The 72,089-nt window shown below is 39.5% G+C and overlaps 2 protein-coding genes across 2 annotated transcripts; one reads left to right on the forward strand and one right to left on the reverse strand.

The window, feature by feature from the left end:
- Nucleotides 1-3,694: 3,694 nt before the first annotated feature.
- On the reverse strand, nt 3,695-43,484 carry LOC122665598 (separase-like). Its single transcript, XM_043861752.1, has 12 exons — nt 43,391-43,484; nt 38,085-38,187; nt 37,345-37,545; nt 12,816-12,865; nt 12,456-12,685; nt 9,779-10,019; nt 9,050-9,449; nt 5,666-5,905; nt 4,957-5,044; nt 4,315-4,778; nt 3,869-4,057; nt 3,695-3,763 (listed from the first exon to the last, which is right to left on the reverse strand). The coding sequence occupies exons 5-12, from the start codon at nt 12,559-12,561 to the stop codon at nt 3,695-3,697; spliced, it is 1,797 nt and encodes a 598-aa protein (XP_043717687.1). The 5' UTR covers nt 12,562-12,685; nt 12,816-12,865; nt 37,345-37,545; nt 38,085-38,187; nt 43,391-43,484.
- Nucleotides 43,485-47,086: 3,602 nt separating this feature from the next.
- LOC122665599 lies at nt 47,087-47,893 on the forward strand. The gene has a single exon (XM_043861753.1). It carries the CDS (start codon nt 47,087-47,089, stop codon nt 47,891-47,893), a length of 807 nt encoding a protein of 268 aa, XP_043717688.1.
- Nucleotides 47,894-72,089: the final 24,196 nt, after the last annotated feature.

Consider the following 72,089-nt stretch of genomic DNA (forward strand, 5'->3'; position numbering starts at 1 on the left):
ACCTCTTGTACCAGGAGGACGACCATGAAGAGTCCAACACCTATCCTTGGTATGTCTAGATCTCCTATAATGATCACATTTAAACCTGTCTCTACCACCTCCACTAGCACTACCTGTCTCTACTACTTTGTCTTCCCCATGGTTAGGCCTTTGGCCTCTACCATCTCCAAGGGTGTCCCGGAAAGAACTAGAATTGAGAGTTGACCTCTCAAGAGATGATGCTGGTGTTGGTTCCATAGCAACACGCTGAGTCTCCTCACTCTGTAAGCAGCTACAGACCTCATCAAGAGATGGAAAGGGGGATCAACCTAAAATCTAGAGCCTGATTGGTTCATAATTGGGGTTCAAGCCACCAAGTAAAATGAAGACACACTCCTTTTCAAGAGTGCGATACACCTTCGTTTCATCCTCTGGGTTAGTCAATTAAAGATACATGTAGTGGTCATACTCCTCTAATAGACTAATATAAACATTATAGTACTCAAAAATGGTTCTATCACCTTGCCTCATTGTAATAATTTTATGGAGAAGCTGATAGACCTTGGCAGAGTTACCCATCTTTTTGCATAAACCTTCTCCCAATCTCAGGCTTCATGGAGAAGATTAGTCATGTCATGACTGTGGAATTTTTGGTCTCCTATTTCTCATAGACAGGAGAGCCAGGCTCTGGGACTATAATAGTACCAATAAATTCCCAAGTTTCCCTTGCTCCTAAGGAAAAGTTTCACTGAGTGTGACCAGTCTAAGTAGTTAGTGTTATCAAGCTTCACAATGGAGATCTTTGGATGTGGGTTCTCATAAACAAACTGAGGGACTGTTGGAGTGGGCTATGAATCAACCGAACCAAGTAAAGAGGTATCTAAAACAACCATATTGTAGGGAAAATAGCACTTGACCATAAGCAAGAGTACCAAAACCAAGTGGGAGTACACACTCAACCCAAATATGGAACCCAACACAAGAACCGAATTCCAGCAAGGGAGAAAATAAGTACAACCTCGATAACACTTCACCCTAACACTCTCCAAAGAGTAACATCAACTTAAACAATCTCAAAGACTTCACACAAGCTATTCATAATCATTTCTCAACCAAGAGAGCAACATAGTGCATTCCAAATGCAAGAAAAAAAGAAACTAGGCATTAGAAACTAGGCATTCTCGGTTTTACCTAGACAGGAAATGAGATCCCACGAAAATGGGTTATGCTCAAACAGGTCCATTAATCAGCAAGAAGGGACATATGAGGCATAATAGGCACCCTTGGGCGATTCTAGTGGCCCATTCCAAGACTTAAACACATGCCGAGAGAGAGAAACACATGCCGAGAGAGAGAGACAGAGACAGAGACAGAGACAGGGCCTGCAACTTGAAGGTGGCGGTAATCCTAACAGCAGCTTGGTGAGTTTCAAATCTTCAAGGGAGCTTCAACACAGCTCAAGTAGCATCTTCAAACCTCTAAATAGGCTATGTAGAATCTGTTTCATACTTCTTCAACAAGTTTTTATATAGGAATCTCCTCCTTGAAATCCTTTGTACCCTAGGATTCAAAAGAGAAAAAAAGAATAAGAGCAAGAGGCTGAATACGACTCTCAAACGTAAAGCTCTGATTCCAAGTTAAATTTTAGGTTAGGAATGCAAGAGAAGGAGAAGAGGTTGAAGGAGGAAGAGGAAGGAGACAAGAGAGAAGAAGAGAGGATATTTCAGTGGTAATATCTTGTGTGAGAGATTTCTCAACACACCTATATTACTTCATTGATAATAAGAGAAATATTACATCCACCTCCCTAGGGAGGTTAAAAAGAATAAAAAATAGGAAATACATAATAAGACAACTAGACAAAAGGCTAGTTCCTAAACTACCCTTATTACATAACTTCTAACAACTCCGACACAAACACCCGATTAAATCAATGCAATTTAATTTATTATTAAACTATATATGTTGGCAAATGTGCACGTGCTACTTTATCAAGAATCTCCTCCAATTGCATTCTTCAATGAAAAGCTAAATATGACTCATAAACAACGGTCAACTTATGATTGAGCTTTATGCCATCATTCAACTCATCCTCTACTATGATCATCAAGCATTGAAGTACATCAACATTTTAGCTCACACCAATCGAATGATGACTATGAATTGACTTTTCTTGTTGATTCACATTCATCTTGAAGCAGAAGCTTGGCATACAAAAAAAAAAAAGTAGCAGTTGCTCTTAGTTAATGTGTCTCTTTGCTGGTCACCCTTCACAATTAGACAATTGGCTTTGAGTCTCACAAGGAACTTTATGCAACAGGTGGATATTTTCAAAAAGATTGGGAGCAAATCTAATATGGACACGTAGCCGTTATATGCTGATGGATATCTATCTATCCATTGGTACGAGGCTGTGCGTTCCCCCAGTTCATTGCTAGAGATATCGAATACTAGAGACATACACATATAGTGATGGATTAACTGGCCATTTGGGGCATGAAAAGACCATAGTTTGGATGGGGAAATACTACTATTGGCCTCAGCTTCGTCAAGATGACAGGAAAATCATGCAGAAGTGTTATGTTTTCCAAGCTTCGAAGGACCAATCTCAAAAAATGGTTTTGTACATATTGGTTAATAATGTTCATAGGGTTCCTTGGGAAGACATCACTATGGACTTTGTGTTGGAGTTGTCATGTACCGTATCTCAGGTGGACTTATTGCATGTCATCGTGAATTGGTTTTCAAAAATGCTCATTTCATAGTATGTTGTATGACCTCAGATTCTTAACGAGTGACCAATTTGTTCTTTTGGGAGATTTTTCATCTTTTGTGGCATCCCAAAAACTTTTATGTTTGACAGAGACCAAATTCTTGAGTCACTTTAGGAAGATGTTATGGAGGAGATTGATTCTGAGTTGCAGTACATTAGTACAACACATCCAGAGACTTAGCCAAATGGAAGTGGTAATTATATTTGGCAATCTGATTCGTTGTATAATTCGAAACAAACCAAAACAGTTTGACAATGTCTACCTACATGAATCAGTAGCACGAGAGGGGGGAGAGGGGGAGAAAAAGGAAAGGGAGCACCTTTATGCTTATACTAGCAAGGCACCAACCAACTGAACAAGTAGTTGTCTTCATAAAATCAATGACGGAGGATTCATTGATAACATCAATTCAGCTTTTTACCACCCTTACTGGGAATCCAAACTATATCACTATGGCATTAGGGTGGTCCATGAAATATGGTATCAACCCAAAAGGTTTTTTCATATTATTCAACTCAAATCAATAACAGTGGACATTTATCTTTCCCCTGCCAAAGTAGCTAACATGGCAGAATTTATCGACGCATGATTAAGCTTGAAATAAAAGAAATTCAGTGCACTACACCTTTTTGTTGGAGGGACAACAAATAAATTTTCATTAAGCTATAAAGGAAATATGTACATTGGAAATGGTGTACAAGAGGGTTCACCAGAGAAGAAACGTGTACAAAATGAAGAATAAATAAAGCACCAAAAGAAATGTTAGATCTTTCTCCAAAATCAGATCTTAAAGCAAAAGCCTGAACTCCTTTAGACACGACAATATTGCTTAATTGTAATACAGTAGTTGCAATTTGTTCTTTTCCCATCAGAAACTCTGGTTTCACTCCAATCAGATCTTCACAGAATAACCTGAGGAACCATCTTCCAAAGGGTACTTTCTAAATAAATTCTGAGCCCCAAAAGAAAAGCATCACTGTATCTCCAGGGAAAAGAGCATGTTCAGATAACTGAAGCAATGTCACAAGAGATTAAGTGACTTCTACCTTATACTCTTGTATCAGTCACAAATCAATTTAACATCGCTTACCACATTTCTAGAGCTAACATATGACCTCAAAACGTCCCAGCTGTAAACTTTCATTGCGAAGAATGAGTCCATCTTTACCAACAAAATGTCCAGGAATGCATCTTGCATCAGGCAATACATACATGTTACCAGGACTGACTAGATTTGCAGGAAAGATGGGATTGTAGAGTTCAGGAAGATTTCTCATGCATGAATGAACAGTTTTAGGGAGTTTCTGTAACATTAAGAAAATACCATAATGTGGAAGGTATATTGTTCCCACTCATATAATTGAGGATGTTGCACTGTTGGAGACTTGCAGGTTGCAGGATCCCATTCATTCACGATGCCTGTCTTAGTTTGAACTATAAGGGGGCAAAGATGCATGACATTTCTGAGTGAATACTGAAAGAGGAGAGTGCAATACAAAGCACTTTTATATTGTTATAAATCCTTCTTTTTCCCTATAACTGTTGGGACACCATAACATACTGGAGAGGCCCCAATCAAGAAAGGCAGTGTGCAAGCCTCTCGAGCCTGGCTCATGAAAGATCCAATCTTTGGTCTAGGACCAGAACAGTTTTTGCATGTTTTACTACTGGAGGCCTCCTCTAAATTCTTCCTTGAAACCTTCTTTGCTTTACTCCTACTTTTGCTTATGTCCATGGATCCAAATTCTTTCACCAGTAGATTGCAGTGGGAACAACCAATGGAAGTAGACCTTTCCTGCAACCAAGCATCAAGCATTGCCTTCCCAAATCTGTCAATATCCTTGTCTGTGACTTCCCACAGATTGGCAACTATAACAGGAGAACCAGCTAACAAATACCAGATAGGAGCACCTTCTGGAGCATAACATCCCATGAGAGATATAGATCCACTACTGCACCCCATTAGAAGAGTAGCTGCACAGTTATCGAGTTTCTGAATTTCATTGCCAGGTATATACTGTGTCCCTGCACCACCACATGCACACCTCCATTAACTAATTCTAGATCAAGGAACTAAAGAAATTGTAGGTTGTGCCATAAACAGTGCAAGGGTCAATAACATTGTAGGGCAAAAGCAGCAGAAACAGTGAACAAAATAGTTGTGACACTGATAAGAACAGATAAATAGTTGAGTCAAGCATACCGCTTCCATGTCCAAAGTATATAAAAAGGTCATGGCATTTTAAAGCCATGGCCAACTCTTCAGTTGTGGGAGGCATTCCAACTTTTCCCTGCATCGTAAATCATTGAAATATTTTTAAGACCAAACGAAGTGTAAACAGGGGAAATCTTAATTGCATATGATACCTCATAAACATCAGACTCTCTGAATTCTGCCTAAAGGTTGGGTGACCTAACTGTAAGGTTCTTAGATTGGTTGTCCAAATCCATTTCTAGCAACTCTGGGTTGTCTATATGTTATTCTCCTCTTCTTCATACTCACTCTCGCGGTGCAATGCATGCCCAGAAGAGTGCTTCTTCCTTGTACAGGGGATGCAGGAGTTATTGGGTTGAACAAAAAGAAAAGGTATGTGATCCCTCTTGGGCCAACATATGGGAAGCCATTTTGAATACTCCCAGCCAATCTGATAATATAAATCTCATCGCTGGACAGTTCACCTAGCAAACCAGTCAAGCACACATGCAGCACACACACACACACACACACACACACACACACACAGAGGAGATGTTCCAGCACTCCAACCTTGATCAGGTATTTTTTATTACATGCGCACATACATGCTTGCAGTGCTCTACAGAGACACTTGTCTTACTAATCAAGTTTTTTATTGTCTACCTGATCCACTTCTTTACATTTCCTGATTTTCTGGGAAGCAAGCAAGAATTACCTCAAACTTCTGATTTCTAAACCAGCCCTCAAAATCAGCCTGTGTGTGGATGAGATCACCACTTGGGTTCAGCAAATAGAATGCATCCAGAGGATCTATCAATGGAAAAGGACTTGCAACCTTCTGAACTTGCTCTTCACGGTGGTCACTTGTTTTGAGTATTGCATAGATGCCAGCCACAGAAGGCATGCGATAAACTTCTTGTTGTCTTAATATTGGCATACTCTCCCATGGAAGCATCTGTTTTCAGTCATCAGTCAATGAGCTGTCTTGGAAGAAACTAAACTAGGAAAAAGAAACATATGACACATGCATAGGCACACCAAAACAAAAACAAAAAAAAGATATCGCTCTTTCCTCAGTAATCTATATTTGGTTGTAGTGCAAGATTATGCCAACCAGTAGTGCAGCTATTATCTGTTTGGCTTAGTGGGGTTTAGCATTGGCTCGGTACATCCCACTTTGGTCATCATTAGAACTCTCTTGTTTTGTCTTTGCCAGATAAATGCGAAAAAAATTGTATACTTTCCATATGGGTTAATAACTTACCAGGCAATCAAATGAAAAATAAATGAAATTTACATCTAAAAACTTTCAGATGATAGAGATATCCTCCAACAACAAGAATTATTAGAATTGACATCTTTAGGGGCCAATGCTTGGTGCAATGGTGAAAATCTTGAGTAGCCATGTGAAACACAGGATTGAGTCTGAGCCCTGAGGATGGCCCCTTTGGGCAAAAATTACAAAGGTTAAGACCATTTTCAGTCTACTCTTCCCAGGACCCTGTGAAAGCAGGACTTGCATCAGGTTGCACTCTCCTCACCCATCCCAAAAAAATAAGTTTTTTTTTTTGAAAAAAATTCTTTTAATTAGAACCAAATAGCTGTCAGCAACTTGAGTGATAATTTCACAACAGCAGAAAAAACATATTCTGATAAATTAAGGCACATTCTGCCGCAAAGTCTACTTTTTATTTTTTTTAAATCTTTGGGTGTAGGTACGGTAACATGAAGTGGTAATTCCAGCATTTAGGTCCGTCAAATATAAAAGATGATCTTGTCATGAAAAATAGCTCCAGGTTGAAGTTCATGGATGGATAATAGATTAAAGATTCGTAAGTCTCTATTAAGTTAATGGATACCAATCCTTAGGGGATGCAGTCAATGATCAAAATTATACAGTGGATATCCTTTGCATTAATATAAGAGTTTATTATGTAGGGGAAATTGCCAGATCTGCTAGAGAAAAATATTAATTACAACTTAAGTAGGTTAAAATTATGTTTTACATCTACTAGTTTTGATTTTGAAAATATTTACTTTATCCCCAAGGTTATTAATTGCTCATGGGTTCTAATAAAAAAACAAAATTGAACTTCCCAAAGTACCCTAATATTTTTTTTCTCTTTTTTTTTTTTTCCTATTCTTTCATTTTTAATCACATGTGGGACCCGCCCTCTCCTCTTCCTCCTCCTCTGTGGAAGGCTGCTGCAAACTTGCACTTCAACCAGACCTGCGATGATAACGAACTCAAGGAGAAAATCAGAGGGTATGAAGTCAGCCAAGGTGAAATCCATAGAAGAATCAAGGGTTTCCATCGTCATCTTCTCCAACAACTATGCTTCTTCAAGTTGGTGCCTTGATGAGCTGGTGAAGACGATGGATTTCAGGAGAAAAATAGGTTGGACTGTTCTTACTGTTTTCTATGATGTGGATCCCTCTGATGTTAGGAAGCAGAGTTGGAGCTTAGCAGAGGCATTCGCTTGACACGAAGAGTGATTCAAGGAAGAGATGGATAGAGTGGATAATTGGAGGAGAGCTCTTACAGAAGTGGGAAATTTGTCGGGTTGGCATCTTCAAAATGTGTTCAAAAAGTAATCTTTTTACCCATTCTGGACTTTAATTCTGAATTTCTTTTTATTCTGATTTTCCTCTTAATTCTTGGATGATCCAATGATACAACAAGCCAAAAGACAGAAAATTCCCTGAAAAAAAAATGAGGGACATTCGGAAGTTCCTAAATTTTGTCTTTATTTCAAATTTTCTTTTTAATTATTTTATTCTTACCACAGAAGAAAATGATCTTTCGTTTCAGCTGAAACAGGATTAAAAGGTTCTGATCTGGGGAGAAAATGGTGCGGCACCAATGGAAGATAGATTTGTTTTAGGTAAAATCACAGTCAACGATGGAACCTCCTGAATCATTCGAACCCTTTCTCCCTCCAAGTAAACTTGGAGCAACAGCCCAGATTTTTAGAATGGCAGAGAGAAATTGAAGCACCATAGCTGGGGTTTAGTGCTTAATAGCTAAGCACAAGAAGAGATAGCAGGTCTGATTGGAGTGTAAGGTTGCAGCGGCCTTCCACGGAGGAGGAGGAGGAGGAGGAGGAGGAAGAAGAGGAGGGGGTGGGTCCCACATGTGATAAAAAAAAAATGAAAGAATTAAAAGAAAAAAAAAAAAAGAGAAGATAAAATATTGGGGTATTTTGGGAAGTTCAATTTTGTTTTGTTCTTGGCTTGGGGATTAAGTAAATATTTTCAAAACCAAAACTAGTGGATGTAAAACATATTTTTAACCTACTTAGGTTGTAATTAATATTTTTATCTAGTAGATCTCGGCAATTTCCCCTATTATGTAAACCTCTAAAATTTTGTAAGTTCATCACTAGAGCTACTAGACTACAGTATAAATTACAATCCAGAAGAAAGCTAATAGAGAAGATTTAAAAAGAAATCCTAGACAACTCAATATACCAAAAATCATTGCAAATTCTTTCCTAGGATTAAGAAAAATCATTTAGACTAAGATTCCAGTATTTGCAACTCATTTCCTAAAATAAATGTAACTCGTCTTTTGTCCATCTTTCTTGCAAAAATTTCTTTTAAGCTTCCCTATTCTTGTAAATGCTGTGTTCTATAATTTATGAATACCAACAACAACAACAACAACAAACACAGCCTTATCCCAACTTAATGGGGTCAGCTACACTAATGAATACATAATATTTTATTTGGTATAAGAGAGCATACATGACATTTTAACAGTTTACATTGCCATTTGATTTCTAGGAGTCCATATAAAGTATAGAAGTGCAGTATTTCACACCTGTACCGGGGTTTGGCCCTGCCTCTTTCTATTACAAAGAGGGTTGCCAAGTATTCAAATAAAAACATATAAGCATCAACTACTAAAAACTTGCAGTCAATAACATGTTTTAACTTGGAATCAGAAGCATTCCTAAGTGAGTACTCACCACTCCTATTCTGCACTGAAAATATTTCAACATCCAGCACAGTAATTGTTCCAAAAAAGCAATAATATTGGAATTAAAGGTGAGGATGAATCAACAAAATATAAGAGGATGGAAAATCAAAGACCCACCTGCACCTCAGAATCTAGCACCAAAATTATTGGTTCTCTACCGCTACATTCTTCCTCAACCTCGATTGCTGCCTCAAGTATTAGCTGGCGAGTTAACCCAGGCATATTTTTAAATTCAGCAGTGGTAACAGACAAGGAACCAGGTACTTCCTCTCCACAACATCCACCCCTACCAAAGTAGCCATTGTATAGGAGTAACTGAGAAACACATGCTTCTGTTTCAGAGACACACCCAGCACCCCCAAGAATAACTCTTAGAAGATTCTCATGTAAATCAAATTCACATTTATGTTTCAGATCATCCATTAGCTTATTAAGCACTGAATCCAAGTGTTTGCAGTCTACGCGTTCCCCCAAAAGCAAGCATTTCCAGGGGCCTAGCCACATATCTTCTATATCCCTGAATGTATTAGTCCCATGACATTTAATCAGAAGCAAAATAACTCAAATCTACCAAAAAGGTCTAATCAAATTCAGGCCCCATAACTAGTAGTATAGCCTGATGTGAATATGTGGATCATTTAAACAAACAGTAATTAAACAATCAAAGAGCTATTGCAGGTTAATTACCACTGCTGAAGTATGTCTACAGACTAAGAGATATATCTATTAATATATCATGGACTTGCCATGATAACTTGAAGATTCATCCATGTGTGCTTTGCCAAATGACAAGGCACGCGCACGCACATGGACACGCACAAAGGGAGAGCGAAAAGAAGAATTTACCTCAAGAATTGACCAAGGCAAGAATCAAGCTTCCTTCTACGTGTCCACCAGAGCAACCTGTTTTCTTGCGTATCTTTGGGAGGAGAAATGGTTGACAGGTAATTCCCCTCCAGTATCACTTTGAACGCAGGGGCTACATCATCCACCACAGTGTAGTCCCACGGACAGTGCCATGTTTTACTTGAGTTATTGCACTCAGGCATGGACCGAATGTTAGAAAGTGCATCATCATCCAGAGTTGCTGATGGAATTAGAAAGATATATTAGAACACCTCATATGTGTTTACTCACAAACACGTATATAGATATGCAGGACTGTGTGTGTGTGTATGTGAAAACACAAGTGACAAAGAGGCAACTACTAAAAGTTGGTTATGCCTTGCAAAAGGAAATTACTTTCAATGCATGGGAGTAACCTCTTTGTTAGAACGCTGCCAGATGTAATTTTATGCTACCATCCTAGCAACTAAAGAAATGAAGTTTATTTTCTAGAAGGTTACTTGATGTAGTTCTGTGATGGCAATCTGTTAACTAAAGAAATGTTTTCTAGCAACTACTCAAATACAGCAATCAGATATCACAAGGAGTAGATTGTATCATAGTTTATACTGAAATTTTAGAAATATTGCATAATAGTAAAATTCCCTTGTATTAGTTCAAACTGAGATTTCATATAGGGAAGAGAAACACGGAAAAATGTATGAGAAGAAAAGGTGAATACTAAGTGAGAAGAGAAATAGGAATGTCCGTCATAGACTCCCTCTCCTCTATATGGTATTGTTAAGAGATGTATACCACAAGGGTATTCTTGTAATACCTTTGCTTATTAGGTATAATGTGTACTACATTAGTTATAGGGCACTATTATAATTATGTAGTTTACTTTCATTATAATGTAAGGCATAGCTACCAATTAGGGTTTATCGACAATCTCTCCAATCAATAGTTATAAAGAGGTCTACCACTGGTTACTGTACATTTATTGGTGGTAACGTACTGTAACTGATTAGGTTGATTGACATTCTCTCCAATCAATATCACCGTGATGCTGTGATGACAAAGTTGATCTCCACTCCGTTTGTTAGCTCTGGTCAACAGCTTGGTGAACTATTTACTAAAGCCTTATTTAAAAATCTGATTCTTTAGGAGTGTTCCAAGCTAGGCATAATGTAGAAGTCAGTTCAACTAAGAACAATTCTACAGTAGGATCGATGATAGGCCAACAGTAGGTTCCAGCAACAACGATCTCTAGTTGAATGATGAACAAATCAGTAGTATTTTCCAGTTTATAGATCTTCTAACTAGCAACAATAATGAAGCTTCGATTGTATCTTAGATGAAGATTACTTCACAGCACAGTATAATAGAAAGTAAGAACAAAACAGAAAAATAGCAAAGGGTAGGAAGAAGAGAGAAGGATAGAAGGAGTGGGCTTGGGATAGATGGCTATCTCAGCCTTGGGCCTCTCTCCCACAGCTATCTTAGCTGTTGAAACAATGATCCCCCTCTCAGATCTCAAGCAAGCACACTGCAACTTCATTGATTTATACTGTAGAATAATACAACTGATGGCCCCATTATATAGATTGGGCCAGGCTTCTCAAAAATAGAAAGTTGAAAATTAGAAACTTACAACCAAAAAGGAAAGAACACAGAATTAGAAAGTGCTCCAAATAGGAAACTACTTGCCTAACAAGGACTTACTAAAACAAAGACTTGCTAAAACTAACTTGGTTGCTTACTGAGCAATCAACATAGGAAAAGCAAATCAGTCTTCTAGAAGTTTCCCACACAAGGCAGTATGGCTGTGACACTGTTCACGTGAACAGCACCATGTGAACAGTAACTCTTAAACAGTACCTTTTACTGGTTTCTATTTTGGTTCCTCTCTTCTTCATGCTTTGATCTACATCAAGGCATGGGTGATATTTATGCCCCAGATTGAAAGGGAGTGTTAAGAGATGTGTACCGAGGGGTATTCTTCTAATACCCTCGCTTATTAGTTATAATGTGTAGTACATTAGTTATAAGGTTTGTATTGTAATAAAGGTCGGTTGGGCCAAGCAGAGGACACAAGGGCCTGGCGGAGGTCAGCAGGGTCAGGCATAGGTCAGCAGGGGTAAACATAGTGCAACATGCCTCAAGGCATGTTTAGTCGACCATGCTTGGCCGAGCGAGGGAGGCCGAAGTCTCGGTTACGTGTGGGGTCGTCTAACCTTCTGGCAGTGAATTTGAGAAAGAATACCCAAAAGTATTGGGTGCTGATACCAAGTTGAGAAGCGAAGATTAGAGAATGATTTGGCTTGTCTATGTATGACAGAGGCCTTTCTGATTTATAGAAAGGATTAGGATAACAACGGTATAAATATGGAATGTAGTACAACTCCATACATGATATGGAGTACAAGGCTAGGTTGTAAATAGATCAATTAGATTAACCCCTTAAAAAATTAAACAGTTCGATTTGATGCCAATTCCTACTCAAAATTCTCCAAAGGGTTATTTAGTCATTTAAACTTTTTGTTGTTGCTTCCTTTTCAAGGCAGTTACAAACTCATACCAACACTTTTGAATCCATTTATCCCAATTACACAGAAAAAACTTTAGGGCTCTATCAAATAAATATGTTTATATTGTAGGATAGTCATGCTTACATTGAGGACATAAAGTATAGTACCTTCAGAAACCAAATTCACAGGTAGAAGCATGACAATAGGCTGGCAATTTGAATTTAAGCGTGACAGTAGCATCCATGCTGGAAAAGTGGAAGGAAAATGCAGCATTTCCCTCAGCAGACTAGCATAACCACCTCCAAGCAAGCTTATACAGATGATTGTAGTGCTAGGAAGGCATTGGAAGAAGTCCGTCACATATTCTTCGAGATACTCAACTTTTTCTGGTGCATGCCTCCTGAAGCAACAGCAGCAGCAAGAAGAAAACAGAACATAAAGTAAATGAAATATATAATAGTCGAACCTGTAAATTTGGAGCACTGTATCTCTCAATGTGTAAGTTCAAGGATGTAACAATTAAATACCTGAAGTAGTTTTCGGGAAATGTGGAATCTGAAGCAGAAGCATGTGGACTCTGAGAGATGCAACAATAAACATTAAATGATGAATTAATGCAGGCAATTTTATACACCTTTCACCAAATGCAATTTAGCAGAACAGGACCAAGATGCATATTAGCAAACAATGGCTTAATCAGTTATTATTTACATGTTAAAAATTGTGAAACTACCTAAACTATCAACCGAATGTTCTTGGATATCTAAAACGAAGGATTATGAAAAGTATGTATGAGAGCAGACAAAAATAATAGTCTTAAGCTGCAACAACAATTATGCAAACTCTTTATAAAAATGTAGACTTTAAAGACACTACCATATACCATTGATTCATTCATAGAAAAATCACAAGTATGGATTGGGATTTCCTTCATGGTACATTAAGAGAAGCTTATCTTCATGGTCCTTCTGAGCACCAGTGATTGGTACCTAAAAATATCATGGGCTGCCCAGAATTTTAGCAACCAAAACGAACAACAGGTTGTTGACTACAGATAAAATAGGGAGCAGGTGGAGAAGACAAATATAGAAGCTCCAATCTTCGGTGACAAGTTGCAACAAATGATTCCCAGAACCATCCAACTAAGCCGGGTAGTTAGTTATTTCTGAGATGATAATAGCTGAGTTTGGACTCCCCTCACAATTAAAACTTCCTATGGTAAGTGTTGGGCAATTGGAGCATTTTGGAGTTGTGTTGTCATTGTTGGCAACGTTTCTAGACATTTTGATGATGCAGCAATGGTTTTTGGTGAGTTGGAAGAGTTGAAATGGTCAAACAGGCTTCTACATAGTGTCAAGGGAAATTTGGCCATTTGGCGGGGTTACAGTGGCATTCAAGCATGGAGGATGTATATTGGCAGTATTTTGAGTCCCTAAAAAGTGTTTGGAAAAGCTCGAAGCAGCAGGCGAAGGTTTCGTACATCAAAAGCTGTGATTTCATAGGATCGCGCAGTGGGGTACACTTTGAAGCTATTTTTGGAAGCCTTAATGGCTGAACTGGGCAAAGAAGTCGTCACAAGAATTTCAGTTCGTCGAGTCTTGGTTCCAACGCAATTTGTTTCACTTATTTTCGATGTCAGACAAAGAAGTTATGGAGTTTTTCGTGTCGTTGCGCGAAAACAGAGCAAATCTGGAGAAGGATGTTTTCTCCATACTTAGCCAAAAATTTTGGCTTAAATTTAACGACCATTCTGTAGATAGTCATTTCCCTTTAATTTGATAAAGTTACAGAATCTCCACAAACGTCGGATCAACATCTAGTGCAAGATTCCTCTTGGACATCGCCGATTGATGCAAGATTCTTTTTAAAAAAGAAGGAAGAGAGAAAGGAAATAAGGGATTTGGTAGTGGAGTATGATATCAGCATGACATCACCTTCTATTTCTAACGAAGATAGTATTGTGAATTTCTCTGACATGTGTCCTCATTATACATGGTTTTGTCACGAAGAATCTAGTTATTTACAATTCTGCCACTGGTTACCAGTTTTGGAGCATCCAACTTTGGAAGGCCATATCTTGGCCATCCGAAGTCCAAATGGGACAAAAAAAAATTTTGAAATTGGGTAATTTTTCAAGAGGAAGCCATTGGAAGGAGTTGCAGCATCGTTTGAGCACAGAAAGTCGACGATATCATTGTTTTATGCTCGATGACTCCGTATTGAAAATGGTTTGAACAGTGGAGCGTACACAGACACGATTTCTATGCGTCAGAGACTTCATGATTGTTGAATTACTCTACAAGAGGTAATCCTCGATTGTAAATCCCCATTGTGAGTTTCTAGGTTGCATGTTTAGTTGAAAAAAACATAATTTGGTTGTAAGTCAATATTAGCCATTGTATTGGGGGATTTGGTTATGTTATTTGCAATTAATTATTGTAACTCTGTCAAGTGGGGGCTTGTACAGAGATTGGGGTAGTTGCCCTCGTTTGTATGGTTGTACAAACTGAAGCAGGGATTGGGAGTTCCTGGGTGGTTGTAGCCATCAAAATTTGAGTAATTTATTGAGGGAATACGAAACCCTATATGGGTATTCCTCCATGGACGTAGGCACTCTGGCCGAACCATGTATATTTGGTGTTCTGTCTCGCACTTATTTTCAACATATATTTGAAGTGTGTGTCGTGCAGAATGGAGGGACACTGTCTGGTAGACCCAGCCACGTTGTGGTGTGTGGTGGACGTGTCTGTGTGTGATTGGTAATTACGGGACTGCCCCGGCCAATCTTGAATTGTAATTGAGAAAACATCACCAGTGCGGTATCTGCTAGAGATTCGAAGAAAGTTTTTGGTGACCCTGATTCACCCTCCCTCTCAGTGTCAACCTGAGTTTATCAGTAAGGTTTTGTTCTTAGGCATGGATGAAAAGGAACACCAAGACAATCATACAATGGCATACAGTTACAGTGTTACCCACAGTGATGTAACCACCAAATCACCCAGCCTATCCATCAAACAATAAAAAAAGGAACTAGCAGTTGTATGCTCTTGAAATTTGTTGATAATCCACTCTACTATTCACTCCGAGATCAATAATATTTCTTTTTATAAGAATGATGTGTTTTGCACCATATATTGTTGTTCTCCCAGTCTGCAAATTGAGAAGCTCAACTCAGCCAAGAGGGATGACGGGGGCTACACTCACTCTAATGGATCAAACAATTCAAAATTTCCTTTTTTATTTTTTGGTATTCAAAGTTCAAACAATTTAGACATGGATTTAAAAAAATGCTAGCAATGGACAGAAAACTGTCCATTCTGGTCCGTGTAAACAAATTTTCTCCCAAAGTACGCTAAAATTGATCTCATCCATATTTAAGACTAATATTGGAACATCAAAATTTTATGTTGATGATCTGACTATGTATCAAGAGACGTGTAAAATTGCAAAAGAAACTAAATACTAACAAGAGTTAACATAACTGAATTTGAATCGGCTTGCCTAAAAATTAAAAAATCCCATGAATTGTAGGAATAAGCAGGACTACGGATATGATGCATCAAAAGCATTGGGATAAAGCTCAAAAACATTAGGCACAAAGCTCAATCTGACAGATAATTGCAATCCAAGTAAAGACAATTTTTAGGACATTATGATTAACAACATAGTTCAAAAAATGTAAGGGTGCAATTGGGCTGGACTGGGCCTGTCCCTGAAGGCCCACACCCAATCCAGGGGTATCTTAGCCTAGGTCTGGGATGAGGCCTGGCCCAGCCCAGCCCACCAGGTATTAGACTGAGCAAGGCTAGGCCCAAGCTTTGAGCTAATGCTAGAATTTGTATATAACAAAAAAATTTCACGCTTGAAATTGAGGCCTTTAATTACCTTGATGGTTTGTCGATTACCAATCATTATAGATGCCATGGTTTCAAGTCTTCAATCTTCCCATTGTCAATGTCAACCATAGTTGTTAACGTGACTAGGGAACCCGAGGCATTGGAGAGACACCAGGTGACAAGGTGCCCACCTAGATGTGCAGTTTGTATAATATAGCAATGATAATTTTATATAATTATGCTTATATGCGACATGGAAGCCATATCAATGCAATATGATATAATTATGCTAGTAATAACCTAAATGAGAAAACCAAAATATGATAAACAAAACATAGGAAATTAATATATGCATATTCATCAAAAAACAAAGCAATAAACATAAATCAATGTGTTAAAATAATGTGTCTCTACCTGATAGGGGTATTTTTGCCTTTTTCTTTCCTTTTTCCCTCCCTTAGATGATTCCTAGTTAGGATTCCTAATTAGAATCGGCAAGGGGAGCTTTCCTATTTCAAGTCTGAATGTGTGTAACCCTTTTGATTATAAATAAAAGGCTTAATGATCCCTATTGGTCACTCAAGCATTCAATTCTAAGGGTTGTTAACTTGGTATCAGAGCCAACTCTGATCTAAATAGCAGCCTCCTCAGTTTTTTCTGTTTGTTTTTACTTTCCCCCCTCCACGGTTCCTGTTTTTCTTCTTCTTCACCACTCTCAACTCCAGTCAGTTCTTCCACCACTTCAGGTTCAAATTTTGCCCATACAGGTATTTCATTTGCTGGTCATTGTGCATCGGTAGTCTCTTCTCCATGGAGCATAGACTCCGGTGCCACTGATCACATGACTGGATCCTCCAACTTATTTCATCGTTTTTTTCCTACTGGGAAAAACAAAGTTCGAGTGGCTAATGGACCTCTCTCTTCTATCTCTGGGAAAGGATCTAGCAGTTGCTCTCCTTCTCTAACTTTATCCTCTGTCTTACATATACCAATTTTACCACTAATCTTCTATCAATTAGTAGTCTAACCCGTGACTTAAATTGCAAAGTAAATTTTTTTCCTTCACACTGTGTTTTTCAGGATTTGGCAATGGAAGCGACGATTGGATGTAGTATGATGCATGGTGGATTGTATCTGCTTGATGATGGGAGTCATTCATCACCACAACTTCCCTCTTCCATTCCTCAAAATTCACAGTGGCATAACCGATTAGGTCATCCCCCTTTAGGAACTTTATCATTTTTTTTCCAGCATTAGTGAAACAATGTAATAAGGACGAATTCTTTTGTGAGGCCTATGTTTTGGCTAACAACATTGTTCCACTTATTCTATTTCTAATAAAAGAAATTCTTCTCCTCAATGTTCAAAATCTCGCGAAATCTCGATCGAGATTTCGGATATTTCGACCTCCTCGAAACGAAATGCTACCTCGAATAAAAAATATACAAAAACTTGATTGAGATATCTCGAGATATTTTCATAACATCGCGAGATTTCAAATTTCTCGAGAAATTGCTTTATATAAATGAACATGTTTCGTCAGTCTCGGTCGAAATTTCGACCGAGAATGAGAAACAGCTCTGGTTTTGCACTTTTCCTTGGTTTTTGAAGGTTTTTGCTCATTTCATCTCTATTCTTCCACTTCCCACTTGAATCCTTGCTGCATCTACGCCGGAATCACTAGGAGAAAAAACTTCTTGGTACATCTGTGAAGCCTTTCCACTATTCCAGGTAAAACCATATTCTCAAATTGATTTTCTTTGGGGAAATGCATGATCAACATGTTTGTTTGTGATGAAATAAATATACGTTAGACACCAGAAGCCGATCTACGACTTCATGGTGTCGAAATTTTTTTTTGGTATATATATTATTTATTTATTTTTCTGCTTCAAAAATTGGATTTATTTACAACAAAAATCAAAAAATAATAGGGGTTATGTATATTGTATGGTAATGAATTAAATATATGTTGGGGACACCATTGGGCCTCATGGTGTCAAAAATATTTTTCTGCCAATAATTAATTATTTTAATTTTCAAAAATTCTAAAAAAAATTTAAAATTTTTTAAAAAATAGCAAAAAATAAGAAAAAATATGAGGTTTTTGTTTTAAAATTACTGAAAAATATCAAAGTAAATCGTACATACTTCTTATTTGATGCCCATTTACATATCTTTTCGATTTTGTTGTGCTAGGCCAATAATTATTTTAAAAAATCATTTTTAAATATGAGAAAAATATGAGGGTTAGGGGAAAAATACAAAATAGCTATAAGTAAATTCTACATGTTGTTTTATTGCTGCCCATTTGCATAAAATTTTGGTTTTGTTGTGCTAGGCCAATATTTATGTGAAAAATATTTTTTAAAATTGTTTTTAAATATGAGAAAAATATGAGGGTTAGGGGAAAAATACTAAATAGTTATATACTTATATTTAGTGCTCTTAAATCTTAATTCTTAAACATTTAAACTAAAAGAATTAATGTGCTTCAGTGATTAATGAATTGTCTTTTATTCATGCAACAATAAACTAGTCCGATTATGGCGGACCGTGGTAAACGACAGAGCCAGAGGCAAGAGGGGCAGAAGCAGCTGGCCCAGAGGCCCCAGACCCAGGGGGAGGGGAGCACACCCGGGCGCACTAGGGGTGACAGTACATGGTTGCATGGCACTCCAATTGATGGGGATAAAAGAAAATCCCAATGCAACTATTGTCACATGCAATTTTTGGGAGGTGGTGCCACTAGACTCAAACAACATCTAGCTAGGAATTCTCCTGAAGTGGTCGCATGTCATATGGTCCCTGTGGAGGTATCTAGGGCTGTCATTGATTACATGAAGGGAGGGAGTAAGAGGAAGGCTCCATAGTTGTCACAGCGGCATGGCGGTCCAAGGCGGTGGAGACCTGTCTAAGCGCTTAGGCGGTAGAGCGGCCGCCTAAGTGGTAAAGGCGGTCTAGTATTAGTTTTCTCCCTCCCCTCCCCCCAAAACACTCAATAGTCAGTCCATGATGGCATGATGCATCACAATATCATACCTTATATCATTAAAAATTAAATTTAAGCCACCTCAAGTCATCAAAATGAAAAATCATACATGACACATAAAAATTCAAAATAATCAAACATCATAAATTAATTAAAAAACTAAAAGACATAGCACAAAATCACAAATGACTAATCAAGTAATCAAATACTCAAATACTCAAGACTTTAAGAGTCAAGTTATGTGTCAATGTCAAAGACTCAAAATATCCATAATATCCAAATACATACGTCAAATACTCAAATGATTTAATCAAAATCATTATCAAGTAAATTAGCAGCTGGTAGATGATCATGGTCTTCTTGTTGTTGTTCCATGGAACCACGTGCCCTTTCTCCAAAATTATCTATGACATCCTCGTCGTCATTCATATCTTCCCCTTCTACCATATCTCCATCTGATCCTGAATCATCTTCAACAGTAGCCGAAGCCGTCTGGGCCATCCCTCGATTACGACGTGCGTAAGAGGTGATTGCTCCAGAGGTTGATGGTTGAGCTCTCCTTGCACGGTTTTGGCCTTCAAATGATGTAGATGCCCCCATTGCTCTATCAGCAGCGCCCCATGTGAGATCATCCTGGGGATGGACTAAATCATCCATTGGTTGGCTAACCATCCACTCACTAGTCCAGTCTAACTCATCAAGCAATAGGGGATCATAACTCACGCTTTTTATCGAAACCTTTCTTGAAGGCGGCGATTGTATTGAACATAGATTAGATCATTCAAACGTTCGTGTTCTAGTCTATTCCTCTTCTTGGTGTGAATCTGAATTCAATAGAGGATCCCAAGTCATTCTTCTATAAACTAATAACAAAATTAAAAGTCTAAAAATAAAAAAAAATAAATGTAATCACAAAATACTTACAAAATCAAATGTGCTCCTGTTGCGCTCACAACCAGAAGAGGTACAACAAAGGCCCAATAAACGTCGTGCAATCCTTGAAAGCTCAATAGCATCACCTCCATGTGTATCCCACCAAAGAACTATAAAGTATAAATAATAAATATAATAAAAAGAACTAGATTAATATATCATACAAAGTAGGTACAAACTACAAACAAAGTAACTAAATAATATAAAATAATTAGGCAATTAGCTACTTACTAGGATTCATAGTTGTCCATTGTCTAATGGTCATACTACTCGAAAAAAGACCTCGAGCATTTCTATATTCACCAGCCTGATGTAATATCTTGTCTTGTAAAGATGGATTAGGCACTAATCTTGAAGTGACTTGATTAAAAGCCGTTTGTAAAGTCTGTCTCATTTGATAATCCTCAGCTTCTGAATACTGAAAAAACTTCCCAGGATTAAGAAACAATGCAGCAGCATACAATGGGCGCTCCATCTGATACTCCCATCGCCTATTAACAATATTTATGACTTTCTTCCACAACCTCTCTTTATCCCCAAAATTTTTCTTAATCATCTTTTTAGCCTCTTCCATGGCAACATAAACTTCAGGCAAGGCAGGCTTCTCATCAGCATCTACAATCCTCAAAACAACAATAAGTGGTTTTGATGCTCTAATACAATCTTCCACACCATTCCAAAATGTAATTGCAAAGACCGTTTCAGCCACTTTCTTTCCTGCCTCTGTCTTTGCCAAATTAGAATGCTTCCAATCATCAGAAATAAATAAATGCCTCAAGTCATCCTTATGCCTCAATAAGCTCTGAAGTGTTAGAAATGAAGTTGCAAATCTTGTTACAGCAGCCCTCACAAGATCTCTCCCATTTGTTTTAGCTCTCATGGCATCTAGAAGGCGTGTGTGTCGGTAGATGAATGTAGTTATTTTCCTAGCCTTCACTATCACCTTCTTGTATGCCTTCAAGTTACCAATATCTTCCAACGTAAGATCAATGCAGTGGGCTGCATAAGGAGTCCAATAGAGCCTTGTCCTCTTCTCCATCAACAATGCACCAGCTGCTTTATAATTGGCAGCATTATCTGTAACAACTTGCACAACATATTCTTCCCCAATTTCTTCTACCTTGCTATCAAGTAATTGAAACAAGGTATTTGCATCTTGTACATAATTTGATGCATCCACAGAACCCATAAAATAAGTCCCCTCCGGACAGTTGACAAGGAAGTTGATCAAATGTCTTCCCTTTTTATCTGTCCACCCATCAGACATGAGTGTACATCCAAACTGCTTCCAATACCCTTCATAGGTCTTTTTCATCTCTGCAGTTCTCTCCTTTGCTGACTTTAACAAAGGCACCCTCGCTTCATGATAAGTAGGGGGCCTATATCCTGACCCATATTGTGCAACGGATTCAATCATTACTTCAAAGCTTCTTGCCTTTAGTGCATTAAATGGAATCCCACACTCATAAAGCCAATCCACAATATGATTATCAACTCTCTTTTTCTCTTCAGCTGATCTCATCCGGTTCTCTATTGTAGTTTGGTTACGGCCTTTAAGCCTCCTGTCAGCAACCACTTGTTCAGGGGTCCGTCTCACATGAGCATCCATAGGACCCCTTACTTGTGGCTTAATTATGACAGTCCTCTTTCTCTTTGCAGCTGTCCCAGAGCTTGGAATAACTTTGGAAGAAGATTGAGACATACCAAGACTAGATTGAGACTGTATCTGGTCAACAGAGGCATATGTCTCTTCTCCTCCTCCTCCCTCATCATCATCATCATCATCATCATCATCCAATATATCTGCTGCCTTCTTCTTCCTCTTGCGCATTAAAGCTGCATTCATCTCTTGAGCAATTGCTGCAGTTGTCTTGGTGCACTTCGCAACATCTCCATATCCACCCACTAAATGTTGCTTTATCCTTTTAATCCCACCTCTGAGATCTTTTTTGCACAGATTGCATTTGACAAGATTTTTGTCTGTAAGGTCAGGCCAATACCCAAACTTCCACCCTGGGTCATTTGATTTGGCCTTCCTCTTTGGGTCTTTGAATGGATCACACCCCGCAGTACTGCCGTTATCAGCCCCACTACTAGCAACACCAACATTACCACCCTCAACATTGCTATCCATTGTGTAATGACTAATGAATCAATATTCAATACTTTGCAGGCTTGCAATGTGCCAACTGCCAAGGGATAAAAGTAACTACAAAAGAAGGAAAAGAAAACACATAGAAGAAGCAGAAGAAGCTTAGAAGTTACAGTTACAGACTTTTTTTTTTTTAAAAAAAAAGGGCAGGCATTACAGGCTACAGAGAAGAAGAAGCGGCAGAAGCTTAGAAGTTACAGTTGCAGACTTTAAAAAAAAAAAAACAGCAGCAGGCATTACGGGTTACAGAGAAGAAGCAGAAGAAGCTTAGAACTTAGAAGTTACAGTTACAGACTTAAAAAAATAAAAATAAAAACAGCAGCAGCAGGTATTACAGATTTACAGGCTACAGAGAAGAAGAAGCAGAAGAAGTAAACAAGTTAACAAGCAAAAAAAAAAAAATGAGAGTTCCCGTTATACTGTTACAGACTACAGCACATAATCAAGCAAAAAAAAAGAAGCAGCACTGCAGCAGTAAGCGTAACAGCCTCCAGAGAAGAAGAAGAAGCAGAAGAAGAATAGTAACAGCTTACAGAGAAGAAGAATACAGAGCATAAGAAGGCAAAAAAATTAAAAGAGAAGCAGCAACACTGCAGCAGGCGTTACATACAGACTACAGAGAAGAAGAAAAAGAAAAAAAAAATTGTATCAAACAACATTACAGCAGTTAATCAAAGGTAGGAGGAAGCAACTAGCAAGCGTTAAAATTTAACAAAAAAAAAAGGGGAAAACAGAGAAGTAGAAGAAGAAGAATAGTAGGGAGTAGGGACTTACCTTGCCGGAGCTGGACAGGTAGGAGAAGTGGAGAACAAAGCTTTTGCTTGAGTGTAGTTGCTGATTTGTTGTTGCCGGAATAGCAGAGAGTGAGAGACTGAGTGTGAGAGAGTGAGAGACTGCAATATTGCATAACCTTTTGCGTTACAAAAAAATAAAAATAAAAAGGAAAATAGAGAAGTAGAAGAAGAAGACTAGGGAGTAGGGAGAGGGACGTACCTTACCGGAGCCGGAAAGGTAGGAGAAGCTTCGCCTGAGTGCCAATCGAGTTGTGGTTGCCGGAATAGCAGAGAGCAAGAGAGAAGAGATGCCGGAACTGGTCGAGACTCGAGTTGCTTTTGCGCAAAGAGGAGAAGAGGTTTCGATTAGTCTTTGAGAAGTCTTTTAGAGTTTTAGGGATTTTAGATTTTTTAAATTTTAAGTTTTAACTTTTAACTTTTATCTTTTTAAGGGTTATTATTCCATGTAGCAACACACATGTTAAACATATATAACAACCAATGAAAATCAAATAGAATGCATAAAAAAAAAAACAAAAAAAAAAAAAATCCACTCAACATTGGCGTCCGACTTGACCCCAAGGCGCACCAAGGCGTCGCTTTAACCGCCTTGGAGACGCCTAGGTGTCCAAGTCGGCCGCCTTTCATGATCCCTGTTGAGCGTAGCACCTCTCAGCCCTTGTATTTCTGCCTGGACGCCAAGGCGGCACCTAGGTGACGCCTTGACAACTATGGAAGGCTCAGAGGGAGAAGACAAGAGTAGAACTTGAGGAAGCAGTGAGGTGTACAGCGGGAGGCCAATCAGGCCATCGTGATGATGATGATGATGACAGTGATGAAGTCTATGTTCTTGATGATATGGAGACTGAGCGGGAGGCTAGGGATTGGAGACGAGCACAGATGATGAGCAGAGCCAGTTATCATGAGGATCAGGAGAGACAGAGAGTTGGTGGTAGTGGAGGAGCAGGTGGGTTGCCTAATCCCTTTAGGAGATCACAGAGTACGAGGGCAGCTCCCCCTCCGCCTCCACCACCACGAGATGACCCAACATTTCACCAAGCACCTGGTGTTTATAGAAAGAAAGGCAACAAACAACCAAAAATCAAGGGAGCATGGAAAAATCTGAGGTGAAGGAATCTATAGCTAAGTGGATATTATACCATACCATCCCAGCAAACATAGTACAAGGCCCCTTTTATCAGACTATGATAGATTCCATTGCAGAGGTTGGCCCAGGGTATAAGGGGCCCACCCCATATGAGATTATGAATGTGTATTTGCCCCAGCAGAAGAGAGAGCTTGAAGACTACATCAATGAAATGAGGGGGCTGTGGGAGAACTATGGGGTGACCATAATGTGTGATGGTTGGACTGGTCCTACAAGAAAGTCCATCATCAACTTTATAGTGTAATGTGATGGGAGGACAGTCTTTCTGAAGTCTGTTGATCCATCCAAGGAGAAAAATGATGCAAAGTATATCTACAAATTGCTGAAGGAAGTGGTAGAAGATGTAGGAGTGGGGAACGTTGTCCAAATTGTAACGGACAACGGAAGCAACTACAAGAGTGCCGGTGAGAGATTGATGCAAAACAGTAAGTACCGGTTGTTTTGGACTCCATGTGCTGCCCATTGTATAAACCTCATGTTGAAGGACATGGGAAAGATCAAATTGGTACAACATGTTGTGGAAAAGGCAAGGCAAATGACCAACTTTGTCTACAAACCTCTTGAGGGAGAAGTGTGGGGGTGACTTAGTGAGGCCAGGCATAACTAGATTCGCCACCAACTACAATGCACTCAAGAGTATAGAGACCAAGAAGTCTGGACTGAGATCAATGTTTGCTTCTGAAGACTGGTTCAACTAGAATGGGTCCAATACCCATGGTGGTAGGGAAGCACAAGCTACCATTTCATCAGATGACTTTTGGTCTAAGTTGCATAAAGTGGTACAACTTCTGGACTCAGTGGTCAAGGTTTTGCATATAGTTGATTCTGCTCTTAAGGGACCAACCATGCGACATCTATATGCTATCATAGACTTGATGAATGAATGTGTTTACAATGCAAATCCACGAGGTAGCAAACACTTTCTCAAAATCATCAAGGACCATTGGGAAAATCAACTTATGCATCCATGCATAAGGATGGTGAGTGTACACTCTTTGTTTTTATGCAATTACATCTTTTAAAGTTAATTTGAAGGATATATTACTAACTAGTCAATATGTAATGTCAATTTCAGCATATTATTTGAACCCTAAGTACCAATACAGTCATAGGCTTAGGTTGAATACTAGTCTTATTGATGCAGTCAAAGAAGTAGTTGCCAACTTGGAGCCGAATAGTAAATTACAGGCGATATGCAACATTGAGGTGAGTCTTATAAGTTATAATTCATGTGGAATTACTCAATTCAATACTAAATAGTAATGAGTCATTACTAATTTTAAATATTTTCCAAATGATTATAGTTGAAGATTTTTAGGGATGCATTGGGAAGTTTTGGAACCGATGTTGCAGTGCAAGGCCAGACACACGGCGATGTCGGTACTCATTACTTCATTAGTCATTACTCAATTCAATATCTTATTCTTTTGAAATGAAGGTGACATGTCTCTTTTGTTGTAATGCAGCTGAATGGTGGGTGTTACATGGGGGTTCGGCAGACAATTTAAGAAAAATAGCAATCAAGGTTCCCTCCCAGACATGTTCAGCATTTGGCTGTGAACGGAATTGGAGTACATTTTCTCTCATCCACTCCAAGAGGAGAAATAGATTGGGTTCTGAACGTCTCTCTGACTTAATGTATGTGCATTATAATTTGAGGTTGAAGATGCAACATATACGCATGGGACAAGAGGGTATCAGGGAAAATATCGATCTCGCCGACATTTTCCAGGTGGAGTCAGATGATGAAGATCCTATTGTTGATTAGGTGAGGGATAGAGGTGAGCCAGTGTTAGATTAGTCTGGAGGTAGGCCTGACCCCATGATAGCTGAACACATAGAAGCTGATGTGGATGACTTCATGGCTGCAGAGGGTGATATACAAGCACGGGACGCGTCACCCATATCGTTCCAGCCTACTGGTGGTGTTGATGAGGAGGATGAAGATTAGTCTGTCCTCTGGTGGAGATGGTGGTGGTGGAGATGGTGATGATGGAGGTGATGATGAAGATAATGATGGAGGTGATGATGATGGTGATGGTGGTCAAGCATATGAGGGAACTCGAGTCCCGTTTGTGGTACAAGAGCAGCAAGAGGCAATCCGTGCCCCCACACTGGCCATACGGCCCACATCGTCCACCTCGACCTACTTGAGAAAGCAGCGTGGCCAGTCCCGTCTTGGTGGTCGTGGTGGTAGTACTAGTAGGCAGGCTGAGCTTATGGACATTGATGCCCTATCTGGTTCTGTTGGTAAACTGAGTATTGGCGATAAAGACAATAGATCGAGTGGGCATTTCCGTGCCCCATCTTTTCATGTAGACAGCAGTCCATCTCCAACACAATCAGAGCATAGTTCATCTCATTCACAGTTTGGGCAGTACCCTTGGGGGCAGCAGCCTATATCTTCTCCATCCATTCCCAATTTTGAGTATGACTCCCACTCACAGGGATATAGTGGATCGTCTTTTGTGGATGACTTCTTTTCCTACCCTAGCTACCCAACCCACCAGCCGTAGCCGTACAACCCGTACATGCTCCCAAAGCCGTCATATGACTCATATCATGGTGGATCAGTGGGTAGTACTTCTTCACAGTTTTGTGACCTTTATCCTAGGATAAGTTACCTTCAGCATGTTGATGATGCAGTTTACATGGCCACTGTGGATGACTACACTCGCTTCTTCTCCCAGACTATGACGTGGCAAGCATTTGTCCTACAATCGGAGAGCAATACACGTCGGCTCCAGCGGACCATGAGTGGGGTTGATCCTGGACGGCGGAGTAGTTATTATTAGCAAATTTGTAAACATTTGAGATGAATGATGACTACTTTACTTGTAGGGGACAATTGGGGATATTGTGATTTAGAATGTTTAATATCATCTTCTTAAATCTTAACTCTTAAGTTGTTATTTGTTAACTTGTTATTGACTTGATGTCTTATGTAATATGTACTTAATATTATAATTTATGACTTAACTTATGAAGTTATGACTTATGAGACATTATGTTTCCAACTCAGTTCCAAGTCAATTTATTTTTTTAATGTACAATGTGTATGTGACTATATGTAAATATGTGATTAACTAAGTAGTCTAAGTTATACTTATACTGTTATACATCAGGGTTCGACCGTACGTTGCCAATCAATGGTGCACATCCAAAACACCATTTTGGGTGACTATTTTTACAATTTGAACATTTAAATGTGTTTATATAGCCTAAAATAGGGTTTCCATGAAGTTTCAGGCCTTAACTTGGCCTAAAACCCACCGAAATGACCTACCGAAATATACCAGAAAAAATGCAATATTTCGACCGAAATATCCGAAATTTCGAATATTTCAAATATTTCGGTCAGCCCAAAATACCGAAACAAAATGAGTTCTCGAACATTGCTTCTCCTTTTAATCTTGTTCATACTGATGTATAGGGACCTAGTCGAATTCCCTTTCTGGCCATCGTTTGTTTGTTTCCTTCACTAACTGTCAATCTAGGGGTACATGGGTATATTTAATGCATAACAAAAGTGATGTTTTTTCTTGTTTTCAAAATTTTCACAAAATGATTCAGACCCAATACACTACCACCCTCAAAATATTGAGGAGCGACAATGGCAAAGAGTAAACGGATGGTCAGTTCCAAAACTACCTTGCTGCCCATGGGATACTCCATCAGACCAATTGTGTCGATACCCCTGCCCAAAATGGTGTGGCTGAAAGGCAAAACCTAGGAGGTGGCTCGGGCTCTTATGTTTGCCCGGTCTGTTCCTCCCCAATATTGGGGAGATGTTGTCCTTACTGCAGCCTATCTTATTAATAGGATGCCTACCCAAGTCTTTGACTCTCAAACCCCTGCTACCCTTTTACAGGGCTCTTCAACCTTTGTGGTTCCCCTTAAAATTACTAGGCATTTTTGTTAAGAGTGCATATAGTGAGGGTATGATGGAAAATAAGCATGTATTAAAACATTTTAGGTATTTAAATGTCAGTGTAGGGGTATTTATGTTATATTGCATTTAATTACTTCAAATCAGTTAGTTATGAAATATGTGTTTAACTATTTCAAATCAGTAAATATAAGAGAGAGGAATCAATCTCTCCCCACCTTCTCCCTGTTTTCTCTCCTATTCTCCTTTCTTCTCTTCTTCCTTCTTGCTTTCTTACAGTTCTTCAGAATACTTCAAATTAGAACTACCCCTTCCTTTTTACTTTATATATATGTGCAGAATTTTAGTACCCTACACCTTCATATTAGTATAGGTACTACATTAAATATGCTAAATCAATGGTGCACTTCACATGTAATAGCTTTGGGTTGTGTCGGGCTTAAAACCGAGGTCTCAACCCAAAGCCCAGCCCAGCTGGGCCAGACCTTGGGCTGGGATTCTTGGCCCAAGCCCGGAATTTTTCCGACAGGGTCAGGTTGTTTGGGCCCAAGTTGCAGCCCAAAATTGTTCTTAACCTACCAAAGCCAAAGGGGAATCCAGAAAATGTTCTGGTTGAGAACCATGTATGCACCCTCTCTTTCCTCTTCTCCCTTTGATAAGCTCACTGATCCTGGTCCATTCACTTTAGAACCTTAGTGTGAAAGTTCAAAAGACTGAACAAAGGTCAATGTCTTCATGATCTATCCAAAGGTTTGCTAACATTTTGGCAGTCTTTGTTTCAGATGAAGCAAGTCGTGTGTATTTCCCTCGTCTCGGTTTACATAAAAGTGCAATATCTCGCCGATATCTCGGCGAGATCTCGGATCTCGAGTCGAGATCTCGGGTTGACCCATGGAAATGACCCTTCTACTATGTCTTTACTTACCTAACTCAACATATCTCGGCGAGATCTCGGGTCGAGATCTCGGATCTCGGGTCAAGATCTCGGGTTGACCCCGTGGAAATAACCCATCTACTATGTATTTTACCTAACTCAACAGAACTCTTATATGCTTGTTGTGGAGCACTATATGCAACATTACAACAACACTATGTCATGGGAAGACTATGTGACACGAGCGGGGACTGAATACTTGATTCAAAGTCATTTTATGTGATGATAGTTGTAACACTGTTTGATGTAGATTTATCACCAAATTGGGCTTCTTTTATTAGGAATAAGTCTAGGGTTGGGTTATATACATGTTGTGCCTTTGATACCATGGGTTTTCTATGTAATAGGCCACTTTTATGGGCCTAAAATATGGGTAATTAGGTTGCATACGGGATTATATGTTTTAGTCCTATACTTAATTTTATTTTCATGTTTTTAATGTTTTAAATTAAACCGATCAAATGCTGGTTTGAACCAGTGGTTCAATTTCAGTGATTTTATTAGTTTTTGTTTTAGTTGATAGTTGGGCTGGATTAGGACTCCATTTTGAGTCTATTTCAGTTTCCTAGTCAGTTTAAGTTAGCTAATAAGTTAGGGATTGGGATAGGCCTTTCCTTTTTAGTTTAGGAGTCTAATTTGAATCTTTTATATAAGGTTGTAAGGGGGCCAAGTATGGTACACGAATTTGATTAATAAAAATTAGCTTTATGCTTGCTGCCATTGCTCTCAGAGTATTACATCCTTGTGGATCTCAAGGTGGATAGGGTGGGTGGACTCCTACAACTCCTTGCATCGTGAAGATCGGGAGATTTTCTCACAATTGCTCAAGTTGCTGTTGTTGGGGATCTCTTCAAACCAGTAAGCTATTTTAATTTCAGTTATTCCCTTCTACTTCTCATCATCTAACCTAAACCTACCTTCCCCATCGATCCAAGTCAGATCATCGAACCAGCATCCTTATTCCCTCCATCAATCATCATTAAACTTTATCCAAAGCCTTCATACTTTACTTGACAACAACCCTAATTTCAATTCTCCATTGCAGTCTTATAATCCCTTAAAACCCTAATTAAGCCCTACAGCCCTAACTTCAACCTAGACCTAACCACCCATTAAAATCTGATCTTTTCATTTTCATCTCACTCCCCATACTGCCATTAACAATCGACCAGCTCACTTTCCCCAGATTCCATCTCTAAACCCTAGATTCTAAAAACACCCAATTTTTAAAAGGCCGAAACCCTAGATTTCCAACTTCATCCAAATCAAACCAAACTTATATTAATAGACTCCTAAAAACCTGCACATCATTACGAAATAAAACCCTAGCTCAAAACCCTAACCCTAACCCTAATTCTGCCCTAGTTATCTATTTTGTCCCATTCGGCCAACATAGTTAAAAACTCTAATTTACCTGGCTCCTAGTAGGTCTCCTACCTATCTAGGACTACATTAAGTGGTACCAAAGCCATAGATGAACATCGCACCCCAGTGCTGCCACCCCTACCCGATCCCATGGCCGCCATAATGGAGATGCTCCTAAAGTTATCTACTGGTCAGAAGGCTATGCAGGCTGGCCAAAAGCTTATTACTGATAAAGTGTTACGATTTGAAGAACAGAGGAATACCCCTCTTAGGGACAGCAACAGTCCCTTAGAAGAGGACAGGTATCAAGTAACTTTGGTGGTGCAAAGAGGCCTGGACAGTGATGGGTATCACAGAGACAGATCCAGGGATTACAGAGATCACAGGGAAAGGCGCAAGTATGACAGAGAATATAGAGACTACAAAGAACGGCCTAGACCTCCAGAGGCGTTCGAATTGAGGGACTATGACGGCAGACCAAATCCACAGGTATTTTGTGATTGGTTAGCTATTTTAGATTATTATTTTAATTGGTATGATCTGCCTGAGCATAGGAAAATGAGACTAGCACATACCAAGCTAGTGGGACCAGCACATAAATGGTGGAGAACCCAGATGGATTACCCTGACTACCGTGGTAAAGAACCTGTTACATGGACAAAGATGAAAGAAGATCTTAGTAAGAAATATTTCCCACGGATGTTTAGAGCTCTACAACAAGGTAACTTAAAGTCCCATCGACTACATCACCACCAAAAGGCCTTCAAATCTGAAGACAACTTGAAGCCTCCATCAATGAGATTCAGTTTGCAAGTTGAAGAGTGTTGGAAATCTGACATCACCAGTGTTAAATCAGCGGCTGAATACAAATTTACATTGCCAAAGGAAATTGAGAGAGGACAAGTCGAAGATAAAGCTGAAGTGCTCACAATGAGTTGTGATGATAAGGAAGAGATAGTGCTTGAAGATTCAAAGATGGACGGTCAACATGTGGAAAATTCTACTGAAGAGCTCTACGTTGAAGAAGTCAAAATAGACAAAGCTGAAACAGAAGAAGTTGAAGAGGTGGAGCTTGTGTCTCACGTATTAGATGAGAAGGTTGCTAACACTGAAGACTTTATGGATAGGACATTCACAGTTGGTGTTGATTTAGAGATAGAGCACATAGAGTTTGTTATGCCACCATGGTTCTTCATAGAGAAAGCTCCACGCCTTGAAGACTATATTCCTAATGTTCCTGCCCCACTAGAATTTTGTTTGGAAATAGTCAAAGCTGCTACTCACATGTTTTTGTTGGGTGAATAAAAATTTCATTATTAAAGAGAAAGAAAAAGAACAGCCCTCAAATTGGAGGGAGAAAAGCTAAAGACCAACAGCGGAAGCTCAAAGAAGGGAGCCCGCAGCTAAAAGAGAGATAGAGGAAAGACCCCAGGAGACAACAATGAGCCTGTTCCTTGGGGTGTCATTACAAGAAGAGGGAGCAACCAAATTAAGTTTGGTTTTAATTTCAAAAGAATGATGGAATCCCAAATCTGATTGATAGATCTAGATTTGGAGGTCCATTTCCGAAGATTACGCTCCATCCAAATATGATTGATGACAGCCATGGTTCAAAATCTCGCGATATTTCGCCGCAATATCGCTTAATTTCGTATATCTCGAGCTTACCGAGATGCGAAATCAGGTCGAAATGAAAAAATACCATATTTCGTCGATATCTCGAGAGATATCGTGAGATATCGACGAAATATGGTATTTTGGCTTAAAGTGTCACGTGAAGGGGGGCTTTAATACAATATTTCGCAGATTTCGGTCCATATTTCGACCAAGAGCTGCATTTGCTAAGGAATTTCAGTCTTTTGCCTATTCTTCCACTCTTCCAAGCTCTCATCCAACACTCTAGCCATTGTTCAAGCACATTGTTGTCGGATTTTCGCCGGTAAACTCATCGGAGGGTCATCTAAGCTCATCATCCAAGCCTTTTTCCACTATTTAAGGTAAATTCTATTCCTCTAAAACTATTTTTTTGAAAAGACTATGTACAAATTTTGTTGGATGGTGATGATATTAATATATGTTAGACACCGGAGGCCGATCTATAGCCTCACGGTGTCGAAATTTTTTTTCCATACGTATTTTTTTTTTTTTAATTTTCTGGTTTTAAAAATTCATTTTCCTACAATTAAAATAGGAAATAATTAGGGGTAATAGGACTTAGATGGTAATGAATTAAATATATGTTAGACACCAATGGCCGATCTACGGCTTCACGGTGTCGGATTTATTTTTCTGCTCTTAAATAATTATTTTAATTTTCGCACATACCACTCCATTGGCATCGGATTATGGTGCATCACAACCTTACGGTGGATATGGATATGGATCATCATCATATGGGCAGTTTAGTGGGGTAGGGGACTATGACTACGTCCAGTCCCCCAGGGACATACTGGATCATCTTTTGTAGATAACATCTTTGCATACCCTAGCGGGCCTAGCTACCAACCTCACCAGCCATACATGCAGCCAATGCCATCGCCTCTTGCTCCGGCGCCAACATCATATCACAGTGGATCATCTTCTTCACGGACTAGATCGATTGGTAACCCTAGTTTATATCCTAGGATAGGTTACCTACAGTATGTTGATGATTCCATTTACGTGACACTTGTGGATGACTACACTCGTTTCTTCTCCGATTCTATATCGTGGTCCACATATGTCCTTCAAACAGAGAGCAATGGACATCGACTCCAGCGAGGCATGAGTGGGATTGATCCAGGGAGGCACAGCAACTACTATTAGCAGTTTAGCACTTGTAATTTGTAACTTAAGTTGTGATTTCATTGATCTATGAACTTGTGAGTTGTGACTTGCGAGTTGCGAGTCTTGTGACTTATTAACTTTGACACTTAGTGTATTGCCTTTAAGGCTTTAAGCGAGTTATTGAATATTATGGAGTTTATGAGAATCATGGCACTCATCAATGTGTATTGGCTTTAACTTGATATGTGATTAAGTTAAATACTATTATTAAATATTAACTGCCTAATCTATGTGTATTTAACTATTTATACATTAGGGTCGGCGACCGTATGTCAATCAAGGGTGCAAGCCCAAAACACCAATTTGAATTCACATTTTTACAATTTTATGGTTTAAATGTGTTTATTAAGCTTAAATAAGGCTGTCCATGAAGTTTCAGGCCTAGATATGGCCAAATACCCCCCGAGATGGACCCCCGAAATATTCCAAAAAAAATGCAATATTTCGGTCATATTTCGCGATATCTCGGATATTTCGGATATCTCGGTAGGCCCGAGATACCGATATATCGCGAGATATAGTACTATGATGACAGCAGAGAAGGCCAGCTTGCCAACCACATCACAAAGAGTAGAGCCTCCAAAAGTCATATCAACCCAAAGCCATTCTCTGTCAAAAGGAAGAATCCTCCGATTTCTTGGCCAGCATTTAGCAAGGAAGCCTTTCCAGATAGAGCAGGAGAAAGGGCAATCAAAGAATAGATGATTGGAATCCTCAATACCGTTCCAACAAAGACCATATTAGGGGAAACAAAGATGTGTTGATGCCGAAGAAAAGCTTGCGTTGGGAGGCAGTTAGAGAAGACTCTCCAGACCGTAAAGCAGTGCCTGGGGATATGATGTTGAACCAAACAAGTTTCCTCCAAGGAACAAGAGGCTAGCGAGACCGAACAAGATCCCAAGCAGATTTGGAGCTGAAAATACCCAAAGAATTTGGTAGCCAAGTGACACAGTCATCCTTAAGGGGTCTTCTAGGAATAGAGGGCAATAAGTTCCAGATAGAAGTAAGCACAAGGTTTGAGCTACCTGGGGGATCCCATCCATTAGCATTTAAAATATCAACCACCAGAGCATTTCTAGGCAGCACTGAGCCATAGATAGTTCTAGAACTGACTTGATGAAGGAGAATTCCCATAGGGTGCCAATGATCCAACCACAGGGAGGTGGAATTCCCATTACCAATGTGGGATTTGATAGATCCAAGAACCAAGGAACGAGAATCAAGAATTTTGCGCCAGACCCAAGAAGCATTCGAAGTTATGTGAATTGTCCAAATAGAATCCGAACGAAGAAGACCAGAATAGATCCAGTCCACCCAGACACTTTTCTTCCTAGATACAATCTTCCAAATCAACTTGATGATGCCAGCCAAATTCACATCTTTGATCCTTCTAATACCCGAACCTCCTTCCACTAAAGGAAGGCAAACTGAATCTCAACTAGTAGGCCGAAGAAACCTTGAGGCATCAGTCCCTTTCCATAGGAAAGAAGACATGAGGGATTCCAAAGATTTGATAGTGGACTAAGGCAACCCATAAATTCTAGACCAGTAGATGTAGGAAGCTTACTGGTCGCCTGCTACTCACATGTTGTTTCCCCCTTATCACTACAAAATTTGAGGACGAATACTTTCAAGCTGGGGAGAGTTTATGCAGATTTATCACCAAATTAGGCTTCTTTTATTAGGAATAAGTCTAGGGTTGGGTTATATACATGTTAGGCCTTTGATCCCATGGGTTTTCTATGTAACAGGCTACTTTTATGGGCCTAAAATATGGGTAATCAGGTTGCATACGGGATTAGATGTTTTAGTCCTATACTTAGTTTTATTTTCATGTTTTTAATGTTTTAAATTGAACCGGTCCAAAGCTGCTTTGAACCAGTGGTTCCATTTAAGTAATTTTATTAGTTTTTGTTTTAGTTGATAGTTGGGCTAGATTAGGACTCCATTTTGAGTCTATTTCAGTTTCCTAGTAAGTTTAAGTTAGCTAATGAGTTAGGGATTGGGTTAGGCCTTTCCTTTTTAGTTTAGGAGTCTAATTTTGAGTCTTTTATATAAGGTTGTAAGGGGGCCAAGTATGGTACACGAATTTGATTAATAAAAATTAGCTTTATGCTTGCTGCCATAGCTCTCAGAGTATTACATCCTTGTGGATCTCAAGGTGGATAGGGTGGGTGGACTCCTGCGACTCCTTGCATCGTGAAGATCGAGAGGTTTTCTCACAATTGCTCAAACTGCTCTTGTTGAGGATCTCTTCAAACCAGTAAGCTATTTTAATTTCAGTTATTCTCTTCTACTTCTCATCCTCTAACCTAAACCTACCTTCCCCATCGATCAAAGTCAGATCATCAAACCAACATCCTTATTCCCTCCAAATCTCGCGACAAAATGGTACCTCGAATCAAAAAAATACCAAATCTCGGTCGAGTTTCGATTATCTCGTGATATCTCGAGATATTGGTACATCTCGCGAGATATCGAGATTCTCTTTTCAAAACACCTAGTACAACCGGCAGAAACTCGTTAGTCTCGATCGGAATTTCGACTGAGACTAACAAGGCTGCTCTTTTGTGGTTTGTTTCTTCTGCTTTCTTCATTCCTCAAACTCTCTTTGCTGATTTGTGTACCAACCTTCGAATCTACGCCGGAACCACTTGGAGAACACAAGATTCAAACTTCTTAAGTTGTTAACTTGTTATTGACTTAATGTACTTAATATTATGCCTTAAGTTATGACTTATGAGTCATTCACTTTATGCTTCCAACTTCCAAATCAATTTACTTGTTTAAATTGCTTATTAATCATTAATTTATTATGTCCTCTAGAACTTAAAGTCTAAAACAATGTGTATGTGTAATTAACTAAATTATACATTAGGGTTTGACCATACATTGCCAATCAATGGTCCAAAACAATTTTTGCAATTTGAACATTTAAATGTGTTTATATAGCCTAAAATAGGGTTTCCATGAAGTTTAAAGCCTTAACTTGGCCTAAAACCCACCAAAATGACCTACCGAAACATACCAGAAAAAATGCAAAATTTCAATCGAAATATCCAAAATTTCGGATATTTCGGCCAGCCCGAAACACCGCAACGAAACGAGTTTTCGAACTATGCATTAAACTTCATCCACAGCCTTCATACTTTACTCGACAACAACCCTAATTTCAATTCTCCATTACAGCCTTATAATCCCTTAAAACCCTAATTAAGCCCTACAACCCTAACTTCAACCTAGACCTAACCACCCATCAAAATCTGATCTTTTTATTTTCATCTCACTCCCCATACTGCCATTAACACTCGACCAGCTCACTTTCCCCAGATTCCATCTCTAAACCCTAGATTCTAAAAACACCAATTTTTACAAGGCCGAAACCCTAGATTTCCAACTTCATCCAAATCAAACCAAACTTACATTAATAGACTCCTAAAAACCCGCACATCATTACCAAATAAAACCTTAGCTCAAAACCCTAACCCTAACCCTAATTCTGCCCTAGTTTATCTATTCTGTCCCATTCGGCCAGCATAGTTAAAAACTCTGATTTACCTGGCTCCTAGTAGGTCTCCTACCTATCTAGGACTACATTACGGTTAAACAGTTTGATGTATCACTTTAACATTTCTAATTCTTATTTAAGTTGGTTAGTTATTAATTGAATGTTTTGTTTGCTTTCTATTACTAAATTATGTGTAGAGTAGGGTATTTTAGTACACCATCGCCTACCAACCTATGGTCCGAATTGAAACTCAGATTTGAACTTTGTTTTTGCAAAATCTGATAGTGCTATTATGTTTAAATAGCCTGAAATAGGCTAAACACCAAATTTCAGACCCAAACTAGGTCTAAAACCCACCGAGTTGAGGCTTCGAGTCGACAAAAAAAATGCACCAACTCGGCGAGATCTCGACTCGACTCGGTTTTTCCAAGGGCCGAGTTGGTACCGAGACCTGAGTTTTAGTACCTTGGTATTTCCCACATGCACAGGATTGATAGCATGGGCAGTTCAACAAGGAACAATAGCCACTTGAAACACCTTATAAAATAAAATATTGGCCTCATAATAAACATAGAATGTAACCATCATGTTGCTAAATGCAACCAATAAAAGAACTAGTTCCAGCAGTAAGCAGTTCCCTGGAAAAGTACAAACACATTTGAAGAGTGCAGATAACATACCTCAAAATGTGTGGAGTCTTGAGCTTTGGATTTTCCACTCTTACTTGAAAAGAACTGATGGTTGAGATGTGTACCAAGTGAAGCTTGATGAAAATATGCAGCCCAATGACTCACAGAGAGGGTGTCGCCAATACAAACAGGCAAAGAACAGAACCCAGAAGAGGTGGAAAGCAAAAATATGGTAGCAAGTAATCTAGAAACCTGTTGTACAATCAATAGATGTTGAAACTGAATCAATTATTTATTTGTCAATCTTGTTTAGAAAAGAAAGTCTTCAAAAGAAGAGGAAAAGAGCAACAATAGGCAAAAGGATGATTACAAAAGAAGTAGCAAGCAAGAGGACGATATAGACAGTAGAATGAGCAAAGAGAAATACTAGACTGGCATCTCGAATATAACACTTGACACGCTAGCTATGAAATCTACCTTTTCAATGGAACACCTCAGTACAGAAAATTATCCCATCGACATCCCAGAAGCAATCCCCCATAAAAGAACTTACAAAATGAACACAAAATGAAGAAAAGCATGATTCGGACTCTCCATTTGGCTCAATTGCTTCACTCAATGTGAAATTATGTAGGCCAAGTGCAATATCCAAGAAAATAAGGCTCTTCCCTAGCAGATATCTCTTAGTATTACCATATTTGATATTATGAGGTATGTTTGAGCAATGATGTAATTAAAGTTATTTAATAATCATGACAAAGATTAAACACAAGTCAAGACTTAAGTGTGACCTTCTGAAAAAGTGACGGGAGCTCACGGCAGAGTATAAATGCCTGCAACAACCAGGAGACCACTCTAGAAACTGGAATACGAGACAAATCACAACAGCCAGCCCTGTTAATCAGAATAAACCAAGAAGAAAGTGTGAAAGATATTAGTCAAACAAAAACATATGATATGTGTTTGAGATTAGAGACGTGGGAAATCTGATACATGCATCAACCGAACAGATATCTCCTTGATAAAACAAAAGAATAGCTTAGTATTACTCCTAGATACACATCAACTTAAACTCAAGATCCCCATTCTTTACAAATAAAGGTGTAAAGTATCAGGCATCGGTCAGCATATAGGGAAGGAGAACTGAAGAGACGTTTCCTATCGTATAGGAGAGACATAAGTTACACTAAAGATGGAAATGTTTAGGATACATACAAATACAGTTTCAAATCATAAAACACCTTATTATGCAATATGAAAAGATAGAACACGTATAAAAAAGAGAACAAAGTACTGAGTCAAATGCATTGCATGATTATGTATAAAGGAGGAGGTTTCTTACATACTCTAATACTTTAGGGAGTACAAATTTACACCATGGTTCGAGAACTTGGTTTCGGACATGGTTTCAGTCAGGCTAAAAACCGAGGTGGACCGAGATCTCGAGATTTCGGTGAGTTGGTGCACTTATTTTGAACTTGTTTGATGGTTTCGGTGGGTTTTTTACCTAGTTTGGTCATGAAACTTGGTACACAGCCTATTTTGGACTATTAAGCACAATGGCACTATCAGATTTTCCAAAATCAAAGTAAATGTTTTTATATTTGTTATTTCATTACTTAAGATATTATTCATAAATAAGGAAATACACCCCATATTTGAATCCAATAAATTTGGTTAGAATATCAAATTCCATAAGGATAAAAAGTCAACCCCTAGTTCAAGAACAAAAACTGGATTTTCGGCGGTAGATGCAATTCTCAACTTTTAAATACAAGGGGTTTTCTCAAATCTATGAATTCCATAAATCTTAATATGATAAAACATTGCTACAAACCAAAAGTGTAGTAAAATATTCATTTGTTTCGATGTCTAAAAAAATATTTTCATTCAGAGCGATTTTGACAGCATTCACACACACCACATTAAGTTTGACCAAGACATAACTCCTTCAATATAAATCAAATTTCAGCAATCTTGGATTTAGGCATAAATAACTGCCCATCCTGGCTTCTGGCATAAATAACTGTTTATATACCAAGGTTGGCATAAATAAGTGTCTGTATACCAAGGTTTCCCACCAAGATGACAAAGACCACCAAGATCTCAGCGAGACAATGCATTCCCCTCTTATTTCGCCTCTAATCTCGTCTCGCCTTTCCAAAAAAGCGAGATATTACCGAGATCTAGACGAGATCTCAGCAAGTTCTTGTTCCATGATTTACACTCATTTGCAGTATATTTTACAATATTTTTTATTTTTTATTTACCATAAATATACAAATTAATAAAAATCAGAAAACAACTACAATCAAAGATGATCGTGAACTTCGTCCTCTACAGAAAATTTTCCAACAAATTAACACCCACTAGCATCTTCTATTCAATAATTATTTCTTTTATATTTCTTATTTACCCAAAAATAGAAAAATTACAGAAATTAAGTAGGATGACAGATCTCATCTTCTCCATCATATACAATTTTACCAAATCGTTAACATTCATTTTTTAGAAGAAAATTAACAAATTTCCCAAAAGAGATGGCATTTTCGGTTTTGGGGGAAATTTAGTGTTTATATGCGTTACAAAATAAATAGTTCAGTCCTGTTAGAGTTACTAGTAATTCTGTTCTAAGGGTAGTTTGGGAACTAGCCTGTTAACTAGTTGCCTTAATATGTAATTTATGTCTTTTTACCTTTTTTACTGTTTACCTCCTTAGGGAGATGTTTGTAATTCTCTTCTTCTACTAATGAATCAATATAGGTGTGGAGAAAGCTCTCTTACACACACAACCATTACAACCGAAACATTGTTCTTCATTCTCTTGCTCTCTTCTTCTTCTCATCCTCTGCTCCATCTTCTTCCTCCTCTCTTATCTACATTCTTAATCTAAAATCCAACTAGTCCATCCATTATGGTCATTTTACACGTAATATTGAGATCCATTGCAAGAAAAAAAAAGACATTAGAAAGAAGATAGTTGCAAAAAATGAACTTAAAAAGGAGGTACTAATTTTTAAGTAATCTTGGGAAATGTAGGGTTTATATGCACAAATCGTTGCAAAAAACTTGTTGAAATGGTGAAGATTAGGGTCGATTTTATGCTAGATGAGTTCCCTCGACTCAGATCAAAGAGAAAAATAAGTGTCTAGGTTTCTCTCTGTTTCGTATCTCTCACAGTTTTTGCATTGCAAGTTTAAAGGAGGCATATTAAGGTGGATCGAACCTGTATCGACCGATACAGTTCGATGTAGGTAGGACACAATATTTTTTTATGGGAGAGGGATAGGCGCACCGCCCGTGGGCAGTAAGCTAGCAGGTGGCACCAATGGAGGCTCGGGATGGAGCATCATACAGGAGGGATTGGGGGGAAGAGAAAGATAGACATAGAGGGTGCTAGTTTATGGTACACTGTCCGAGTGCCCAGTCCTTTCCCATTTTTAATTTTACATACCGTATATGTAAAGAGAGAGATAGACATAGAGACTGCTGGAAGCCTTCCTTTGGAAAGGAGCAAAACCCTCTCAATTCCTGCACCCTACCACTGTTTGTCTTCCCAAGGATGAAGGAGGTCTTGGCTCGCGTAGAAGCAAAGAAGTTAATTCAAACGGTATTCTCATGCTAATTTGAAAGATTGCGGCCAAGAAGAAAAGCATTTGGGTTGATTGTCTTCTCAAGTCTTCTTCACAATAATACTATCTAGACTGCTCCTTCCATCTCCGATGCTTCTTGGGTTTGGTGTAAGATTCTGAAGCATGCATAGTGCTCTTGGGGCCATTTCCAACCACATTGACGATGGTGCCTCTAAGTTCCTCTGCCTTGACCATTGGCACCTGTTCTCCTCCACTTTGTCGGTGCCAGAGCCATCTACAATTCGGACCTTCCTAGGCTGGTCACCGTTGCAGACATCATTAGTCAGGATGATTCCCCCCCCCCCCCCCCCGCTATCCATTGTCTAGTATGCCTTGTCTTCCATTTCCAGAAGGCCTAATGGTAGGGGTGATAATGTTATCTAGACTACATCTTCTTCCGATATTTTCAGCTCCAAAGCGGCTTGGGACTTCATCTGTTCTCGAGGCCCCTTATCCCCTTGGCATAAGCTAAAGTGGGGAGTCATATCCCACATCATAACTTCACTGTTTGGAGGGCCCTCTCCAATTGCCTCCCAATGCAGTCTTTCCTCATTCATCATCATATTTCACTATCTTTCTCAAGTTGCTTATGATGGAATGCTTCAGAAGATGTGGACCACCTCTTTTTTTGCTTGCCCCTTCTCCTGTTCAATTTGGAAAGGAATCCTAGGAAAATGCTGGCCAAGGAGACAGACAAAGGATTCTTCCATTCAAGAGGGAACGGATTTGGGTGGTATGATTTTTGTTAGTAAATCAACCTGTAATGTAGTGGATAAGCTTGTTTTTGGTGCTGCCATTAACCACATTTGGATGGAGCATAATCTCAGGAAATGGTCTCCTAGTTCTAGATCCTTCCAGCAGATCTTAGATTCCATCTCCTTTTGACATCAAAAGCAAGTTGTTTTTGGTCTCCTCTAGTTGTAATGACTCCCTAAGGAATAGGCATATTGTTGTATTTTGGGGATTGTCTCTCTCCATTTTGCAGCCCTCCTCCTCTTCCTGGGAATTGGACTTTTGTTTTGTTGTTTCCTGTTGTTTTGTTTCTCCTTCCCCCATTTTAGGGATTCCCTGTTCTTTCCCTCCTTTGATAATGAATTATTTATTCATCCAAAAAAAAACATGCTAGAACCTTTAGATTGTAAAAGAAAACCCCAAAATGGAAGTTTGGTCCCCTAGGTTGCTAGTATACGCGTACCCTATTGTATATTTTCTCTTATATAGCCTATTCTACACATTATTTAGTACTAGAACACACAAGATTCAATTATAACAACAACAATATGCATTAGTAATGAAGAAAATCATTGAAGAGAACATTTACAAATAGTCAAGTATAATTGTTGAGACAACAACTCAGCCTTATCCCAACTAAATGGGGTCGGCTACATGGTTCCTTGCCCTCCAGCCAACTCTATTTAAGGTCATACTTGATAGAAGGCCTAAGTTATGCATGTCTTTCCTCACCACTTCTCCTAAGGGTCATTTTAGGTCTGCCCCTAGGTCTTTTAGTTCCTTCAATCTAAATCAAATTACTCCTCTGTACTGGGGCATCGAAAGGCCTCCGTTGCACACGGCCATGCCACCTCAAACAACTTTCTTGTAGCTTATCATGTTTCGGAACTACTCCCAAATCAGCTCTAATATGATAATTCCTTACTTTATCCTTCCTAGTTAATCCACTCATCCATCTCAACATCCTCATCATTCCTTACTTTGACAATACATGAGCCATTTCAGGCTGCCAATTAAGTACCCACATGGAAACTTGTGACCCAAGTTGTCATGCATCCTCATCATTCCTTACTTTGACAATACAGGAGCCACTTCAGGCTGCCAACTAAGCACCCATATGGAAACTTGTGACCCAAATTGTCATGGCACTAAGGCACTGGCCCGGTGCTGTGGAGACTAGGTGAGGCTTTATTGGTAAAAGTATGAATGAAACAGCGTTTAGTCCAGGGCCTTCAGTTATGCTAAAGCTTACCATTTACTAATATAATGACCAAGTTATTTTAATATTTAGTTTATTTAGTAGTAATATTAACCGTAAACTAAATAAGAAAAATGAACCATCCGCCAATCAATAAATGATCATTCTTCAGCATTCATCAAAACAAGCAATAAACAATAATATTTTAACCCACTAGTATATTTCCAACTTTAACCCCCTTAAAGACATGATAAATTGCAACAAGTTCCACCACACTAGAGTTCAAAAAAATAAATAAATAAAACCAAAAATGAAGCCCCCCAAGAATAAAAGCTGGCCAAGGCAAGGGCAATGTTGTAAAAGACTAGACGAGTGCAGGCCTTGCCTTGCCCATTCTGAAGCACCTTGGCACCTAGGTGAGACCTTGAAAACAATGTTTGTGACACCTGGATGTACTTGCATATACATAAGATTTGTACACAACATTTTTCTGTGATTCTTTGTGTTCGAGAGAACAAAAAGTGGTTGAGAATACCTAGTATGCTCTGAATGGTAGTTCTTCACAGAAATCCAACAGATGTTGTACAATACTGCTGCACGTTCAATGGCAAAGCAATCGCCTGGAATTTCCTTCCACGCATGGTAAGTAGTGTGCCCTAGTGTAACACCCTCATTTTGAGTTTATTCCTTATCTAAGTGTAGAATTAGGGTTTTACTTATAAAATATATAATTTGATTTGAAAAATAATTCATAGTTAGTAACCTAGCCTAGTGCTTAGATGTTTAATTTAATTTATTAGAGGTCTAAGGTTCTATTCTTTAGAAGAGCAATTTAATATTTTATTTTTTTTATAATTTTATAGGGCTTAGAATGGACTTCCACGATTCTAACTTAGGGGGTCTTATATTTTAACTAGAGAAGTATTATGGATTGATAAGGAAAGGTGAGGTGGCAATCTCCAATTGGTTAGAAATCCAAACTTGGAAAAAGAAAGTCTTCATAAAATAAAATCCTAACAAAAAAAAAAATATTTTTAACTAAAATTAAATTACCTAATCTAAAGTCTTAAATTAAAAATCTTAAGTCAAGATTCCTTTTAAAATATTTTCATTGGAGGACAAGTAAATAGATGTAATTAGAGACAAAATTAGATTCTTCCCACCTTCTTTCTTGTTAGGATTAAATCTCCATAACTAAATCTCAATCCTCATTCCTTTTATCATAAATAGAGAGAGGGAGAGAGGAAAATTCTTGAACTATAGAGAGGAAGAGAAGAAGAAAAAGAGAGAAGGAAAAGAAGGAAGGAGAAGAAGGAGATTCGGACTGTGCAAAACCAGCAACTTGATGTTTAATTTTGACTATTGTTTGGGTCAAATTGGAAAAATCTTATTTCACAATAAATCATAGCCTCATCTCTTAGCTTCGCAACCCAACTTAAATCAACTTAAACGAAAATTGGAGCAGAGAGAAATTGTTGATTTATTGAAGGTAGGTCATTCTGTCAAAAAAATATGTGTTTCTCAAATCCGAGTTTATGCAATATATTGATGTTGATTTCATCATTACCTTAATCATAGGATTCCATTAAAGTGATTTTGAATTAGGAAGACATATATCAACATTATTGAAGCATTGATTTGATGTCACTTATAGAAACCCTAATTGCTGCACACAAGGTGAGTGGATCTTCAACCATTATATTTGATATTTTCTTTTCATATAAAATTTATTTTAAAATATTATTTTAAATCTAGAAATTAATTTTAGATTGAGATTTATCATGCCAAAAATATATTTCATTCATGCTTTTACTCAAATAAATTGGTCACACATGATTGCTTGCAAGGAATAGTGATTTGCTTATGATTTAATTCACATATGTGTGTGCAGAATTTTTAATAATGTCATATTTATAGACTAATGAATCCAATGTCTATTTGTTGATAGTATGATGAAGGTTTATGAATGATTCTTCATAATTATAACCTAAGGCATGATGTTTTTGGATGATGCATAAAAATCTGATTTTTGTTTAAGGAATACTTTTAATTTTCATTGATGTTAATGTTGGATAAGTGATTACGAAGACTCTTCCCTATTATTATTCTTCACTTTATGTATTGATATGTTGATGAAAGTTACTGTTTTCAAACTTTATTTTCATTCTTTTCAATAGCATGTGTTAGGGTGGAATTGGGGAGTTGCTAACCCTAAGTTCCGAACTTGGATGTATAGCTTTAAATTATAAGCAAACCCTTGATTGTTATTTTGTCGTTTACCTTATCGGCATTGGTGAATATGTTGGGATAAGGATAAGTTGACGAGTTTTTGAGCTACGGACTTACCTTTATTAGAGCTATATGGACTACTAGAAAGAGGGGTGATGATAAAAAACTCTCCAAGAGGGCATTGTTGGTAAAACCTTCGGGGGCTTTGACTCGGTCTAGGGCAAGTTTGGTCACTAGTTCTCCAGTAGTTTCTTGATGTTGAGAGGGGATAGTGGTGTTGTAGTTGATTATAGCTGGAGTTCATACGCCGTTATCATGAGGGCTTTGACCAGTGTATGGCAACTAGTTCACACTAGTCCATTAGGGAGTGGTGGTTTGTTATTTTACGTTCTTTCGATATATCTTTTGTTGATTGTTGTCATATATACTTTTCATTACAGTAGTGGTGATAAGCAAATATGGTTATGATCCTTTTGTTTTGTTTTTTTTTTTTTGGATTTATATATACATATTGTTGTATGTCTTTACATTTTGTATTACTTGTGTCTGTTTTCACACCTGTATAGTTATTGTGGATTTACTTGCTAAGCTTTTTCTAAAGCTTACCTTCACCATTTTTCAGATGAACAACTTTATGAATGTGAACTTGAATGTGAGGATGTACTAAAGGAGGAGGTCCAAGAGGACGAAACATTTGGAGTAGAAGATGACAACTACTAATAGAAATTTTACACTTTCTTTCAACCTTAGAAGAACTTATTATTTGCTTGAGTTTAATTAATTTTTGTAACCTTTATTTAAGAATTTTAAGTTTAATTTGGAAGTTGTAATATCTTAGTTTAACTATCCTACTTTATTTGAAGTCTTAATATATACATTTAGACATGTGTTTGTGTTTGGTTCTACTCCGATTCATATCTCCTTGACATAAACGATCTTGTGGACAGTTAATGTCCCTAAACCGCTAGGGTAGTTTTGGAGACGTTACAGAGTGGTATCAGAGCACACTAGGTTTGACTTAGGATAGGATATGAACTAGAAACATGAACCTAGGACACTAAATTTGAATACATAAGATCTTAGAAACACTAAAACTTGGGATTCGATCACTAGCCGAAAAATTCCAAAATTCACTGTGTAGGAATCCGAAATTGCATAACATTTTAGACACACTTAGAAATTGAAATTACATTGGAAATTTTTACTGTAAGTACCTAGATATGCCTAGGAAAACTCCACAAAATCTCAGCTAAATTATGGTTGTTTTTCTAGGTCAAATAAATTCTATAGTTCAGACTGTACAGTTGCTATCAAAATCTAGAAACTAAGAAAGATGGTGATAGTAGAGAGACTTAGTAGTGGAATTTTAATTTAAAAATTTTACAGTAGTTTTGTTAATGAGTATAATTTCTACTATAAAAATACTGAAACTTTTTGGATTCAAGAAGGTCAATTTTCATATTATACATCAGGGTTTGGTCAGAATCTGCCAGATTTGGAAACCTGATTTTGGAGAGACTAGAAACCTAGGTTAGGAAAACATTCTTAAGGGGATTTTTAGATATGTTTTAAAACTCTAAGTTAGGTTTCTTAGAAATTTGGTTTCATCAGGTCTGAAATCTCAAAAGTATTATTTTCTTATTTTCACCTATAGGTGGACAGAATTGAAGCAAATGGATTTTTTTTTTTTTTTTTTGTGTAGTTTGAGAGTGTAGCTGGGTGATCATGTGTACTTTCTTTGATAGGTACCATGCCTCCACGAAGATCATTAAGAAGGGCGAAAAGAAATCCACCACCACCTCCGGCACCAGTTGAAAATGTCCTTCCACCACCTCCTTCGATTCCGGGAACTAATCAACAGAACCTTGTGGGAGCAATGATAGCTTTCATGAACTTTGTACAAACCCAAGCTGTTAATGTTGCCGCTGCATCTATTGCTGTTGCTCAATATCCACACCCTCAGGCACCATAGGCTCCTCGAAGGGATGACACTGGAAGAGTCATGGAAAGGTTCAAGAAGCTTGGGCCACTGGTCTTCAAGGGGGTGAGTACTGATCCACTTTGGCCAGCGATATGGGTAGAGGAAATGGAGAAGATCTTCATTGTTCTGGAGTGCACCGACCACCAAAGAGTGGCTTGTGCTACATTTATGCTACAGGGAGAAGCTCATATGTGGTGGAAGGCCCACAAGCAAATTTTAATGGCTGCTGATCCGGTTATCACTTGGGCACGCTTTGTGTTGGCCTTCTTCGAGAGTTACTTCCCAGACAGTGTGAAAGAGGCCAAGGAAGTGGAATTTCTACAGTTGGAACAGGGTTCTGACAATGTGATGACCTACAGGAAGAAATTTGAAGATTTAGCCTACTTTGCACAAGAGTACATTGACACTGATGCAAAAAAGGCTAAGAAATTTGTGAGGGCACTGAAGGCTCAACTAAAGGCAGCCATTGTGGCACTGAAGCTCACATCATATGTTGGTGTACTACAGAGGGCTCTAATGATAGAAGAGAGCTTGAAGGATACTTCACAGAACACAACTAGCAAAGTGCAGGGGAAGAGGCCGGTAGACAACCAGAGCACTAAGGAAGTCCTACCACAGAAGCAGCAAAAGACTCAGGACACCCATAGTGCATGTCGTACTTGTGGCAAAGTTCATGCTGGACCATGCTTGATAGGACCCATCACCTGCCATAGATGTGGGAGGAAAGGGCATTTAGTGAAGGATTGTCGTGTGCGACTACTTGGACAGCCAGTGATGCAACCACTTCGGCAGCAACCAATGCAATCTTTTGGGCAACAAAGGATGTAGCCTTTCACACACCATAGTGGGGACAGCCAATTGCACAACAACTAATGCCAAGGCCACCATTACTAGCACAGCCTCCCCGTCAACCATACCAGGGGCAGCATCCACAATAGGCCCAACAAGGGCCATTACCACCTCAGAAGTAGGCATTCCAAGCATCTCAGGTAGCACCAATAGGTCAGGCACGGAAAGCCCAGGCTTGAGTTTTCGCTCTATCAACAGAGGAAGCAGAAGGGTCGCTTACAGTTGTGATAGATACTCTAAACATATCTTCTCAACCTGCTTTTGTACTATTTGATTCAGGTTCGACACACTCTTTCACATCTAAGTCTTTTGCTAAGAGACTAAGTATTGACCCTAAGTCACTTGACAAGTGTCTATCTATGGCCTTACCTTTTGGAGAAGTCATTATGGTGACTACTATTTATGGACCTTGTTTAGTTCACATAGAAGGCAGAACCTTGCCTGTTGACTTGATTCTGTTAGACATGTCAGACTTTGACGTCATTTTGGGAATGGATTGGCTATCTAAACATCATGCCAACATTTATTGCCATGACAAGAAGATTATATTCAGACCTAGTAGTGGCCCTGATTTTTTTTTCATCGGGTCAAAGAAAGATGCACCAACCATACCTATGATCTCATCTATAAGGGCAAGGAAACTACTCTCTCAGGGTTGCCAGGGTTTTCTCACCTCAGTAGTGGAAGAGAAAGAATTGAAGATGGAGGACATAGCCATAGTCAAAGAGTTCCCAGATGTATTCCCCGATGACCTTGTCGGATTACCACCTAATATGGAATTAGAGTTTACTATTGATTTAGTACCTGGTACGACACCAATCTCCAAGGCACCTTACTGCATGGCTCCATCTGAGTTAAAGGAGCTAAAAGACCAGCTACAAGACTTATTACATAAGGGTTTTATCAGACCTAGTGTATCTCCATGGGGTGCTCCTGTTCTGTTTGTAAAGAAGAAAGATGGAAGTTTGAGATTGTGCATCGACTATAGAGAGTTGAACAAGGTCACCATCAAGAATAGGTATCCCTTACCTAGGATTGATGATTTGTTCGATCAGTTGCAAGGAGCGTGTGTCTTCTCGAAGATAGATTTGAGATCTGGTTACCATCAGCTTAAGGTCAGAGGAGGAGATATACCGAAGACCGCATTTAGGACCAGCTATGGCCATTATGAATTCCTGGTTATGCCATTTGGGTTAACTAATGCACTTGCTGCATTCATGGATCTAATGAATAGAGTCTTTCATGACTACCTACATAAGTTTGTGGTCGTTTTCATTGATGACATACTGATCTATCGAAGACCAAGTCAGATCATGAAGAACATTTGAGGATCGTTCTACAGATTTTATGAGAGAAGCAGTTGTATGGTAAGCTTAGCAAGTGCAACTTCTGGTTTGAAGAGGTGAAATTCCTTGGTCATGTGATTTCAGCTGAGGAAATTTTTGTAGATCTTGCTAAAGTAGCAACAATTACTGATTGGCCTAGGCCGACTACTGCAACAAATATCCAAAGTTTTTTGGGTTTAGCTGGCTACTATCGAAGATTTTTAGAAGGCTTTGCCAGCATTTCCTCACCTTTGACTACTCTTACCAGAAAGGGAGTGAAATTCAGGTGGTCCGAAGATTGCGAGAAGAGCTTTCAGGAATTGAAGCAAAGACTTATGTCGGCACCTATTTTGACTATACCGTCTGGTACAGGAGGGATGGTAATCTATAGTGATGCTTCACTAAGAGGTTTAGGTTGTGTACTCATACAAAATGGGAAAGTTGTAGCCTATGCTTCTAGACAGCTGAATGACTATGAGAAGAACTATCCAACTCATGATCTAGAGTTGGCAGCGGCTATCTTTGCCTTGAAGATTTGGAGACATTATCTCTATTGGGAGAGGTGTGAGGTGTATATAGACCACAAAAACCTAAAATATTTCTTCACACAGAAGGAGCTTAATATGAGACAGAGAAGATGGCTGGAGTTGATCAAGGATTACGATTGTGACATACTTTATCACCCTGGTAAAGCTAATGTTGTTGCAGATGCACTAAGTCGTAAATCACAAGGACTTTCTACAGCATTATTGACTGAACAACATCATCTTCAGGAAGACATCAGGAGCTTAGAGTTGGAGTTGATAGTTGGTTGTCCTACTGCACTATTTGCAAAACTGACTATTCAACCATCCTTGATTGATAAGATTAAAGCAGCTCAAGAGGCAGATCCTTTTATACAAGAGATCAAGGAGGGCATTCAGGCTGGGAGATGGACACAGTTTCACATTTTGGAGGATGGACTTGTTAGGACTGGGAAGCGCCTATGTGTACCAGAGGACCCAGAGTTGAGAGAGTTGATATTAAGGGAGGCACATTTTTCTTCTTATTCTATACACCCAAGTAGTACCAAGATGTTCCGTGATCCAAAGGAGTACTATTGGTGGAACAACATGAAGAGGGACATTGCACAATTTGTGGCAAAGTGCTTAACGTGTTAGCTGGTGAAGGCAGAACATCAGCGACCTTCAGGACTTCTACATTCGTTGGAGATTCCGCAGTGGAAGTGGGATCACATCACTATGGACTTTGGTATCGCATTACCTAAGACACCTAAAGGCCATGATTTAGTATGGGTTGTGGTGGACCGTCTGACCAAGTCGGCATTATTCATTGGCTATTCCATGAAGTATAATGTGGAAAGGATGGCTCAGTTGTACATCGATGAAGTTGTCAGATTGCATGGCGTACCAGTGTCCATTGTATCTGATAGGGACCCTAGGTTTATCTCTAGGTTCTGGAGGAGCGTGCATGAGTGTTTGGGGACCAAGTTAAAGTTTAGCACATCATTTCACCCATAGACCAATGGACAATCTGAAAGGGTAATTCAAATACTTGAAGATATGCTTCGACCTTGTGCTATGGATATGGGAGGTAGTTGGGAGAAACATTTACCTCTAGTTGAATTTGCATATAATAATAGTTTCCAAGCAACCATAGGGATGGTCCCATATGAAGCCTTGTACGGAAGGAAGTGCCGATCTCCTCTACTCTAGGAGGAGGTTGGTGAGCGAGAACTGATGGGACCTAAAATTTTGCAAGTAGCTCAGGAAAAGGTGTAACTTATTCAGATGCTAATGAAAGCAGCACAGGATAGACAGAAGAACTATGCTAATGCTAAAAGGAAAGAGCTAAAATTCTCAGTAGGGGACAATGCATTCTTGAAGATTGCACCAATGAGGGGCGTCATCAGATTTAGCAAAAGGGGAAAGCATAGTCCCAGATTTATTAGTCCATTTGAGGTCTTGCAGAGAATTGGACCGAATTCTTACCGGCTAGCACTCCACCAGACCTAGCGGGAGTGCACGACGTTTTTCATGTTGCATTACTCAGGAGGTACGTAGCAGATCCGTCACATAGCTTGAGCTACGAACCATTGCAACTGAAAGCGGATCTATCGTATGAAGAGACTCCCATTCAGATCTTGGATCATAAGCAACAAGTTCTACAAAACCGTACCATCTCTTATGTGAAAGTTCTCTGGAACAATCATGGTATCCAAGAGGCTTCATGGGAGAAAGAAGTTGAGATGCGGACAGAATATCCCCATTTGTTTGATGATCCAGGTATGTAAATTTTGAGGACAAAATTTTTTAGGGGGGAGAATTGTAATACCCTGATTTTGGATTAGGGGTAATTTGGTCTTTTACCTAATGCAAGATTAGGGCAAGCTAAAGTGTAAGAACTTAGACTAGCGGGAGGTACACACATGCACGCATGGTAAGTAGTGTGCCCTAGTGCAACACCCTCATTTTGAGTTTATTCCTTGTCTAAGTGTAGAATTAGGGTTTTACTTATAAAATATATAATTTGGTTTGGAAAATAATTCACAGTTAGTAACCTAGCCTAGTGCTTCGATGTTTAATTTAATTTATTAGAGGTCTAAGGTTCTATTCTTTAGAAGAGAAATTTAATATTTTATTTTTTTTACAATTTTATAGGGCTTTAAATGGGCTTCCACGATTCTAACTTAGGAGGTCTTATATTTTAACTAGGGAAGTATTATGGATTGATAAGGAAAGGTGAGGTGGCAATCTCCAATTGGTTAGAAATCCAAACTTGGAAAAAGAAAGTCTTCATAAATTAAAACCCTAACAAAAAAAAAGGATTTTTAACTAAAATTAAATTACCTAATCTAAAGTCTTAAATTAAAAATCTTAAGTCAAAATTTCTTTTAAAATATTTTCATTGGAGGTCAAGTAAATAGATGTAGTTAGAGACAAAATTGGATTCTTCCCACCTTCTTTCTTGTTAGGATTAAATCTCCATAAATAAATCCCAATCCTCATTCCTTTTATCATAAATAGAAAAAAAGAGAGGAAAATTTGTGGACTATAGAGAGGAAGAGAAGAAGAAGAAGAGAGAAGAAAAAGAAGGAAGGAGAAGGAGATTCGGATTGTGCAAAATCAGCAACTTGATGTTCAATTTTGACTATTGTTTGGGTCAAATTGGAAAAATCTTATTTCACAATAAAACGTAGCCTCATCTCTTAGCTTCGGAAACCAACTTGAATCAACCCAAACGGAGACTAGAACAGAGAGATATTGCTGATTTACTAAAGGTAGGTCATTCTATCAAAAAAATTTTGTTTTCCAAATCCGAGTTTGTGCAATATATTGATGTTGATTTCATCAATACCTTAATCATAGGACTCCATTAAAGTAACTCTAAATTAGGAAGACATATATCATCATTATTGAAGCATTGATTTGAGGTCATTTATAGAAACCCTAATTGCTTCACACAAGGTGAGTGGATCTTCAACCATTATACTTGATATTTTCTTTTCATATAAAATTTATTTTAAAACATTATTTTAAATCTGAAAATTAATTTTAGATTGAGATTTATCATGTCAAAAATATATTTCATTCATGTTTTTACTCAAATAAATTGTTCACACATGATTGCTTGCAAGGAATAGTGATTTTCTTATGATTTAATTCACATATGTGTGTGCAGAATTTTTAATAATGTTATATTTATAGACTAATGAATCCAATGCCTATTTGTTGATAGTATGATGAAAATCTATGAATGATTCTTCATGATTATAACTTAATGCATGATGTTTTTGGATGATGCATAAAAATCTGATTTTTGTTTAAGGATTACTTTTAATTTTCATTGATGTTAATGTTGGATAAGTGATTGCGAAGACTTTGCTCAATCTTCCCTATTATTGTTCTCCACTTTATGTATTGATATGTTGATGAAAGTTACTAATTTCAAACTTTATTTTCATTCTTTTCAATAGCATGTGTTAGGATGGAATTAGGGAGTTGCTAACCCTAAGTTCCGAACTTGGATGTATAGCTTTAAATTATAAGCAAACCCTTGATTATTATTTTATCGTTTACCTTACCGGCATTGGTGAATATATTGGGGTAAGGATAAGTTGACGAGTTTTTAAGCTACGAGCTTGCCCTTATTGGAGCTAAATGGACTACTAGAAAGAGGGGTGATGATAAAAAAACTCTCAAGGAGGGCATTGCAAGTAAAACCTTCAGGGGACTTTAACTCGGTCTGGGGCAAGTTTGGTCACTAGTTCTCCATTAGTTTCTTGATGTTGAGAGGGGATAGTGGTGTTGTAGTTGATCATAGCTGAAGTTCATACACCGTTATCATGAGGGCTTTGACCAGTGTATGGTAACTAGTTCACGCTAGTCCATTAGGGAATGATGCATTTGTTATTTTATGTTTTTTCGATATGTCTTTTGTTGATTGTTGTCATATATACTTTTCATTACAGTAGTGGTGATAAGCAAATATGGTTATGATCATTTTGCTTTATTTTTTTTTTTGGATTTATATATACATATTATTGTATGTCTTTACATTTTGTATTACTTGTGCATGTTTTCACACCTGTATAGTTGTTGTGGATTTGCTTGCTAAGCTTTACCTGAAGCTTACCCTCACCATTTTTCAGATGAACAACTTTATGAATATGAACCTGGATGTGAGGATGTACTAGAGGAGGAGGTCCAAGAGGACGAAGCATTTGGAGTAGAAGATGACAACTACTATTAGAAATTTTACACTTTCTTTTAACCTTAGAAGAACTTATTATTTGTTTGAGTTTAATTAATTTTTAGAGATTGTAACCTTTATTTAAGAATTTTAAGTTTAATTTGGAAGTTGTAATAGCTTAGTTTAACTATCCTACTTTATTTGAAGTCTTAATATATACATTTAGACATGTGTTTGTGTTTTGGTTCTACTGCGGTTCATATCTCCTTGACATAAACGATCTTGTGGACCGTTAATGTCCCTAAACCGATAGGGTGGTTTTGGGGGCGTTACAGTAGAGATTGTACTGATGGAAGTCATCCACTCGTACTACCCGGCTATTTACTATCTTCACGGATCTAAAATTTCCCCAATCCCTGGCATGCTCATACCTAGAGAAAAGGAAATGATAGAAATCAGGCTCCTCTGAAGAAGAATCATCCCTAGGAGTTGATGGAGGCACTGAGGATGCCGAAGAATCCTCTGACTCAACCTGTAGCTCTTCTGGCTACTGATTTCCTAGCTGTGCGATGACTTATAGACATTTCTACAAAATAAAAGAGAAAAGCGAATGTTAGGGCAAAGAAATTAGTAAAAACCCTAACCTAGACAAGAAAGAATAAAAAGAAAACCTAAAAGGATAATGTAATCAAGAAACCTTACCTAGGCACGTGAAGATTCATGAAAAACTTGAGGAAGCATGAGGATTTGGTGTGGAATGAGTCACACAACCCTCCAAAGACTTTTCCTAGGTGTTTAGAGAAGTTTAGAAGAAGTTAGAATGCAAATGGGACCCATTCAGACTCATATACTGCTCCCCCGATTCTCTGGGCGATGGCACTGGGCGATGTGTCCAACGCCCAGAGATATCGCTCAGTGAATGTATTTTGCTGATTTTTGGATTTTAACTCGTGGGAACTTAGGATTTCCCTATAATAACCTTGATGAACCCAAAAATAAAGATTTTTATTAATGTTTCAAACAAAAAAATATATATGAATAAATAATTAATTAAATTAAGGAATTTAACATATATAATTTTCATGAAATTGAAGGAATATAGCCTTTACTTGGGGGATCTCAGTAAAACACATAGGGACTTGGAAAATTTTTGTTAATATGTTTAATATAAGTATCTAATATATATTAAATATATATGTATACATACTTATGAGAATTGGTGTGTGTAATATTAAATTATTATGTGCTTGAATATCGAGATGTACGAACCGTGTGGAGTGTTGCTATGCAAAACAGAACTTAGTTATGTAGGTATGCTGTAATATGTATTTATTACGTGTAGGGAGCGTAGATCTTACCTATCCGAAGATTAGAACAGTCAAGAATAGAATCTGATAGGTTGTCTAGCCAATCGAACACTTTAGAGGCTAAGGTACCTCGAGCCAACCCAAGTATGTTTTATTGATTCTTAGTCATTTAAATTCCAATAGACATGTACTTAATTCCTTTAATTAAGTATAACCTGATGCTTAGAACCATTCTTTATTACATGACCCATTACCTCAGCCAGCCTAGAGACCCCGGCACCATGATCTATATTAGCCAACTGAGAGAGAGATTGAGACGGATACGCTTAGTGTTACCTCGGGCCGAGAACTGATTGGACTTTATTTAGCCACTACTGCCATTAGTGGACTGTAAGAGCGGGACTATTTTATGTCCCTAGCTGAGGAAGTGAGAGCTGACATAGAGTATCTACTGGCCTTGGATTTTGTGACCGGAAAGAAGTTGGAGAGGCTTGCCTGTTAAACCAGGTAAGTAATTAAAAACCCTTATTTACAAGGTTGAAGTCTCTCATATAGTGTCATGCATAGCATATTGTTACATAAAATACTTAAGAAAGAGAAACAAAACACAAAGCAAATGAAACATTTCATAATAAATCAAGATGACGTATCTAACAATCCACCTTATTGGTGCGACTTATGAAACTCACTGGAATTATGGACTAGGTTTGTACCTGCTCTAGTTAGGAAATAACTGTTGACCCCTATGGACGGTATTGGAATATTAAACGCGCTCCTCTTTTCAAAGAAGCAACAATGGTCAACACAAGAGGAAGTACACGAAGAGGTCATAAAGGAAAACAACCTCGAGTTGTACCGGAGGTTGAATTGCCGAATGGCACTGAAGCTCAGAATTCTGAAGCATTGGCCACTTCAACAGAGGCACCAGCGGCTGCACAAGCCACTGCTGTAGCACCTCAGCCAAATGTGGCAGCCGACAACGTGACTGCATTCATGACCACAATGATGCGGATCATACAGCAACAACAAGAGTTGATTGGTCAGATGTCTACACAATTTGCAACCATGATGCATGAACGAGCTGCACCACCACCACCACCTAACCGGCCCGTACTATTTCCACCACCTGTACCTCAACACTTTGCAAAAGCAACAATGGTCAACACAAGAGAAGTACACGAAGAGGTCGTAAAGGAAAACAACCTCGAGTTGTACCAGAGGTTGAATTGCCGAATGGCACTGAAGCTCAGAATTCTGAAGCATCAGCCGCTTCATCAGAGGCACCAGTGGCTGCACAAGCCACTGCTGCAACACCTCAGCCAAATGTGGCAGCCGGCAACGTGGCTGCATTCATGACCACAATGATGCGGACCATGCAGCAACAACAAGAGTTGTTTGGTCAGATGTCTACATAGTTTGCAACCATGATGCATGAACGAGCTGCACCACCACCACCACCTAACCGGCCCGTACTATTTCCACCACCTGTGCCTCAACACTTAGTGGAAAACTCTACCGCCAAGGTTGTGGAGAGATTCAAGAAACTCCAGCCACCCGCGTTTTCCAAAATAACTTCTGAGGCAATGCAACCAGAACGGTGGATAAGTGCCCTAGAAAAGGCCTTTGAAGTGCTTGAGTGCACGGATGCACAGAAGCTGATATGTGCGGGTTATCAGTTACAGAACGAGGTTGAAGCTTGGTGGAAAGTTACGAAGCCCAATTTGGAAGCTGCTCACCCAAATCCCACGTGGGATCATTTTAAAGAAGTCTTCTTCAAGAATTACTTCCCAGAGAGTTTCAGGGATAGGAAAGAAGCGGAGTTCAACGCATTAGTGCAAGGAACTAAATCTGTGTTGGAATACCAACAATGGTTTGAAGACCTGTTCCACTTTACTCTAGAGCACCTGAGAGGGGAAGTCAGTAAAGCAAAGAAGTTTGAGAAAGGACTTAAGACCGAGATTGGATCGGTACTGTCAAACCCGCCCCTAACTGGCTGGGGATTTAAATGTAGGACAGGAAACCCCTGACATGGCATCTAAGCACACTGTGCAATGACACTCAAGTGATTGAATTTAATGGAGAAACCCCGAGGATATCTTCCTACATACCTATCAAAAGATGGATGCAGACCTTTGTAGTTGTATAGCCCACTGCATAATGTACATTCTAAGGAAGGTGTCATACATTGATTCTAGGACCCTTGGACTTAAATCCTAGATCTAGGCTAAACTAATGATGACCCTCATCACCTTGAATGTTTTAGATAAAGCATTTTTAAAAGCCAAATATCAATTTTCATGATTGGTTTGATAATGAGAACCCAATTCCATACATACATCTTAAATCCCAACATAAATGATAAATTCTGCTAATTTACAGATTGACCTTTTCTCAGTTAAAGTGGTATAACTCCACCACCCGAACTTCATTTGAGTTGGTTCCAATTTTTTTGGAAACTAGACTCATACGGATGAATTTTATTAGAAGACACCATCACCTAGTTCTGTCTCTAAGTTAGTTAAAAGTTTAGCTCAAGTTGCTATCAAAATGGGATCCTGCTGTTTTGACAGGTTGACCTTTGTGTAATAAAAATAGCATAACTTCATCATCCAATCTTCTTCTCCTTTGATTCCAATCTTCCTAGAAACTAGATTCGTAGAGATTCACTTTCCTAGAAGGAATCATGGCCCAATTATGTCTCTTAATGGACTGAAATTTCATTTCAATCCAAACAATTCTGCAGATGAATTCTCTGGGCGATGGCACTGGGCGATGCAGCAAGGCCCAGTGACATAACCCAGAGTGGGAAATTGCTGTATTTTAATGTGCTGATGTGTGGGGACCACCCATATTTGACATGGGCACTCTCCATAGGTTGAGGGAAGTCTAGGGGACCACCTCATACCCTCGGATCACTTTGGACCTCACCAGAGTGCCCGGTATGACTAAGAATCAGTCTAAAAATGCATTTTGAAAAGAGACCTAAGCAGCCAAACAGGCCTTAGTCATGGGATGGCCTATAAATAGAGGGTTCTTGAGCTCATTTAGAACCCTTAGAAACCCTGAAACCATGAGGAGAGAAAGAAGGGAGAAAGGAGAGAAAGAAGAGGAAGGAGAAGAAGGAAGAAGAAGGAAGAAGGAAGGGGAGCTCCTCCAGCCCTGCACCAGGCCTGGAATCAATTTTCTCAGACCTCTCCACCCTGCTCAGGTACACATCTGCACACCTATACCTGCTGCCCCCTTCTCCTCTTGTGTTTTGCTTGAATAATTGCTCTCTGCCAACTCAGAATAGCTGGGGGGAGCTAGGTATGGCTCCAGATCTGCCATGCAAGCTTTAAGCATGGAAGATCTGTGATTTTTGAACAAAAATATAATTCTGATTTTCTGTTCTTGTGAGCCGATTCTGGCTGTGCACAGCTGCACTGCCCAAATTCACTTCTAGTTGGCCAATTGAAGCCCTGAGTGTGAGCCAGGGCTGCAGAGACCAAACCCTAGGTGGTTGCAGCCTTGAACCATTGTTTTTCAGGCTTTTCCAGCCCTGCATGTGGCTGAAACCAGATTCCCAAGCTTGGCAAAACCCTGTGACACTATTCACTGGGCTGCTTGGGCAGCCGCTGTCAGCCTGATGGTGTATTTGATGGATGATCAGCCTGGACCATGATGTAGACCATCACTGGGGCTACCTAACCCCCTTGACATGCAAAGGATCAGGTCTGATCCCAGCCCTGTGGGCCCCACCTTGCAAACTCAGCTTGCATCGATTGTACAGCCACTAAGCGATGGACTGGGCGATGTAGCAAGGCCGAGAGGCATCGCCCAGCGAGGTAAAATGGGCTGTTTTGGTGGGCAGACTTGGGGTTTCTCACCTATTGGCCCTTGGACAATGTGGGAAGGTGGGAAATGACTGAAATGCCCCTCCTCACATCTATCCATAATTATGAACACCTTGGGTACCCGAGTGGGCCCCGCAGGGCTCGAAAACCCTGTCTATGTTAGTCCTGCAGCACTACAGACCTAGGGACTGTGTTGTAAGACTATTGTGACCTAGAAACATGTACTACAGTGGTAAATGACCATTCTGCCCCTAGACCACATTCTCCGGATAATGCACCAGGACATGGGCCTAAAGCCCAGTGCAAGGCCCGGAGAATTCAAAGTGATCTCGGATTGAGCACCGAGTTAGACTTAGGAGCCTAGACTAACACTGGGTTATCCAAAACAATTTGAATAATTAAAATAACATATTTCAAATTTATTGCTTGCATGTGCATGCATGGTTTATATTTTATTCACGGGCTCGGTGGAGCTCACACTCTTGTATATTCTCTTTTAGTTAATTTTGCAGGAATAGGTTTGCCAATGGGCGGGGAAGCTGTCTACGGAATTGCAGATCTTCCTCATCTCGTTGCTTAGCGAAGATTTTGTTATTATTTAAGTTTCTTTCTTTCAAGAAGTGTAATTACCAAGACAATGTACTTACTGAACATAAATGGATATGTATATGGTATAACATAGGTATTTGGGATTTTATTATTGATGATATAAATCATCCATGGGTAGTTCGATCTTCCGTTGCACTCTGATATTCTTTTATTATCTTTTAACCTCAATGTGTGGTTTGTGACGTGTAAATACTACTTCTAGATCCTTGGGGATTGATGGATGTCGTAGAATATCCGGTCACTTGCCTAAACCCTCCCAGGGGGTGGTTTGGGGCGTGACAGAGTGGTATCAGAGTAAGAAGCTCTATTTACATTTACGAACAATAGAAGTAGGATGGTGGGTGGTCTAGAGACAAAGAAATAAAAGTTTTAAGAAAACTCCAAAATAAAGAAGTAGAAGAACACAGTAGGGGACTAGCAAGTTACAAAAGCCGATAACTTTATAATTGAAGAGGCATAAACTTTTACATCTGATCAAAAAACTGGGAGTACTATTTACAATCTTATTATAAACGAAAGTGCAACCCATAAAACAAAAACAAACACAGACATAATTTGGAAAATTCTAAATTCTAGAAATTCTAAAACTAGCTATACTCTTGAGTTGAACCTTAAGCTCGAGATGATAATCAACAAATCATGGATACCTATATACCTAGTTGTATTATAATTGAACCTTGATAGCTGGGGACTTCTGAGTAATTAAGAGGGAAACAGAATACCTTTAGACCCATACTCATACAACCTATATCAAAATTCTACTCCAACAATGGCCAGGCCAAAGCTGTTGCCTGGTTTGGGGTATGCTGGTGCATATCTTACCTAACCCTGTCTTAAGATCATCGCACCATGCATTTCAAATTTTTGCTCCAAATCGTTCAATTCCAATATTTTAAGTACATAAATATCACCTCAATATATGAAATATATTAAATTTTTCTGTTGCATCCAAGTAATCATTAATCCTGAATTCCTTTCTAAAAGCAAGCATGGTGCAAACTCGATCTAACAGAATTATTCCTCGTGGAGCATGTCCTCCTGTTGACCCTCCAGTCAATCCTCCCAATGAACCTGTTGCTCAGAACATAGAACTTCCACCTGCATCTGCACCTGAGGCCCCACCAGCTCATGCACCTTACCTTCCCCTAATATGACTGCTAATGAGGTGGCTAACATCATGACCAATATGTAGTAGATCATGCAACAATAGCAACAAATCCTGTTGCAAAACCAGCAACAACGGCAAGAGTTGCTAGCCCATATGACCACTCAAATTGTGACTGCAATGCAACAACAGCAGGAAAAGCTCATGACTTGCATGAACGCACACTTTCAAGCTGCAAAACAGACACATGCCACACCAGGGGTTTCTCCTATATTTGACTCACCACCTACACCTGATAAGTCTGAGGAAGACGGACATGGAGTAGAGGGTGTAACACAGCATGGGTCCAGGAAGAGACCTATGAACTCACAAGAGCCTGGAGAACCTAATAAGGCTCCCAGAGGACCCTGTCCTGATTTGTCTCCAGCTTGCTCTAATGGGGAGGATGCAAATCAACCAAACCAATCAGCACAATTCACCGTTGTGCCCCGACCGTCTAAGTCGAACAGCCGATGTTATATCTGCAATTAGTCGGGACATATGGCTAGGGATTGTCAGTATCGGGGAGCCAAATTCGTGTTGTATTTGAATGTCATCTACCCGGAGCAGCCACAACAGGACGGTAGGCGAGAAATGGAACACAATTTTCAACCTTCTTAGGTCGGCATCGAGTTAAGCGAGTCAGGCCTCTCCTCAACCCGCTACATCTACCTATCCGCCAGCTGGACCTAGCCACTGCTATGTCAGCAAGAAGCCTGGACACATGGCTAGGGATTGTCCTCATCGTAGATTTTGTGCACCACGATGGGGTCCACCTACTGCTCGACCTTCCAGCCCCATAGAAACAGAGTTCAAGGGCAAGTATATGCCTTGACCACAGGGAAGCTGAGGCCAATTCGGAATAATAACAGGTACTCTACCCGTACCATCCTCACCTGTTTGAGTGTTATTCTGATTTTGGCTCATTACACTCTTTCGTTCCACTGAGTTTGCTAATAAGAGGAAGGTGCCCACATTTCCAAATGGGTGGTTAGCATTGTTACTTGAAACGTTGTGAAATTAAATGAAGATTATAGACCCTATCCATTTGGAAATTCTATATTCATATATAAATTCTGGGAGGACGATAAAAGACTGTAGGCTCATAGTTAGGTCTTGGCAAAGTGTTATATTGCAAACCAAACGAATAGAACAACCAAGATCAAGATGAAACTTGAACTAAAGGATCCGACAAAACCTTGCTCAACAATAGATATGAAGGGGGTAATGGGTCACCAAATGTCCCCTCCGTTATTGGGAGTAAACAATAGGGATTCCATCAATATCCCAATTCATCCTAAAGTTAAGACTAGGTATTGGGATACCAGAAGTTAAAGTATTCATATGAAGAGCCATGTAGGAAAGATGGTGTAGACTTATGCCACACAACCCAAAGTCGTAGGAGTATAGATTATTAGGCAAAATACGCAGGGGTAATTAGATCGTTTGACTTCTTTTGGGGTATATGTTGGGAGTTCAATTTTCCTTAGGCCCTCAAAATCAAGCTGGACATTAGATCAATCAAATTTTGGAGTAATCTAAATAACTTATTGGGAGTTGGATATGTTTGAGGACTAGATCTTTATAGCTCAATAGAACCAATGAGCGCTCCCGATACAAGACAAAAGGGCCTGGAGTATGTCATAGGCAATCAAGTATTTTCTTGGGAATCGCCAACCAAAGGGGTGGTGCAGTTTGATAAAAAGGAAAGTTGAATCCGAGAATCATGACCAGTACTGATTGGAAGAAGTCCATAACGTATTCCATGCATCGGTGTTGAAGAAGTAACTCCCAGACTCGACTCATGTCTTGACTTAGGAACTACTTAGGCTCGCTGCCGTCATAACCCATCAAGAGAAATCCGAAGAGAATGTGGGATGTGAGAAGCACAATCTCCATAACCAGATTATCTTATTGTAAAGGTACTGTGGGATGGTCGATCAAGGAATGTCCGATTGATGAGAAAATGAAAGGCGGTCAGACTGTCCTCATCTACTTGAATCCTTAGACACGTTCAATTTCAAGGATGAAATTTTTATAAGGTTGGGGGAATGTAAAACCCCTACCCAAAATACGGGCTAACTTGAAATTTTGTTGAAAGTTTGAAATCCGTGGTCAAAGCTACAAGTATACTGAGGAGGCATCCCGGAAACGCAAAGAGGAAATGCGGGGAAAGTATCCCCAACTCTTCGAGCTACATGGTAAGCAAATTTCGAGGACAAAATTTTTCTAAGGTGGGGAGAAATGTCAAACCTGCCCCTGACTGTCTGGGGATTTAAATGTAGGGCAAGAAACCCCTGACATGGCATCTAAGCACACTATGGAGTGACACTCCAGTGATTGAATTTAATGGAGAAACCCCGAGGATACCTTCCTACATACCTGTCAAAAGATGGATGCAGACCTTTGTAGTTGTATAGCCCACTGCATAATGTACATTCTTAGGAAGGTGTCATACCTTGATTCTAGGACCCTTGGACTTTAATCCTAGATCTAGGCTAAACTAATGATGACCCTCATTACCTTGAATGTTTTAGATAAAGCATTTTTAAAAACCAAATATCAATTTTCATGATTGGTTTGATAATGAGAACCCAATTCCATACATACATCTTAAATCCCAACATAAATGACAAATTCTGCTAATTTACAGATTGACCTTCTCTCAGTTAAAGTGGTATAACTCCACCAGCCAAACTTCATTTGAGTTGGTTCGAATTTTTTTTGACACCAGACTCATAGGGCTAAATTTTGTTAGAAGACACCATCACCTAGTTCTGTCTCTATGTTAGTTAAAAGTTTAGCTCAAGTTGCAGTCAAAATGGGATCCTGCTGTTTTGACAGGTTGACCTTTGTGTAATAAAAATAGCATAACTTCATCATAAAAACTTCTTCTCCTTTGATTCTAATTTTTCTAGAAACTAGATTCATAGAGCTTCACTTTCCTAGAAGGAACCATGGCCCAATTATGTCTCTTAATGGACTGAAATTTTATTTCAATTCAAACAATTCTGCAGATGAATTCTCTGGGCGATGGCACTGGGCGATGCAGCAAGGCCCAGTGACATCACCTAGAGTGGGAAATTGCTGTATTTTAATGTACAGATGTGTGCGGATCACCCATATTGGACATGGGCACCCTCTATAGGTTGAGGGAAGTCTGGGGGACCACCTCATACCGTCGGATCACTGTGGACCTCACCAGAGTGCCCGGAATGACTGAGAATCAGTCTAAAAATGCATTTTGAAAAGAGACCTAAGCAGTCAAACAGCCCTTAGTCATGGGCTGGCCTATAAAAAGAGGGTTCTTGAGCTCATTTAGAACCCTTAGAAAACCTGAAACTGTGAGGAGAGAAAGAAGGGAGAAAGGAGAGAAAGCAGAGGAAGGAGAAGGAGGAAGAAGAAGGAAGAAGGAAGGGAGCTGCTCCAGCCCTGCACCAGGCCTGGAATCGATTTTCTCAAACCTCTCAACCCTACTCAGGTATACATCTGCACACCTACACCTGCTGCCCCCTTCTCCTCTTATGTTTTGCTTGAATAACTGCTCTCTGCCAACCCAGAATAGCTGGGAGAAGCTAGGTATGGCTCCAGATCTGCCATGCAAGCTTTAAGCATGGAAGATCTGAGATTTTTGAACAAAAATATAATTCTGATTTGCTGTTCATGTGTGCCGATTCTGGCTGTGCACAGTTGCATTACCTAGATTCACTTCTAGTTGGCCGATTGAAGCCCTGAGTGTGAGCCAGGGCTGCAGAGACCAAACCCTAGGTGGTTGCAGCCTTGAACCATTGTTTTTCAGGCTTTTCCAGCCCTGCATGTGGCTGAAACCAGATTCCCAAGCTTGGCAAAACCTTGTGACACTATTCACTGGGCTGCTTGGGCAGCCACTGTCAGCCTAATGGTGGATCTGACGGATGATCAGCCTGGACCATGATGTAGACCATCACTGGGGCTACCTAACCCCCTTGACATGCAAAGGATCAGGTCTGATCCCAGCCTTGTGGGCCCCACCTTGGAAACTCAGCCTGCATCGATTGTACAACCACTGGGCGATGCAACAAGGCCCAGAGCCATCACCCAGTGAGGTAAAATGGGCTGTTTTGGTGGGCAGACTTGGGGTTTCTCACCTATTGGCCCTTGGACAATGTGGGAAGGTGAGAAATGACTGAAATGCCCCTCCTCACATCTGTCCATAATTATGAACACCTTGGGTACCCGAGTGGGCCCCGCAAGGCTTGGAAACCCTGTCTATGTTGGTCCTACAACACTACAGACCTAGGGACTGTGTTATAAGACTATTGTGACCTAGAAACATGTACTACAGTGGTAAATGACCATTCTGCCCCTAGACCACATTCTCCGGATAATGCACCGGGACACGGGCCTAAAGCCCAGTGCAAGGCCCGGAGAATTCAAAGTGATCTCGAATTGAGCACCAAGTTAGACTTAGGAGCCTAGACTAACACTGGGTTATCCAAAATAGTTTGAATAATTAAAATAACATATTTCAAATTTATTGCTTTAGGATTTGTTTCCGTGCTCGAGGTGCACAGCCAGATATCGATCAGAACTGAACAAACAATTGAACTAGTAGGATCAAACCAAGGTGAGTGGAATTACACCATAAGTGTAGGTGTAACATGACTGATGGGTCATGACAACAACAACAATATTTACTAGTTTTAATTACTTTAAATTGTTTTATATTCTCATTTGAATTCTGAATCTTATCTGATGAACATTGGAAATATATGATAATGCTTGTATGTGGAATTGCTAGATTAGATGCCGTAGCCGGCTTGGAAATGAGGCCTGTGGTAGCCCGTATTATGGGATATGATTGACACCGCATGACTCATATGATGCCATATAGACATGGGGCTAGGGTTCCATCACTCGTGCTACGCACCCTTGCCAACAGGGGTTAAGGTGTTGGATGCCTGTGGGGACAATTATCAGGGAGTGAAAAACAAAAATTTAAAAAAAAAAAAAAAAATCGAAATGGTGCATAAATAAAAGAACACTGAAATGGTGCATGAGGGAAGAAACGGTTGTCCCCCTGGTTAATTACAGAGGGCTGGTCGGGCTGACCTCGGAAGGGATGCTAGAGCCGATTGATTTTCTCTGATAAATCAATGGGTGTATCGCGGGAAGGGGTAACCAAGCCCGCACCAGGGATACATGTATTGGGGATTGTAGTAGCACTGACCTGACTGAGTTGTGATGTTAGGTGGCTAATAAATAAAGTGATATGCACTTCATTTAGGACTCATTTGGTTGTACTTGCATGTGCATGCATGGTTTATATTTCATTCATGGGCTTGGTGGAGCTCACGCATCTTGTATATTCTCTTTTAGTTAATTTTGCAGGAACAGGTTTGCCAATGGGCGGGGAAGCTATCTATGGAGTTGGAGATCTTCCTCATCTCGTTGCTTAGCTACGATTTTGTTATTATTTAAGTTTCTTTCTTTCGAGAAGTGTAATTACCAAGACAATGTACTTACTGAACATAAATGGATATGTATATGGTATAACATAGGTATTTGGGATTTTATTATTGATGATCTAAATCATCTGTGGGTAGTTCGATCTTCCGTTGCACTCTGATATTCTTTTATTATCTTTTAACTTCAATGTGTGGTTTGTGACGTGTAAATACTACTTCTAGATCCTTGGGGATTGGCGGATGTCATAGGATATTCGGTCACTTGCCTAAATCCTCCCAGGGGGTGGTTTGGGGCGTGACAGAGTGGTATCAGAGCAAGAAGCTCTATTTACATTTACGAACAAAGGAAGTAGGATGGTGGGTGGTCTTGAGACAAAGAAATAAAAGTTTTAAGAAAACTCCAAAATAAAGAAGTAGAAGAACACAGTAAGGGACTAGCTAGGTACAAAACCCAATAACTTTATAATTGAAGAGGCATAAACTTTTACATCCGATCAAAAAACGGGGAGTACTATTTCCAATCTTATTATAAACGAAAGTGCAACCCATAAAGCAGAAACAAACACAGACATAATTTGGAAAATTCTAAATTCTAGAAATTCTAAAACTAGCTATACTCTTGAGTTGAACCTTAAGCTCGAGATGATAATCAACAAATCATGGATACCTATATACCTAGTTGTATTATAATTGAACCTTAATAGCTGGGGACTTCTGTGTAATTAAGAGGGAAATAGAATACCTTTAGACCCATACTCATACAACCTATATTAAAATTCTACTCCAACAATGGCCAGGCCAAAGCTGGTGCCGGGTTTGGGGTATGCTGGTGCATATCTTACCTAACCCTGTCTTAAGATCATCGCACCATGCATTTCAAATTTTGCTCCAAATCGTTCAATTCCAATATTTTAAGTACATAAATGTCACCTCAATATATGAAATATATTGAATTTTTCTATTGCATCCAAGTAATCATTAATCCTGAATTCCTTTCTGAAAGCAAGCATGGTGCAAACTCGATCTAACAGAATTATTCCTCGTGGAGCATGTCCTCCTGTTGACGCTCTAGTCAATCCTCCCAATGAACCTATTGCTCAGAACATAGAACTTCCACCTGCATCTGCACCTGAGGCCCCTCCAGCTCATGCACCTACACCTTCCCCTAATATGACTGCTAATGAGGTGGCTACCATCATGACCAATATGTAGTAGATCATGCAACAATAGCAACAAATCCTGTTGCAAAACCAGCAACAATGGCAAGAGTTGCTAGCCCATATGACCACTCAAATTGTGACTGCAATGCAACAACAGCAGGAAAAGCTCATGACTTGCATGAACGCACACTTTCAAGCTGCAAAACAGACACATGCCACACCAGGGGTTTCTCTTGTATTTGACTCACCACCTGCACCTGATAAGTCTGAGGAAGATGGACATGGAGTAGAGGGTGTAACACAGCATGGGTCCAGGAAGAGACCTATGAACTCACAAGAGCCTGGAGAACCTAATAAGGCTCCCAGAGGACCCTGTCCTGATTCAGCTCCAGCTTGCTCTGACGGGGAGGATGCAAATCAACCAAACCAATCAGCACAATTCACCGCTGTGCCCCGACCATCTAAGTCGAACAGCCGATGTTATATATGCAATCAGTCGGGACATATGGCCAAGGATTGTTGGTATCGGGGAGCCAAATTCGTGTTGTATTTGAATGTCATCTACCCGGAGCAGCCACAATAGGATGGTAGGCGAGAAATGGAACACAATTTTCAACCTTCTTAGGCCGGCATCGAGTTAAGCAAGTTAGGCCTCTCCTCAACCCGCTACATCTGCCTATCCGGCAACTGGACCTAGCCACTGCTATGTCTGCAAGAAGCCTGGACACATGGCTAGGGATTATCCTCATCGTAGATTTTGTGCACCACAACAGGGTCCACCTACTGCTCAGCCTTCCAGCCCCATAGAAATAGAGTTCAAGGGCAAGTATATGCCTTAACCATAGGGGAGCTGAGGCCAATTCAGAATAATAATAGGTACTCTACCCGTATCATCCTCACCTGTTCGAGTGTTATTCTTATTTTGGCTCATTACACTCTTTCGTTCCACTGAGTTTGCTGATAAGAGGAAGATGCCCACATTTCCAAATGGGTGGTTAGCATTGTTACTTGAGACGGTGTGAAATTAAATGAAGATTATCGACCCTATCCATTTGGAAATTCTATATTCATATGTAAATTCTGGGAGGACGATAAAAGACTGTAGGCGCATAGTTAGGTCTTGATAAAGAGTTATATTGCAAACCAAATGAATAGAACAACCAAGATCAAGATGAAACTGGAACTAAAGGATCCGACAAAACCTTGCTCAACAATAGGTATGAAGGGGGTAATGGGTTACCAAATGTCCCCTCCGTTATAGGGAGTGGACAATAGGGATTCCATCAATATCCCAATTCATCCTAAAGTTGAGACTAGGTATTGGGATACCAGAAGTTAAAGTACTCATAGGAAGAGCCATGTAGGAAAGATGGTGTAGACTTATGCCCCACAACCCAAAGTCATAGGAGTATAGATTATTAGGCAAAATACACGGGGGTAATTGGATCGTTTGACTTCTTTTGGGGTATATGTTGGGAGTTCAATTTTCCTTAGGCCCTCAAGATCAAGTTAGACATTAGATCAATTAAATTTGGGAGTAATCTAAATAACTTATTGGGAGTTGGATATGTTTGAGGACCAGATCTTTATAGCTCAATAGAACCAATTAACGATCCCGATACAAGATAAAAGGGCTTGGAGTATGTCATAGGCAATCAAGTATTTTCTTGGGAATCACCAACCAAAGGGGTGGTGGAGTTTGATAAAAAGGAAAGTTGAATCCGGGAATCATGACCAGTGGCGTACTGATTGAAAGAAGTCCATAAAGTATTCCATGCATCGGTGTTGAAGAAGTAACTCCTGGACTCGACTCATGTCTTGACTCAAGAACCACTTAGGCTAGCTGCCGCCATAACCCATCAAGAGAAATCCGAAGAGAATGTGGGATGTGACAAGCACAATCTCCATAACCAGATTATCTTATTGTAAAGGTACTGTGGGATGGTCGGCTCGATCAAGGAATGTCCGATTGATGAGAAAATGAAAGGCGTTCAAAGTGCCCTCATCTACTTGAATCCTCAGACACATTCAATTTTGAGGACGAAATTTTTATAAGGTTGGGGGAATGTAAAATCCCTGCCCAAAATATGGGCTAACTAGAAAATTTTGTTGAAAGTCTGGAATCCAAGGTCAAAGCTACCAGTATACTGAGGAGTCATCATGGAAACGTAAAGAGGAAATGTGGGGAAAGTATCCCCAACTCTTCGAGCTACATAGTAAGCAAATTTCGAGGATGAAATTTTTGTAAGGTGGGGAGAAATGTCAAACCCGCCCCTGACTGGCTGGGGATTTAAATGTAGGACAGGAAACCCCTGACATAGCATCTAAGCACACTGTGGAGTGACACTCCAGTGATTGAATTTAATGGAGCAACCCCGAGGATATCTTCCTACATACCTGTCAAAAGATGGATGCAGACCTTTGTAGTTGTATAGCCCACTGCTTAATGTACATTCTAAGGAAGGTGTCATACCTTGATTCTAGGACCCTTGGACTTAAATCCTAGACCTAGGCTAAACTAATGATGACCCTCATCACCTTGAATGTTTTAGGTAAAGCACTTTTAAAACCAAAATATCAATTTTCATGATTGGTTTGATAATGAGAACCCAATTCCATACATACATCTTAAATCCCAACATAAATGACAAATTCTGCTAATTTACAGATTGACCTTCTCTACGTTAAAGTGGTATAACTCCACCACCCAAACTTCATTTGAGTTGGTTCCAATTTTTTTGGAAACTATACTCATAGGGATAAATTTTGTTAGGACACACCATCACCTAGTTCTGTCTCTAAGTTAGTTAAAAATTTATCTCAAGTTGCTATCAAAATGGGATCCTGCTGTTTTGACAGGTTGACCTATGTGTAATAAAAATAGCATAACTTCATCATCCAATATTCTTCTCCTTTGATTCTAATTTTCCTAGAAACTAGATTCAGAGAGCTTCACTTTCCTAGAAGGAACCATGGCCCAATTATGTCTCTTAATGGACTGAAATTTCATTTCAATCCAAACAATTCTGTAGATGAATTCTCTAGGCGATGGCACTGGGCGATGCAGCAAGGCCCAGTGACATCACCCAGAGTGGAAAATTGCTGTATTTTAATGTACAGATATGTGGGGACCACCCATATTGGACATGGGCACTATCCATCGGTTGAGGGAAGTCTGGGGGGCCACCTCATACCCTCAGATCACTGTGGATCTCACCAGAGTGCCTGGAATGACTGAGAATCAGTAGAAAAATGCATTTTGAAAAGAGACCTAAGCAGCCAAACAGGCCTTAGTCATGGGCTGGCATATAAATAGAGGGTTCTTGAGCTCATTTAGAAGCCTTAGAAACCCTGAAACCGTGAGGAGAGAAAGAAGGGAGAAAGGAGAGGAAGAAGAGGAAGGAGAAGAAGGAAGAAGAAGGAAGAAGGAAGGGGAGCTGCTCCAGCCCTGCACCAAGCCTGGAATCAATTTTCTCAAACCTCTCAACCCTGCTCAGGTATACATCTGCACACCTATACCTGCTGCCCCCTTCTCCTCTTGTGTTTTGCTTGAATAACTGCTCTCTGCCAGCCCAGAATAGCTGGAGGAAGCTAGGTATGGCTCCAGATCTGCCATGCAAGCTTTAAGCATGGAAGATCTGTGATTTTTGAACAAAAATATAATTCTGATTTTCTGTTCTTGTGAGCCGATTCTAGCTGTGCACAGCTGCACTGCCTAGATTCACTTCTAGTTGGCCGATTGAAGCCCTGAGTGTGAGCCAGGGCTGCAGAGACCAAACCCTAGGTGGTTGCAGCCTTGAACCATTGTTTTTCAGGCTTTTCCAGCCCTGCATGTGACTGAAACCAAATTCCCAAGCTTGGCAAAACCCTATGATACTATTCACTGGGCTGCTTGGGCAGCCACTGTCAGCCTGATGGTGGATCTAATGGATGACCAGCCTGGACCATGATGTAGACCATCACTGGGGCTACCTAATGCCTTGACATGCAAAGGATCAGGTCTGATCCCAGCCTTGTGGGCCCCACCTTGGAAACTCAGCCTGCATCGATTGTACAACCACTGGGCGATGCAGGATGGCCCAGAGCCATCACCCAGTGAGGTAAAATGGGCTGTTTTGGTGGGCAGACTTGGGGTTTCTCACCTATTGGCCCTTGGACAATGTGGGAAGGTGGGAAATGACTGAAATGCCCCTCCTCACATCTGTCCATAATATGAACACCTTGGGTACCTGAGTGGGCCCCACAGGGCTTGGAAACCCTGTCTATGTTGGTCCTGCAGCACTGCAGACCTAGGGATTGTGTTGTAAGACTATTGTGACCTAGAAACATGTACTATGGTGGTAAATGACCATTCTGCCCTAGATCACATTCTCCGGATAATGCATCAGGACATGGGCCTAAAGCCCAGTGCAAGGCCCGGAGAATTCAAAGTGATCTCGGATTGAGCACCGAGTTAGACTTAGGAGCCTAGACTAACACTGGGTTATCCAAAACAGTTTGAATAATTAAAATAATATATTTCAAATTTATTGCTTTAGGATTTGTTTCCGTGCTCGAGGTACACAGCCAGATATCGACCAGAACTAAACAAACAATTGAACTCGTAGGATCAAACCAAGGTGAGTGGAATTACACCATGAGTGTAGGTATAACATGAC

The sequence above is a fragment of the Telopea speciosissima genome, chromosome 6 (genome assembly GCF_018873765.1).
Source record: "Telopea speciosissima isolate NSW1024214 ecotype Mountain lineage chromosome 6, Tspe_v1, whole genome shotgun sequence".
Taxonomy (NCBI): domain Eukaryota; kingdom Viridiplantae; phylum Streptophyta; class Magnoliopsida; order Proteales; family Proteaceae; genus Telopea; species Telopea speciosissima.

What these genes read in the sequence shown, in the direction of transcription:
- LOC122665598 (XM_043861752.1), bottom strand. Translation starts at nt 12,561, where the DNA reads ATGCTGCATTTTCCTTCCACTTTTCCAGCATGGATGCTACTGTCACGC. An exon ending in TGTGAATTTGGTTTCTGAAG is followed by an intron (nt 10,020 to 12,455) that starts GTACTATACTTT and finishes TAATTCCATCAG; the next exon opens with CAACTCTGGATGATGATGCA. An exon ending in TTAGAAATCAGAAGTTTGAG is followed by an intron (nt 5,045 to 5,665) that starts GTAATTCTTGCT and finishes TTTACGATGCAG; the next exon opens with GGAAAAGTTGGAATGCCTCC.
- LOC122665599 (XM_043861753.1), top strand. Translation starts at nt 47,087, where the DNA reads ATGGAAAGGTTCAAGAAGCTTGGGCCACTGGTCTTCAAGGGGGTGAGT.